The sequence below is a fragment of the Anopheles coustani genome, chromosome 3, assembly GCF_943734705.1.
Source record: "Anopheles coustani chromosome 3, idAnoCousDA_361_x.2, whole genome shotgun sequence".
In the NCBI taxonomy this organism is placed as follows: domain Eukaryota; kingdom Metazoa; phylum Arthropoda; class Insecta; order Diptera; family Culicidae; genus Anopheles; species Anopheles coustani.
In genome coordinates this window covers 72,199,975-72,272,063 of record NC_071288.1, presented here as the reverse complement: position 1 = coordinate 72,272,063, position 72,089 = coordinate 72,199,975, and the positions used below count along the sequence as shown (strand labels likewise).

Sequence of the window (72,089 nt, the reverse complement as noted above, 5' to 3'; positions counted from 1 at the left end):
TTCTGTTGAGTAATTAAAAATGATGAAGAAAAAAATGCAAAAATGATAAACTTCGAAGTTACTAAACGATATAAACCAAATCGTTAACAACCAGGCGTCTCCATTACGCATTCAAAATAAATAACAAACAGAAAATCAAGTATTAAAACCCCAATTCAGCATTTGTTTTCTTAAATTTTACTTCTGACTAACTTTAACACGTGTTACCATAAAGGCGGATGACAGTAACAATGCGCATCAACTCTTCACTCTGTCCTTTAGAAGGGCTAGTTTTTGTTTAGTTTTCGAAAACCGTTGAACTTCTAAATTTTATTACCAAATAATAACAGGAATGATTGTACTAAAAATATGTACTAAAACAGAGTAGCAGTCAACGTGTTAAAATATTAAAAACAACTTCACACAAATCATGAACCACCAGGCGCCTCCATCGCGATAATCAAATTAGCTTAAAATATTAATTTGATCCAGTCTGCTACCACCTATCTGTTAAACTGTGATTAAACGTAAATGAGTATACTTTTATCTTATCTCTTTGTTAGATATATTTAATATAAGAAATTGCAGAAGAAGACCTAGCTCTAGAACCAGATAAATGTTGAGTCTAATCTTGAGCCTTGCAACGCACTGTATAATTTGATTTAGCGAAAGCTTTTCCACTCGATATAGGAATGGTCCTCCAACTTCTGTTTGAAAACAGTGGATGCAACGATAAAGCTTTCCACCGGACTACCAAATGAAACTGGGTGTCTTGCTTCGGTGGGTTCCCACACGAGAAGATCTCAGGATCATTGTGCACATGCGGAAAATGAGAGATAGTTGTGGATTTTTTTCGTTGTTGTTGAGGGTGCTTTTGATGATGCTAGAAGTGCAGGCGAGTCGTTGCTCTCGACGTTCCCGGTGATGAGCAAAAGCTTACCGTACAGCGGAAAGTTCTACGGGTATTGTCTCTCGGAAAACGTGAAACTGCATTCGGCGGAGGATCCGCTCATTCGCACATGACAGCACGTTTCGCTCTGTTTACGCGCTCTTTCCGGTGCTCGCTGGTCTCTCGCTCGGACGCACTGTCCTGCCGGCGCACTCGTTCGCTCCACCGCTCCACGAAACCGAACGGAGGCCGAAGAAAACCGCTGCCCGCATTCGGTGTGACGGTGCGGGACAAAAAGAGAAGCTCCCCGAAACGACAACTCGCCTGAACACGGTAGACGATCATTCGCGTGGACACCGTGCCGAAACCGAAGCAGGAAAAACCGCTCCACTTTGCACCAGCTCCTAAGGGGGTAAGGAGGGGGTGAACTGCAGGCGGGGTACTCTTAGCACGAGTCAGACGCCTGTGCATGCTCGGTACGCATATGGTGGCGTTAGTCGACGGACGAATCGAAACCGTTGCGGATGGTCGTGTATTCCGTTGGTCGCAAGCGCGTTTCGTTGGCGTTCGAGAGAACGTGTGTGTCGGCTGGCCGTGTGTGGTACAGGGGTTGGGGAACCAGAAAGGGACCAGCTGAACCGGATTCGTATCCATCACTGGCCGGGCTCTGCTCGGGGTCAGGATGTGACCGGTACCCGATCGACGCTTGATGGCGTTCTATGCTTATCCGGTTGCATTTGGTTGAGAAAATTCGCGTCAGACTCACTTCAGCGGAAGTGTTTGCCTAATTGTGGGTACCATGTGGAAATGTGTATGTGTGTTATATCACGCGTGTGTGTGTGTGTATGTATTTTGAAGTGTGTGAAGTGTGCCACACGCATATGCGCGCTTCCATGGTTGTGATTTTGTAATAATTTTGGCATCAAACTGAAAAGAGATTGCGGTTTTATTTAAACAAACGAAAGTTGGCACATAAAAATAAAAATAAAACATCAGAATAATATACAAATTAAGGTGATTTTAGTGGTAAATGCATCCTCATATACATCTCACAATTAAAACGGTCTAACGTTGCTGTGTTCAATTTGAACGATTTCATACGTTGGCCTAAGCGTTTGAAACATACAAAAACCTCCAGTGAAAAAGGAATCTTTCCGAAGCAAAACGTTGGTTGGTCGAACAGTGAAGTGATACAAAACCTGCAAAGCATACACTTGGAGTTCGGGCATAACGGAACGGAATAATCGAATCAGCAGCTTCGTGCAGGATTAAATGTACTATGCAATTGACAGCTCAGAAGGTAAGCTTTCGCGTCCTTCTCGCAAACTGTGGGCCGATTCGGAACGGCTGAGCTTTTTTGTGCGGAAAGCAAAGAAGTGACGGAGCGCCCGAAGAAAAAGGATATCAGAAGAAAAAGGCTCTATCTCTTTCAGCTCTCTTTCTCCTTCTTTCTCTCTCCCTCTCTCTTTTTCTAACTCTTTCTCTCTTTGTTGTGCTCAGTCGATTTCCATTTTGGCTCTCAATATTTTATTGTGTCTCTTTATCACTCAATATTTCTCACTTTATGTTTCCCTCTTTCTCTTATCAGTTCTTTATCCTTTTTTATTAAAAATGAAATTTCCACCACTGAACTCTGTGGTTTATTTTTCCAATTTTTATTTGTATCATCTTATTCTGAAATGTCTTCCTCTCTTCATTTTCGCTTCTAAGTCTTGTTATAGTTTCACTATTCTTTGTGTTACCTTTTTCCGTTTGTTAACTGATATAACATTGATTGCAAAGCGACACAATTCAATGGAACTCTGATGACACTCACCAACACATGTAGGTGTTTATCAAAAACTTAAAAGGAGGCCAGTGATGCTCACGGTTGGTTAGAAATTTCCTTTTGACCCCATGCTACCCTTTTGAGTCTGAATTCATTCTTTGTTTTTCTTCCATCATTTTATTATTGTTTAATATTTTTTTTATTTTTCAAACAAGTTTTACATTTTTTTAATTTATTTGTTTCATTCAAATTCTAAATATGGCTTTCCTCTCAAATGATAAAATTGTTTTTGTTAATCGTATCGGATGAAATTTAAATGCAAGTTTAAATCGTTAGTATCTATCAACCGGATGCAACCATGATGCTCCCGCTGCGAGGTGCACGCTGGCACGCTAGTATTAGTAACGACACCAAACACTTCCTTCCGCCTCAGTTCGAAACGGTGGACAAACAGGCATCATAATGCCTCCACTCTGTCAATGTTGTTTTCCTGCTGCATCGCTTTAGCACCGGAGAGTATTTGTTTTGACGCATTGATAGGATTTCTCTCGACGTCCATCCCGCTTTCGCATCGCTGCGGTGTCAAGTGTCCTTTTTCCTTCTCGGTTTGTGTCGTCTCTTCCTTTCTCACTTTTCATGCACCGTTTGCGAAAACCGACTCATCGCCCCGTCGGACTGCATTTCGGATCCGGAAACCAATACAGGCACGCAGGTGCACGGCCGGCGCATCTCGGCACCGTCGGTTTCGGGTTCGGGTGCTGACTTCGGTGCACTCGGGTGCTTGCATTCCGAAGCCTTTGCCTGCATCAATATTTTTCCAGCAAAGTGTGAAAGCAACATCGACACTGGCACGGACCGGTTTCGGGGGGTTTGCTCTCCCTCCCCGCTTATCGCTTCCTTGCTCGCAAAACCGCACACCGGCGAGCGGCGAGTGGTGAGGAACAAAAACAGAACACCCACCGTTGCACCGAAGCATAAATGAGTTTTAATGCGATGTTACGAACAGGATTAAAGCGGGCATAAGGCTCGGGTTGGTGGAGTGTGCCGAAACGAGGTGCGCGTGCCGGGGGCCAATACGGCGCTGCGTTTGGTGGGAAAACACAGCAGGGAAAATATTTTTGCATGCAGTTTATCTTTAGGCAATAATTTCTCATTTATATCGGTGCATGATAATTGAGACGCAACGGGAACGCTAGGGAACGCATCGGGAAAGGCGGACGGAGGGACGCTCCAACTCCGGGTCGATTAAAGCTGGTAGGCTTCGGCAGTTTTGCGCAAAAGTGGGTGAAATTTATCGGCCCACCAGCAGGCACCATCGGGAGGTGCGGAGGGCCGAGATGCAATTTGCGGTAGAATAATAATTGGATTGAAAGGTTATCGGGGTCTGTCAGGCGCAGCAGCTACGGTCGGGTGGTTGTGCCGTTTGGAGATGACCTGACCTAGGACGCCCGCCGGCCCCAGCTATCGGAATCGCTTCAGACCAGCGTACTGGGGCTCATTTAAAGCTTGATTTTTCAGTCCCCGAGCACATTTCCTTGCCGATATGGGAGTGGAGAGGGAGAGAGAGAGCAGTATCAGCGATAAAATAATATTGCCAGAGTCAACAAATCCACCCTGGTGCTGCATTCACTACGGTCGGACGTCGACACGTTGGGGTGGGAAATTGGGGAGATTAGTCGAGTTACCGAGGAAGTGTTATATTTGTAAGTTAGTATGTTGGTTTTACGGTTCTGGTGCCAGTTCGGTCGGGGTGGTAGAATAGTTCTTAGATTACATGCGTCCACGTGAGAGTAGTGAAACCATGATTATATTTGTTCATTTTATTTAAAAGCTCCGATCGTTGAGCGTAGCTTTAACTTCATATGAATTTCATGATTATTTTAGCAAACAAAATGATACAGATGATGCAACGAATGTGGATTTTTGAATGATTTTAAGAAAAGACCTCATTTAAGTTCCAATTTTTAGCGCTTCTTTATGTATTTAATCTCTAATTTACTTGATTTGTATAAATGACAAAATCCCGAGGTCACTCTTTCAAATCAAAACTTTTAGCAACACAATAAAAAAAACCACCAGCAAAAGTTTGAAGAAAACAGAAAATTTAAACAAACAATTGAAAAAAACCTATATCATAAAATAACTTTTGCATTCTAACAAATTGTCAAATTTCAACGATTTTTCATGAAAAAATGTAAAACGCTAGCAACTTTATGTTGAAAGCATATTAAAGAGTAGTATTTCTTTTAAGTTTAGAGCAAGTTTGACATCTCTGTTCTTTCTGCCAAGACTTCCGGTGTATGTAGAAGTGTATTGTGTCCAGTGCCTTCCGGAATTAAGCAACTTTATCAGAAAACATAATAAAGAGTACGATTAAGTGGTTTGGATATACCTGGCCACAGTAAATCATTCCCGAATATTGTCGGAGGTGTTGAAAGGGTCAATTTTAATTGAAATACCTCACACTGCTTATCCTTCTTAAGTCTCTCAACTTCAAAAAATCATAAAAACATTTACAACACTTAAAAGTAGGATGAATTCCAATATTTTGAAGAACAAATGAAGTTTCTTTTGGTCATGAATGCCTCACAACAACTGAAAAATATCCTCTCATGACTGGTTTTGCCGGCTATTGCTAAAGTTTCGGCCAAGAACCGTAAGGCCGTTTTATAGGCCGTCGAAATATTTTTTTGAAGTATTTTAAAAATGGTACTTTACAATAAAATTTAATTCATTCATTAAGCTTGTTTAACTTTTTTCTTATCGCCTATAACAGTTTGTCTATTTTTCAAATGTAAATGTTAACCTGAACTTCTTTCGAAGCATTTCATCTTTCACTCAAGAAATTGTAAAATAAAGATCAACACTCTAATTACACATGTTTTCTCTTCCGTTCATTCCAGGTAAGGCTTCCTGCTCGGTAATCAACCCAACGGGACACCGAAAATGTTGACTTAAATTTCACTACCACGTCTGGTCCTTAAACGTCGCCGTAAGTTTGTCACTGTGAAAACAAAACCTTTCCTCGTTAGGAAAAATTTCCGCCTGAGACGACATGCCATGACCGATCTTCCATCCAACGATTTGCCAAATTCTGTCTGAGCCCCTTTTTCCCCCGCAGCAACGGAAACCGTACCAGTGTCGTGTGGGGTCAGTTTTGCAGACAATCGAACACACACACAAACAGACACCGGTCTTGCCGGTGCGTTGATACATTTCCTCTCGGTGTCTGTTTGTTTAGGTCTCGTGCTCCAAAGGGCGAGGTGAACTCTATTTGCTCCATCGGAAACGATGATGAGTATTTGCCTAACCGCTGTCGCAATGATTGCCCAAGAAGGTTAACGCAAGCAAACGCATGGTGGATGGTGAGAAAGGTTATGTTTAACGTACACTTTTGACACCTAATATCTCCTTCTGCTGAGGTACGTTAACGATTTGAAGTGCAGAAGCTGGAGAGACGGACGGTTGTTGTATCATCGTAAACCACACAGAAGACTTGCTCTGTTGATGCTTATATAAATTGCAAACTTTAAAGACTACGGAAAAGTAAAGTCCAACGGATTAGCGTTCCAAAAAAGGAATCCATTATGATTTGGCAGTGAAAGTGCGATGCATGTGCAATTCGCAGTTGCATTCGTGCCATTCAAAATAAAAACAGTATGCACCGAAGCAAACTAGGTCGTGGAAATGAATAAATTTCCTTCCTACCCCTACCACCCTTCCGCGTCGCGTTCTATCAAAACGTTTGCCGACGGTGCCTTTGTCCAGATGATTTTAATTTTTCTGATGGAACAACGCTCCGAAATAATGAGATGTAGGTTTTTGGGGAAAGCGTGCTACGGAGCGAGCGCGTTCGTGCTATGTATGTGTGAAAGAGAGAAAGAAAAGGTTGTACGAACGGATGGAAAACTCTATCGGAATCCTTTTTATCTACACTCCATTCATGCTGCGGTGCGCTATTTTCCGCGACGGGAACATATTTTCGCTGTCGGTGGGAATGAACTCGGTGCACCGGGCTGCGCCGGATTTTCCGCCCCGGGATGCACATGTGTGCATAAATGGTGCAGCCACTCCGGTGTCGAGTGTCGGGCCGTGACGAACGACGGCGAACGGCATGACAAACAATAAATAAATCCACTGCTTAAACCAGCTGTGAACCGATTCCGTACCGGAGGGATTCTTTTGCCTTTTTCTCTGAACTCTGCATTGCATCCTACGAAGCAGAAGGTTGGGGATGCACAGTGGGAGGTCATCTCATTGCTGGGAGATAATATTCTACCACAGTTTTTTCGTTTTATGTAGGAAAAGGACGATTTAGAGCTGCACAATGGAAATAGGCTAACGTTTTTGTAGGTCAGACGAGAAAGATTTTTCCAGTGGGGGATGTGACGCGAGAAAGATCTACTCCATCTAGGCATTAAACAATATCAACACAAAATTTCCTCACTTGTGCGTCAAAAACCACCCGCTCGAAATTCACTCAACGCTCCACGGTTGGTGGTGTACATAATTTTCGATGCATTCGAGTCAGCTGGATAGCACTCTGCTTTCCCACCCTTTTATCCCTTGGTGTCCCCTACGGGACCCACCCAGAAGAAAGCTGCGATCGGGTGCATTTCGTTAGCAAGTGAAATCATAAAGGATTTGGTTGTCAGAGCGTATGCCACGAGCTGTCCGAGACGAAGGGCAGTCCTCGATGTTCGTGAGCACCGGAAATGCATTCGCTGCCCCGTGATAAGCTGGGAAAATTCGACGGTCCAACAGTTGGCAGAGACGTTCAGCCAAGGCCGGGACGAGGTATTAAAATTGAAAATTCTCATCTCAAGCAATGAAAGCATCTCCTGATGAGAAAAGAAAGGCAAGCAAAAACACCAACGACGCTAGTCGGCAATTGAGAGTTGTTGTTTGATTTTATTTTGCACTCCTCGCTGCTGCACTTAAGAAGAACAAAGAGCTAGCGAAGTTTTGATCAACGGCAAATAATTTGATAAGAGTTGAGTTGGTTTCGTTTTTTCGGTGTTCAGTTTTTTGGAAGCATTTAGAGTCAATGCGTGAAAAGTAGGTCAGAAAAGATGAAAACAACCAATGCACTAGAGAATATATATTCGTGAATTGCACCTTCAGACTAATCCAAAATGGATTATGCAGCTATGAAAATTAATGGAAATGCCTAAAAATAATTTTAAAAAATTCAAACAAACTACTTCTGCTTTTTTCTTCTTGGCGTAACGACCTCTTGGTCATGCCTGCCCGTTAAGGGCTTACGAGACTTGTTTCCCTGTTGTACGTGGATAGTCACTCCTCTCGTACAGGGGAGGGTCCGGTCTCGATTGGGATACGAACCCACGCCGTCGAGGTGGTGAGCCCCGGCGCTCATGAGCCGATTTTCTAACCGGCGCTACCGCTCGGCTGTCGCGGACCCCCGACTTCTGCTTTATTAGTGTTGAAATAGCAGAACTGTGAAAACCAGATGTAGTTCTGAATTTTGTTATTACTACGAGATTTTAACTAATATTTTTAATATCTCTCTTCAGTTCTTCATCCTTGAAACGATTATTTTAATTTCGTTTCATTTGTTGGTTGATTCCAATGACTTGTTTTCCATTGCATAAAATCAGTAACATGTTAAAACAATTTGATCAAGTTTTTAACAAACAGATTGTCAGGTTTACAACGATTTAAAAAAATTCCTTTTAAGTCCGTATGCTTTTGTCGTTTGATTCCAACTTGTTTTTCATTATAAACTTGTTTTCATTTGACTTGTTTTCATTATAAAAATCAGTAACAATTTAATACAATTTGATCAATTGTTTTATGAACATTTTCTCAGTCCTACAGATTTTCTGATGCTGCACAATCTTATAGAACGAATTAATGTTTCCGTCTCTTTAGTCCTTCCGTTACGGTACAACGAAAATCCCTTTAAGTAATCCTTCCATGCGAAAATCCCCAAACACCTTTCACCTGCCCGAAAAGCTACCCGACGGTAAAGGTAAAGGACACCGGTTCCTTGCGCCTGAATAGCGATGGTTGACGAGCGATAATGGCTGTCATCATTATAATTCGCCAGTTGCTTGATAAATCAGCTCCGTCCGCAAAACGTCCGCATCTTGCGCCTGGCTTTGGGCAACCGGTCCCGTCGTGGTTGCCACCAATTGATGAGTCCGCGGACCCAAGCGTTGCCGTCCGGGCACGCTACCGGAAATCTTCTTCAATCGGTGCAAATTTGTGCGTGCACCAAGGTGAAACAATTTGCGGGTGATTTTCATTAGACGTGCCGCTTATCTACGAAATGGAATCTTTTGGACGCGCTTTGATGTTTTCTTTCTTTAGTTTCAGTTGAGTTTTGAGGAGTATTTCGTGAAGAAGGAGTGATAATGATCGTCTGACGAATTTTCTATGGGTTTTTTCAAATATTTTTCTCATGGAAGAATGTTACCAAAAATTACTTATTTTCTTCTAAATCTTTGTAAGAGAAAGTAATTTTGTTGATAACCACTGAAAACTGTAAGGTTGTCTTTTAAATCAACCTTCGTATCACTTGTTGTTTTAATCTTTGTTTAAAATTGGAAAAAAGAATACATCATACAACATTGAAAAGAAAAACTAAGCACTGAAAGTACTCTTACCCAGGTTGTTTAGTTTTCCTCGCACTGAAAAGCTTCCCCGAAGTGGATCCACCGGAACAAATGCCATTAAAATCTTCAAACGGCATCATTACAGTTTCTTATTAAGGTGCTCTTTCTCTGTACCTCCGCCCTTCCTTGTGTGCTTTTTCAAAACCCCCCTGTGAAAGCATTAAGAAAAGCACGTGTGCCACGTGAACTGTGCTTTAGAAAATTTGCTCTTCACATTGGGCGCACGGTATTTTCCATTTTCCGACGTGCCTTTTTTTTACTTCTTTTTCCTTTGCTCTCCCGCCACAGAGCTTCCAAAGGCCCGTGTGAAATGTGCACCGCAGTCTCGTTCGTGGAAAATCCCATAAAAATACTGCACATAATCACCGTTTCATTTTCCTTCCAACTCTCCACGTAACACACACACACACACACATGCACATATTGTGGCATGCATGCGGACGCACATTTATTCACAGTTGAAACCGACTCGCGTATGTGCGATAGGAGATAAAATTTATGCAAATGCTGTAAAACTCGTGGTGTCCGTGGGAAGGGAAAAAGGGAGCGTTTCTCGGGTTGGACCGACGCTGTTCTGGCGGATCGGCGTCCATTTGGACGATGGAAACCGGTGGTTCCGGTAACGGTGGAGCGCACTGGCATAATGAAGGTGTTCCCGAGCAGTGCAATTAAACGAGTGAAGCTTTCATTTCACCGGGTGAATATTTTCATTAAAACCTGAGTTAAAGTCTGATTGAGTGTAGGGTAAATAGAGTCTGCAGAGGAACCCATTTTAAATCAATTAATTTAAAACTAGTTTGAAATAATTACCTCATCGAAACATTTTATTTATTTCTTCCATATGATACTAGATTTATCTAAAGTGAGAATGTTTTTGTTTTTTTGAAAAATAAATGCCAAATTTTTACCTTAAATAACGACTTAGTTTTCGCAACTCTCAAAGGACCCAATAACCTCAACAATCGCTGTTAATTTGCTGTCGTTGCAAAACAATCTCCTGCGGGCCGCTTAAAAACGCTTCGCCAAGCATACCGCACCGTTTTGGAGCCGGCTGATTTTTGCCAAACGCGCTCTCTACTCTGACACCCTTAACCTCACCCATTCTCCAATTTTCCCGAGTGGATGCTACGAAGCTAATTTGTTCACATAACTCACGCCAATTATCGGTGGCACGGTGTGATTATTGTTATTATTTCCATTGCCTCAAGTGCCGTCAGATCCGCCCGAACAGATAGAGAGGTGGATGCCCGCTCCCTCCAAACAGCGTCGTCCCGTCCAGCGGTGTGCCCCCTGACATGAATAGCAATTACTTTTTATTACATCTGACACGAACGCTTTTGCTCCCTCCCCGCCCGTGGAATTATCCCAACCTTCCGGTGTTTTCCACTGCCCTTCTCCCCCCTCTTGTTCCACGATGGAGCTTCTTCGGGAGGTCAGAAAGTCCTGGCCGCTCGGTGTGCCTAATGGGAAACGGATTACAATTGCATCGGTACCAGTTCGTTTGTGCACGCGACGACGACGCAGCCTAGTTGAAGGGAAAGCAGCGTTAGGAGGTGGCGGAAGGCGGGCTTCACACGGGATTTTATTTCCTTAAACTCCACACCCAGCCCCGATTTACGCTCGAACCAGCTCCAGCTTCGTAAAGTGTTCGTATATTTCAGAAAACGAGACTCAACTTTGTCGGTTTTTCACACGAGCTGCAGCCGTCACCGTTTGATTTCTTGGCCTGCAATAAATAACGTAATAAAGTAATTAAGTCGTATCCCCCCAGTGAAGCTGGAACGACTTGCAGGGTCGTGTAAACAGGAGCTGAGTATCGAAGCAGTGTTTTAATGGAGAGCTTTATGATGTTTACCACGAAACTACTGAGTGTGTGAAAAATAACATAAATTCCTTTGAAATTTGCGTTTGTAGCCAAAATTTAAATATTTAAATTATTATTGGAAATTTGAATCAATAGCAGCATTACATCAACTTTATAGTACTTAACGTAAATACAGGATTTGCAACCTATGTTAAGGTATAACCCACCGATGAATGAAATAGCTCATCCATCAATTGTCTCTAGAGTCTAGACCATCTGGTATTAAAATAGCTCATCGAATTCGAAGTCTCTAACTCATTTGACTTTTTCTCCAGCCCATCTGACTTTGTCTCTAACCTATCTGATTTTGTCTCGTAGCCGCCTGGGTTTGTCTCCAGCCGAAACCCACAAATACTTTGTTTATTCCTTGGTTTTCGACTTGATAAAAAATTGATCCAATCAAAATTTACCACTTTTGAGGCAAAGTTGGCTGGCAACGCCTATAATACTACTTCTCATATGGGACGAAACCTTGATGGTTGATGTTTTTCATGAGCTTAAAGCTTTTGAACAGAATAATTTGAATTTGAATTTTACTAAAACCAGATTCTTGCAAATGTATGTAAGATCATCTAAGGACTTGGATGTTAAATGCAGAGCTATGGACCTCGGCCTCAGCTGCGTGGCTTAAAGGAGGTTATCAGTAGGTTCAACGGACATGTTAGGCAAAAATCATTATAAAATCCGCTGTTCTCTATACCCGGTGTTAATTTAATAATTAAAGATTTATGAATATGTTTGCACTCAAAATCTGTGAAAACAACCATTTGGAGATGAAGCCATGAAGCATATTTCAATCATTTAATCTCTAGATACTAGATCAATGCATGGTTTAATCTAGTTTAGCAGCTAAAGTCGAGTTTAAATTCTCAAAAAAGCTCATAATGAACCTGTACTAGTTCCACTTGAACTACCCACAGGGAATCTTAGTGAAAGCAAGACTTCTGCTGTGAAATTAAACAATGCCGGAATTCAAGCTGGACGCATTGAATCGACTTATAACGCCAGTCAAATATGCAGTTAAGTCAGAAAACCGACTGACCGGACACCGGAGAACAGTGCGACACAATCACTTCGCAGAAGGAACGCGATGGCACTCACGTGGCAGACAGAATTTAATATCTTTCACCCGCTCTGGAAGTTCTGTTGCTCAACAACGGCTGAAGTGATACCATTCCAACACGCCGCAACCCGCAGTAGCTCCCGGTGCGGAAGAACGAGTGCTTGAGGTGCAGATTAAGGACAAATTCCTACCGGTGTTCTTGGAAGTTCTTGGAATCTTCAATCCAATCGAACTCCCGATCGCCGGTGGTCATCGGTCGAAGGCCGGTATTGGAAGTATTTCCCCCGTTGCACAAACCGATTGTCCGTCGCAGCAGAATGTGTAGGCCCCAAGATGTGCAGCCGGGCGTGAACCGAAGGTGGCTGGTCCGGTTTGTTGGGAAAATAAATTTTTGATTGCATTCCCATGCCCGCTCGTCATCTGCAAGCCGGGCGTACTGGCACCGGCCCAGGGTCGAATCAGTGATGAATTGACAATTTACTAATTATCGATCTGACCGGGAGCTGCATGGCTACGGACCAACACTTGATGCTAGTGATCACGACTATACTGACGCTGTTGACCGTGATGATGATGATGATGATGATGATTATGATGAGTATGATGATGATGACGATGGCCATGCTGATGAGCAAACATTTGTCAACTGCCAGGGGGGGTGAAAGTACCCATCCCTTCCTATGTGCAGGTGCATACCAGGTGGTGTTCTTCTGTCAGTAGTGGTTTGTAGCGACTTTCATTGAGTTAGTTCTGCAGTTATGAAAGGAAACACGTGGTATTCGGTTGGATGGTTAGTGTAGATTCATTCAACGTACATGAAAATTGATTTGACGTACCAGGGAAGCAGATTGAGTTCCGTGTACGGTGGAATGAAAATGATGATTGATCGTTCTTGTACTTTGACGTCGGTTTACATCCCGGTCGTGAACCCTCCTCAGTAACCGATGGACAACGGTTTAATACTTATTTGTCTCACAAGTACTTTAGTTTTCTTCTTTTTTCTATCTTTTAAAAGAAAGAGAATCAACATGCCTGGATAATTCCTAGAATCATGTCTCCCTTTTCTTTGTTCGTGATAGAATTATGGTGAAGATAATAAAACGAACAGTTTGAATAATATTGAATATATATCGTCTAAGACTTAGACTCTAAGTTAAGCTTTTACGAACATCAATTATATATTTAACTTTTTTTATATGTATGGAGTATTATGTGTACTAAAAACTCAACCAATATTAAACCATCGATTCTGAAATCTTCCTCACATTTAGTTTAAGCACTGTAGATTTTATTGTAGATTTGTTTGATCTAATTTTTTATAGAATAATTTAAATTTAACAATTGAAACTCTGTTTAACTAACACAAACAAAACAAGTATGTACACATCTGTCAAGGTGTATCAACCAAAGTTATACAACAAGGTTTATATAACGCGGAAAAATCGATGAAAAATCAACCATGTTTAATGTGTCGTTATTTAACAGTGATTCAATTAAAACATAATTCTCATGTAAGGTTCTTTTCTCTACCCTTTCTTCATCGAGCATCGCTGGGGTGTCAAGCCAGTAAAAAAAAATAGATCAATAAACAAGGAAAAAGGAAAGCGTGTTACGATTTTGAATTTTTCAATCATGGTTGCTTTAAACGCATAAATTCTCTAGTATAAACTAGAGCACAGTTAAAATCAAAAATTGTGGAAGGAAGCAAAGGTTCACCTGGTATGTTCACATGATGGTAAAAGAGGATTTAATTTCGCCCTCCGATGAACAGCTCACCTCAATTGTTTTTCAACGACCCACGGAATCCTCTTCTAACACTCACCTACAGGCAAGCTTGATGTTGGCCGCTCGCCACGTCGTCACCACAAACGGAATGCAATTTAAGAATCGTGTCCGGCTCGGACTATTTTTTAATGTTCGCCGAACACTTGTTTTAATTATTCGTGGCAAGCCGCCGCTCGGTTCCACGGTTGGGTACATGTGAATATTGCTCGTTTTAAAGTGTTCCCGCATTTACCATGGAAAAGCTTCCCGGCTCAACCGCCGATACATGTCTGAGCTGAGCGATGCACTGTAGCACTATTGGTTTTTTTTACCCTCCCGTGTCAGTGCTTTCAGCGGATGAATGGTGTAGCCATAATATTTCCAAAACAAACATTCATAAAAGCTCTGTCCGTGCGCCGGACAGAAATAAAACTCATTCACACCCTGAAACATGCATCCCAACTACATCGAAGTTTTCCCATGCTCGCTCGTGCACGGTAGAAACCTATTCTAGGCCGGGGGGCCACTTTTAATCCTGTTTTGATTTGGATCACGGAGGACGTGTTGTGCACACGCGTTGTTATTGCAGGACTCTTTAGCTTTCCATTCTCGTCCTGTCAGCCATGTTTCGGTGTTGTTGATGTATTGTTTAAATTGATGGATTGTTTTGTTGTGTGCTATCGATTCATCGTCATCGTCATCGTCATCGTAATCACCGATCATTCCAACCGATATGTTTTCCCGCACGAGCTCTGGATGTGCTGAAACTTGAGTTCATATGATAGTTACTGGAATGTTGGTGTGATGTTTAGTTTCAACAATAGAGTGTCAGTTGATCAACATAATACAGATCACATAGTTGAAAAAATAGTTCGTGATTAAATTCTCATTGTGTACGTAATGAGTAGAGTTATTCTAATGAGTGTTTGAAACTGTTAACGAAGTCAGTTTTTATTACAAAATACAATGTTATTCAATCAAACCGATCCATCTGATTGATGATCCACTCGACATTGAAGCATTGTTCAATAAGATATATTTAAATAGATGTGTGTTACGTTTTAAACAAATAAGGACTAAAATCTCTCAAACTGATCGGAACTGAGCAAAATCATGCAGATTTTCCACCCCGTTAGTACCCCACTGCGTAAAGGTGTAACGGAAGTCGGCTCCTCCGTAACAATACCCCGTAAGGAGCACGATCGGGTAGCTAATCTACCGGAACATTAAAACCAAACGCCAGCTCCGACAAGAAAACGGGACTGACTTGCGGAGAGGAAAACAAAAAAACAAGCAAGCACTCTCTTACACAACTTAATCTATTGCTAGCGTTCCGGCAAAGCAAAGGAAGCCATCCGGTTTGGAGGTCGTCCGGAGTAGCCGGAGGATGTGCCAGATTTTCCACACTTCCCTAACACCGGACGTTACAGGCGCATCGGCGATGCATTTATTCATGGTGGTATGTTTTTCCTTGTGGCTCGGTGTTTTGCTGTGAGTTTGAATCTTCTTCGGCGAGACGCCGTCGGTGCCATTCTTTTGGGATCGTGTTTTTCCTCAGCATCCTGCCAGGAACTTGCACTTGCGTGTGTGTGTGTGTGTGTGTGTGTTTGTGTGGTGAGCTAGTGCGCATGATGGTCTGTTTGTTTCGATTGTATGACTCGCCAGTTTTGTACGATTGCACATTTTACCGATGGTGAGGACTCAAACGAGCTGTCCATTCTTGCTGCAATCAACGTTTGCGTCGGGAAAAGGCATGGAGGTGGCTCAGCATTATCTCGCCTCGGCTACATCCTTCCTTCCTCGCAGCGCAAATACATTTTCAAGCTGACCCATTTCTTTACAAGACCTCAAAAAATGAGAGCGAAAAAACAAAACTCGAAACAGCGACTCGAATGTTGAATAACGCAATCCTGCATCCAGTGGAAGCATTCGCACGCACACAAGATTAGAGATCCCCTGCACACACATATATACGTCCTGCGAGGCCGCAGGATAACCGACCGATTCGAGTAAACAAAACATCCGTCCTCCCGGGGGACGGGCGGGCTGGACGTCGTCCGTCGTCCGCTGGCTCGGAATGAATAATTCATTGTTTCTATCTTGATTGCTGATGCAACTGTCGTCGTCATCGTCGTCGTCGTCCTGCTCGGTGCACGTTCCAAGAAATCCGAATCGGAGAAAACGGGAAGTGCATGTGCATGCGATGCGACTCTTTCCTGCCCGGCATGATGTGTCTTGCCTTTCTGTGGGCGGTAGATAACGAGCTTCAAACGGTGACACACCGCAGGATGGGACACTTCATACGGCCGGTGGGGTAGGGACAGACAGGCAGACGATCCATTCTGGCCCCCTTTCGGCAACGGTGGTGCGATAAGAAACTTGCCTTCTTAAGTGTGCCTGCGTCGGCGTCTGGAATGGGGACCATTTTATTTGCTTTGATGTTGTCTCAATTGGATCCGATGCATTGCAGGAGGTTTTATAATTGTTGGTTTATTTTCCATCCTGGAATGCAGTCTGTCAATTGATATTTGTGAGGATGTTTGATGAATTGAAATACTTTTACCAGCTTTAATATTGTGAAAAATGTTGATGTGATGAACAGCTGTTAAATTAAAATTAATTATATACTTTGATTTATTATATTATGTTAATCTTATTATAATTGATATCAATCTGTTTTTATTTAACATATATAATCCTTATGATGTAAACAGCAATGTATTTTGTGACCACAAGGTTAAGAAAAAAATCCATTAGGAGTTATGCATGTCGTTCAGAATATTTCATCATCTCTTCCTTTTTATTTAATAGTTCGATCAAAGTAAATTTATTCTGGTCTAATCATGAAATATTAAATATCGTCACGAAACAGAATATTATCCACAATACTTTAACTTACATTTTACCCAAACGAAATATCAACGATGTTTGATGAATTGAAATATTTTTACCAGCTTTAATACTGTTCAATATTTTGAACAGCTGTAAAATTGAAAATTATTCAATCACTTGACTTATTAGAAAAAAAGAACCTTATTATAATGGACACTAATCAGGTCGTTCAGAATATTTCATCGTATTTTCTTTATCATTTATTAGTTTAATCAAAGTAATTTTTTTCTGATCAAATCATGATGTTTTAAATATCCTTACGATACAGAATATTATTCAAAATACTTTGAATTACATTTTTATCCAAAATGTATTACACTTTCTCTCTCTTTATAAAATCTCTCCTGAAAACGAATTCTTAATACCACGATTCCTACAAACGAAACCTTCAAGAAGTCGCCTGCTCGCTTGATCCCATCTGTCGCGGTTTAGGATGACATTCGGTGTAAATATTAAATGTACACATAATTTTACGGATGCAAAATAAATTTACGAGTTAATCAATATCGAATTTATTTACTGACTTCATCCCTTGCCTCGGGCGAGCGGGAGCGTTGGTAAAAACGCATCGCGGATGAATCGCCTGAAAAGCCGTTTTATGTCCCATGATATAAAGCCAAACGATGGCGGGTTGGTCGGTGTTTGTTTTTCTTTTTTGATTTAGGTTGTTTCATTTTTTTTTTTGGGTGACTAGCTAGTTTACGGGTGCCATGCGTTTTTTTTACTACCGCCCACGAAGACGCGCTTCTTGCGTTTACGCTCGCAAGTAAAACGATCCGTTGAACGTTCTGGTGTCTGGGCAAAAGTGGGAGCGTAAAATTTTGTTTATGTTCCATCCGGAAGCTGGTCGTGAAACCATTTCGCTGCAATTCGCCCTCCGATGTCCTCGGATGGCGTCAAGACGACACGCACTTACTGTGTGTCATCGTGTTGTAAGCTGAGGATTGTAAGGAGCGTGAAGGACACTCGTAGTATACACACAAACACACTTACGCCGAAGAATCCACTGGAGCTTGCGATGTGGACAGGCTGAAAGGATTTGCGGCAAGTAATATCACTAAAGCTGACAAACTGGGTACGCCACGTCAAACAATGGACACGTAGCTCTTTCGCTTATGGTGGAGAAAACTTTTGAGAACTGCAGTAAAATTAGTAGGCGACAATTTTAAGCACACAAGATAAAATTCCCTGGGTTCTATTCTATAAGTCGCAAACGAGTGGCGCTATATTCATCAAACTATTTACTATAAGACTCATTTCCCTTCTTATTCCATCCTAACAACGCCTCTTGACCAAGCGAAAAAGAAGTCAAATTGTGTTAGCCAAACATAAAAGGTAATTAAAATTTTTAATGAATTTCCCCCTTAAGAGGGGAAACTTTGTCCGATGCAAAGGCACCGTCTCCAGTAATGAAGGCCTTCCTAAGTCTCCGAAATTGGTCCAATCAGTATTGTTGTTTTTCTGCAACAAAAACCAAAAAAGATTGAAGTTCCTTTAGAGTCAGCAGTTGAACAAAATGTCTTCAAACCGAAAGACGACCGTGCCGTTGATGACGATGATGATGGCGATGATGTCAACGGTGAGAATTTGTCACCGGTGGCTCGTGCCAACCGTCCTTCCGGCCTTCAATGATGGCAATTTCATTCGACTTTTGAAGACGACCGCGCAAAAATCGATGGAAAAAAGCCGAAGAATCCTCGAGAAGTGTTTCGCCGCAGCGAAAAGGGACACGGTGGGATGAAAATCTCTGTAAATAACAATAACAAAACTTGAGCGGTGTCTTTAAGTAGTACTCTGGTTGCAGTGACCGACGGGAGGATCAAATTCCCACGGTGAAAGCGGCCGAAGTGGGTTCCCGGGCCAGCTCGGGTGTGGATTGAAAGTGCGCTACCGAGGGTGACTTTTCATCGACGTACATTTTCGCGCAAAATTCCGAAACCTGTTCGTCCTCTCAACGATCGGTGGGGAATGGTTTTTGTTGATATGTTAAATACGATGCCCCTCGAAGGGGATAGAGGCGAACAGCGGGCTCCCGTAAGGGGGAATGCAAAGGAAAATACTAGCAAGAAAAAAACCCGGATGGAAAACCTTTCCCCCCGGCAGTGAAATGGGATTAGAGATAAGGTTTAATTTTCGGTTGGATTTGTTGAAAATATGAATTTTCTTCGCGCGCCAAAGGTAGCTCGCTAAAAAGTGTTCACCGAACCGAAAGGAAAGTGCGCGTTTTTTGGGGTTGGGTAATGCTTGCCCTCGAGCAGCGCGGGACAGTAAACAACTGGACAAAATTTCATTCTCCGACAAACTGAAGAAGTTTTACACCGGGCCTCCCCGATGGTACTCCACGGAACCTCCCCCTCGGGTTCGAAGAGTCGAAAGTAGCGCAGTAAAAAGTAATTAAGCGGCAAAAATTGAATCAACAGACTTAGAGTGGGCTTTTGGGCTGATAGTGTATTGCTCTCCTTGGGTGTAGAGGGTGGGGAAGAGAAAAAAAGTACTCCAAAGCAATATAATACCCCAAAGCAACCAAATGGAATGAAATAAAAGAAGAAGTTAACTTGGTCGGAAAGTGCCGCTGATGAGTCCGACCCGAAGGAGTATGCAAATTGGTCGATAAAATGCGATTAAGAGCTGAGGCTGTTTGTGATTTCTTCTTTCATTTTCTATTCACTGAGGTCGTTTTGCTTTGCATGTTTCGAGGAGTAAGCATTAAATTAAAATAAAGCTCAACCTAGCTACTTTTTTTTTTATTTTCACTTGACCATTTCCCACACAAATTCATCAATGATGACTTACAGATACTCCTTATTATATGATTTGATTATTAAACTTATTTCTCAAACATACAATTAATATTTTATTTTCTATTCACTCATTTAAAGCAAAACTTTACGTATTGCTTTACATGTTTCAAGGAGTAAGCAATAAATTCAAATGAAGCTCAACCTTTTTTCTTTTTTCAAATGACTATTTCCTACACAAATTCTTCAATGAGACTTGCATTACACGAGTTGTTTATTTATTTTATGTCTTATACATATAAACAATATATTATTTTCTATTTACTCACGTCGTATTGCTTTACATGTTCCAAGAAGTAAACATTAAACTAAATAAAGCTCAACCTAGCTAATTTTTTTACTGTCTCTTGACCAAGTTTCACACAGTTTTATTTTTAATTTATTTCTTAAACATTTAAAAAACTATTTTATTTTCTATTTACTTAGTATTACTTAGTATTACTTAGTATTACTACTTGTAGTATTTACTATTTTGTTTTACTGTCACTTTTTCTCAAAAAAATTCTTCAATGATGGCTTATAGATTACCCCCTATTATATGAGTTGTCTATTTAATTTATATCACAAACATATAAATAAGACGATTCGTTTCGTTTTCGAAACATTCTTTTATTAAACAACTATCACTTGGGGGAAAATCATTTCATAAAACCGAGTCCGTAGAAAACCACAAATCAAGGTTGCTTGCACGAGAGGTCTTAAAGTTCCCTCGAATCGTTGTGAAAGCGACACAGGAAAACAACACCAGTTTTAAACGAAAACTCTCAATTGGGCAATAAATATAAAAGTTAATTGTAGTTTTATTTGGTTTCCCTCGCGCAATTTATGCTTAGTCTGCTTGCCGGGAATGCATCCTGTGCTCTGTGTGCCACAAAATGAAGCCCTCCCCCATTCGAAACGCATCGAAACGCGCTGATCCAACGGGTTTTCTTCTGAATCGACTTCATTTACAGGCCAAGGATGTTCCTTCTTCCTCTCTAGCGCGAGGCCCGGCGTGTTGCTGATGAGGTGAGAGCTTGCTAACGAAGCGAACTACTGAACGGAGGAGGTGTTTTTACGACAGCACTGGGAAGGAGTCAACCGGCCCGGGCCCGGCAGAGCAATCCGGGGCATTTTCCTTGCAATTTACAACCATACCGGAGCCAGGTCTTGTTGTGGCGTTGGATGAAGTTTGTCTGCCGGCAAGCTACGGGAAGACGCATTAGATAAGATGAGCTGCCGATGGGTTGAATTGAAACGGAGTTACGGAGAAACCCCTTGCCACCCGCTCCCGTCATGGCGGCTTCGGCGAGGTCGAAGCTGGCAAAACAGGATCGGCTCCGGTAGAAGGAGTTATGATTAAAAATACTTTATTATACGACTTCCTCTCCTGTGTGGCTGCTGTGAGGGTTGTTCGAGGGGAGGCTCTGTGCCGGGGAAAACAAGCAGGACGCCGCTAGCCGTGCAAGTTTTCCACAATTTGCCGAACAACTGGGTAACCTAAAAGTTAGGAACACAGCGAGAAGCATCTGATAGAACGGGGTATTGAGAAAAGTGCAAAGTGGAAAGGTGGAAAACGTTTCCAACACTTTTGCCAAACGCACGTCAGCGAAAAAGTTGTACGCTTGCTCAAGTTGCTGAAGGTTTTGAAGGGAAGCCAAACATTTTACGGGTCAATTCTTTCGTAAGATCCTTACCGCAAGGTTTCCATGGTGCTATTAGCGCCTTTAAGAGAATAATTGCTACATGATACTACGTGAGCTACCTTAAGGTAGACGTAGCTTTGCTACTAACAAATAGTAAACGTAAGTTTAAAAAAGAGTAAGTTTTAAATGCTTTAGTATTAGTCTGTTTCAAAAGCGTTATCAATATCATTCTAAAACAATTCAATAATTTTTTTGAATAAAATCATATGCACTAGTCATCTCAATTTTGTCCAGCTTTTATCGTAAGGCAGAAGACTATTCAGTCCTTTTTTTATCGCTGCCAACGCAAGGAAATCCTTCTATAAACCATGATGACATAATTAAAACCCTGCTAATCTTCTTATGACGCCTCAACCGCTCACCGGTGGTCAGTCTTCTGATTCTGCTCACGTTGGTTTTATCGCCCCGGAACCAGCACGTTCCGGTTGTGGTCTATCTGTAAGAAGTAAGGAAAAAAACAGTAATGTTCGGTTACAACGAGAAAATTTGCTCTTCTCTCAATGAAGAAAATCGCCGCCAGCGCTTTGGAAAGCTAATGATATTGCTCGATGCTGGAAAACACCGCAAATTGGAAGGACGAGATTGGGTTGAGAAAAAATTATCGAAGCTCAATGTGACACTAGCATTGAAAAATTTGACACGACACTTCGTTATTCGGAGAAGGGGTTCATAATAATTGATTGATGAAAGTGTAATGTTTTGACTAACCTATGATTCGTTTTTTTTAAAGTATCAAATACAGTTATCAACAAAAATCAAACTTATGATTTTAAGATTCGACTTGCGCTTGACTTTTTTCAAATTTCCAGTCTTAGCAGTTCCTGTCCATACTTGTTTGCCATTGTTAATAATGAACTTTAATTATTTTTAAATCATTACTCTGGTATTATCAAAGTATTGTATTTAAGAAGAGTTTTATTAGATAGTTTTATTTAGATAAAGTACACTCTCAATAACTGAAAAGGTCATGGTACCGTTTTACAAATGACTTCGTTTTATTTGCTCATTTATTATCTTATTCTTGATGTTTTAAAAGTATCTTTTTATTGCTCGAGTTACGACTAACATAGACTTCGCTGATCCAAAGTCCATTCCATCACCACTTCATATCTCCCAAGCTCCATTGCAGATGTGGAGATAAGATTTCCGTACAAGATACGCATGCTGCCTTCGTCGCGGAGAAAATACTGATACACGTGGTAAGCCAAGACGTATTACATCGCCAATGCCGGAGGCGCAGGCGAAGTCGGGCGATAGTGGCGAAGTTGTAACTGATGACGACAATGATATCACGAGCGGCTGCCGGATGATTAGTGTGACTTTTATTAGACAACCACGTGGTTCGGCAGCAGCGTTTAGGAAGGGAACTCTCTAGAAAATGATTCCTCTTTACCGCGTGGTAAAGTTTCACCAACGGCGGTTGTGAGTGTTTTTCGCAATACCATCGGCAGTGGCATTCCATGGTGAAATGCTCTGCTCGGGGGATATTACCACGAAATCCGTCTCATTACGACCATTCACGGAGCATCATGAAGATGTTGAAAAGAGAAAATTCCCGAGCAACTTACAAAAGTTACGCCATCAACCGGTGTTTCCCTCCGGAGCCGAATGGCGAAAGCTCTTCATTAACTTTGGTATATGATCTAATTAGTGTACATGCATATGTCACTTCGAAGAAACAACCGAACGGGGTATGTCCTGAAGCGATGGAAATAGCAAAACTTACCTAATGAGGGACATTCCTACTGGTTTCTGACATTTTGATGCATAGTTTGTGATATTCTTGAAAATCTTAAAGAGAATTTCGGTCCTTTATTTATATTATCTTCTTGGATCTTTCCGTCATATTTTTTCAGCTTTTTCAAACGCATTTGATAGTTCTTGACTTAAAAAGATTTGCGATATTTACTTGTTTCTTTTTAATTGCGATAGTTGTTTTACCTGTTTTCCTGGTGTCTCCGTGAATCTCTCATGATAAAACTATACCATTCAAGAAAAAAATTTCGCTACAAACAAACAATGGCTTCTACCTTTACTTAAAATACTGGTAGTGCGAATGGCATATCACAATAATTGTCTAAGGACTTGATCTGTCTTGATTGGAAATCAAGCGGACCCTCGTTTCCAATGATCTGGATAATTGCGCTACAAATGAGCAAACAAGTGACCATTATTGGGTCTTCGGGTCGTGTGTCCTTCACACTGAAATGGTGAAGATTTTATGGCACCCGACCAATCAACTTAGACCCGATTAAAGGCTACCCTTTCGAGAAACATCAAAAGTGCTGAAATTACATCTTCCATGCTGGTGCTGTGGACCTATTCACGCCGAAGTCCGACTACAGTGGTTAACAAAACGAATAAAACAGTGCAGCTGTGGTCTGACTCGATTGTTACCTACAGATTTAGCAGGAGAAAGGAGCGAGGAAATGGTGGTGGTACGTGTGACTGTTGGCAAATATTGACGACACGGATTAAATCTCGTACTTTGTGCGATAGTTAATTTGATTGATACCGCCAGCGTGGTCGCAGCGACAAGACACGAAACAAACGTGCAAGAAGATGATTGTAAGATGGTTAGTTAAACACCAGTACCCTCAGCCGAACTCACTCACCACGATACAATTTTCCCTAAGTTAAGATGTATAGTGTTCTGGCTACGCAAGACATTACAGTTGACATTAAAAGTGAGGCAAAGGGAAATCGGCAGGATCGCAGACTGGAAAGTTTTTAGCAATTTTCCTCATAGCTCTCGCATCCACTCCGTTTCGTGTCCCTTTCTCGCCTACCGGTCGCTTTAGCCAACTTCTTCATCTCTCCCTTACCGTGCCATAGGCTGACGGGTGTTTTGTCTCTCGCTTGCCGTCTTATCGGCCCTAGGACTAACGTTTTCATCTCGCCGAGTGGAACGAACATCAATCAGTAGAATAAATAATCTGAAAATTAAACAAAACTGATTGCGCTTCCCGCTGCGATACGCCGGCTTGGCGCTACGAAGGAACGCAGAAGCAAAACTAAGGGTTGGCAGATGAGGGCAATAGTGAAACTCTTGCGTAAAATTTCTCCGTCTGAGCTGGTAGTACGGGTGGAACGTGTTATACCTTCCCTCAGGTTTCCGTTTACCGGTTTCTTCCAGCAGCTTCTAGAGCTCCGGTTCTCCTGCTCAGCCCTAGAGTACTTTATGCGAGCATAAATATCGTGCACGAGAAAAATATGTTTCAACAACGTCTGACGTCGTCTCGTTCCGGCAGGTTCGAGGTTTGTGTCGAGCGTATTGATCCTTTGACTTGTAATTTCCTGCCACGTCACGAACAGCGCAGCTAGCTAAACGGTTTGTATTAGTATCGGGTAGGACATCGATAACGAATATTTGCAACACCACCTAGTTTAAAGTATTCAAACAAAATCCTTATTTGTACTACATAATTTATAAAAAGAGTCCAACTTTAAAGTTTTTAGTTTAACTATGTTTCTTTTTTATAAACCTTACAATAATTCAAGTGAGAGTTATATAGGCAATAATAAAGTTTTGTTGTGCGAAACACGGTTTGAGAAACAACAGCTTCCAACTACCTTCGAAACGAATCGAATAAAAATGTAAACAACTAGATTTCAACATCATCTTAAACAAATCAACTTTCTCATAAATCGCCACTGAATTTGGGAAAAAAATAATTGTCATGAGGTACCGAATTTAAAAAAAAAATTATGTTTATCTTGACTAATATAAGCTGAGAACAGAAAGGAACCTCTTTTGAAGCCACGTCGGAGTTTTTCGTCAAGTTATTCAATTTTCTCCGAAGTAATCATGGCGTCACTTTACCTAAACGTCCACCATTACGCACGTAGTCACATAGTGGGGCAAACCAACCAAGACGACTTAAATAGACAGAAAAAAATGAAGGACAGCAAGGACTTTCTCATTCCAGACCTTAGGCGAATTGGCGAATCGGTAGAAAATGAAGGAACCGAATATAAAAATAAAACTTCAAAGTGATGTTCTCGCACGGGGGAAAAACGAAAAAAAAAGACAACAAAAAACTCGCAACAGTTACGAAACAGCCCACACGGGAGATCATGTTGATATTGATAATCGAAGAAGGAATAAATTTAAATAAATATCGTTTGAAGTTGTTCCGATCGGTTGTTCCCATCTGTCGCTCCCGCGACATGCTAATGGGGTCGATTTTCCTGGCGAAGACCAGTGGAGGATGCTTGTTCGGAAAATCGGAGATTTCAGCCGGTCGGTGGAGACATCTTCAGCATGTCGCTTGACTGTCCAACCGACCTTTAATGGTGGTTTGTGACCAGGCTGTGTGCGCAATGCGAATAAGGTACATCGATGCCACATCTTTTTTGACGAGCACCATTTTCTTCAAGGAAAATTTATTCTTGTACTCCTCGGTATGTCGTTAGATAAAATTACGAAAAACAACACGACTCGTCAGTCTAAGGTCACGTTGCTCAGTCATACCATGAAACAACAGTTTGCAAGTAATGGTTCTTTTCCCCTTGCTTCGTAGGGAAATTAATGTTTGCTTTCCCCATCCCGCAGACTCCAACCCGGCTCACGACCAAAAACATGAGCCGTTCTCGGTACTGAGACTTGGTAAATATAATTACGCCATCGAAAAAACTTTTCCCAAGCGATACTCCCCCCCCCCCCCCCCCCCCCCCCCCTCAGCCAGCGATGGAGCGAGGGCATCGGAAAGCAATGATTATGTTTCAATAAGAAAATCAAACAACAGCCGAATCAACCCCAGAGGCAGATGCTTCTCGGGAAAGTGCAACTGTTTTCCGATCCGTGCTGATTTCGAGCACCGATCTCGGGCCTTAGGTGAATTGGTTTTTTTCTGTCTGGGCCCTTACTTACCCAGTCTTACCTTCGTTATCATCCGAAAGCCAGACGTACAGGAATTTTTCCGTGAAGGAAGGGACTTTCGCCGCTTGGGCTCATCTAGCGAAGCAGTTGCGAGAAATAGTTTGCTGGTTCATTACTAACCAGAAGGAAAAGTAAAATGAGACTAGAAAAGAAACAAGGGAAAACTCGTCTGAAACGACCGGAAGCCGAAGAAAGCCGTTCCACATCCCGTAGGGCATAACACAGATAGAGAGAAAGAGAAGTTAATACAAATTTATTGTTAGCAGAAAAGTTTTTTGATTAAAGGCATACACCGTGTGCCAGGGAGAATAAGGAGAGGATTTGTTGCGCAGATCCAAATATGTTTGTTGATGTTACCGTATTTAAGACATTCACAAAGAAATCTAGTCTTGTAAATAAATAAAATTGACGAAACAGAATGACGTGGTATGATCTCAATGACAGCCTCTTGATAAAATTTCACAATGATTGGCCAACTGAATCAAAAAGTATTTCATTGATTCGATTTCCAACCCCACAAAAATCCCGGAACGATCCAATCTTCACGCGGCTCGCAACAAACAGGAAGCGCCGTTGTAACGTAATTCATTCACATTCTCTGGATTGGCTCGGCCCAGCTCGCTGCAGGAAAAGCAAGGTGTCTATGATAATCTCTTTTCTTCTCCGTCCACCAGCGCCCTTCATTTACACACAAATGACTTTTGTTCTATTTGTACGGTTTGTCGCCTTCCGCCGCCTTCTGATGGTAATGATATTTTTTACCATTATATTTTCGAATTATTAAAGTTTCCTTCGGCGCTTGGAACTCGCTGCGCAACCGAGAAAGAACAAATCCCGATTGCTTACGCTTTTGGAGCTACCCTTATTTGTAAAGCAAACGATTTACTGAAATATACCGACACCGTTAAGAAGTACAATAGGTTTATCATTGGTCGCTGATGTGTAGTCCTTGGATCGAGAGTGCATGCGAGTGTTCTTTCAGCAGTCCACCCTGCTAGCATACTCGCATGTGCTTGAGGTCAGGTTGAACAGTAGACCTGAAGGGCAGGTGTACTTCCAGACCGTCAGGAACAGTCTGCAAAAGATGGTTGGATTGTAATTCTGCACAAGAGGTGAGCAGGATTTAAGCAAGCTGTGACTATTCTTACCCATTTGGAATGCATCTATAGTAGACGGCGCAGTCACTGGGATCTCGCACATATCCCTTTGATGGACAGTATTGAGGCATTGGAGGAGGTGTTGTTCCGGTCGGCTGTTTGGTGGTAGTGGTAGTAGGAGCCTTTGTTGTGGTGGTAGTAGTAGGAGCCCTTGTTGTAGTAGTAGTAGGAGCCCTTGTTGTGGTAGTGGTAGCCCTTGTTGTGGAAGTGGTAGTTCTACTCGTTGTTGTAGTTGTAGGTTTCGCAGTGGTTATACCCCCATTCTCAGTGGGCACTTTTCTGTTCAAGCCGGTGTTTATGCTCCTCAGCACCGGATAAGTTCCTTTGCCACATTCGTTCACTGCGTCGTCACCTTCCGCCTCGAACAGTGCGATACCTGCCAAGTTCCTCGAAATGGCGTACGAACCCTTCAGCTGCACGATCGGTAGATCGTCGTAGCTAACCCACCAGCGGCCTTTGTGTGCGTAGTACGCTTGCTGCGTCCGGTCCAGGATGGAGGTCCAACCTCCCTGTTCCATAGCAACGCACAGCTCCTGGTAGGACATAATACCTTCGGTAGTGGTGTACGGACCCGGTTCTCCCCTACCGGCAGCGCGCACTTCCACACCATTGTCTTTCTCGTCATGCAATTTAAACGTGACCGCGTTGCTCGATATTCCAAGCACTAGCTTTGAGCTCGGAGCACCCGCCTTTATCCAGCCGGACATGATGGCGTCCACGTTCAGCTGCGCCTCGTAGGTCGAACCCTCCCGGCCACTCACATTGATTGCCGCCTGATGGCCCGTTTTGCCGTCCCAGAAGGCGTGCAAATTGAACGCGGTTACGTGCAGATAGTCCACGAACCGGACCAGGTTCGGCACGTCGTAGCTGGACATGAAGAAGTCGTCCGTCGGAGCCACGGTCAGCGTTAGCAGCAGCCCATACATGCGCATGTTCGCCGACAGCTCCGCGATGAACGTGACAAAGTTCGAGCGATCTTCGGGAACGCCACCCTTCATCACCGGATAGTGCCAGTAGAAGTCGAGCCCATCAAACTGGTACTGCTGCGTGAGGAAGCTCACGATGGTTTTCACGGCCGCCTGGCGTAGGGCAGCCACACTGACGACGCGCGAGAACGTGGCCGAGCTGGTGGTCATTCCGCCCAGCCCGATCATGAACTTCACGTTCGGGTAGCGCAGGCGCATGGCCTGTAAGCGTTTGAAGGCACCATTGGTCTCATCGGTGTAGCTATCGAGCAGCTTCAGCGTGCCAGTGTTCGTTAGCGTGATCGAGTTGTAGATGACGTGCGTGCAGAGGTCCCCGTTGATGTCGTCCACCGTTCGCTTGCCGGCTCCCACGCGGTAGGCCGCATCGTTGTTGAAGAGGCAAAACACCTTATCTGGAATTGAATTGAATCAACCTATTTTATTTGCTCAACGGTAACTTTACTGATCACTGAAGACAGGTACCAAAATGATTCTCCGAAAGCACATCATGTTGTGGAAGGATGTATTTTTATTAAATAAAGGTTTTCGAGAGATAGCTTATAGGTAAGAACTACAATAAATTATTGTACACAATCCGTTCGATAACTGTAGTTACAGGTATTGCTCTTCGTGTCAAAGTAGAGACCCGTTGGGCATTTCAGCAGCCAGTTTGGCTGTACAGGGCTAAAAAACAAGAAGAGTAATACTTAGTATTGCTGTACAAACCAGGTGTGAAGGGTTCTACTTACAGTCCCGCGAGACACTGGTAGAACTGTCCGCAGTTAGTTGGATCCCTCAGATATCCTGAGGCAGGACAGACAAGCTTTTCATTCGGACTTTTCGTAGTTGTGGTCGTTGGTCGGGTTGTGGTAGTGGTCGTTGGTCGGGCGGTGGTAGTGGTCGTTGGTCGGGCGGTGGTAGTGGTCGTTGGACGGGTTGTGGTAGAGGTAGTCGTGGTTACCGCAGGACGTGGCGTTGTTGTGGTAACAGTAGGGACCGTGGTTCCAAACACCTCACTGAACACCGCCGAGGATATCGGAAACTGGCCTTCCCCGCAGATACCTTTCGCGTCATCCGACTCTATCGACCAGATCATTATTCCACCCAGGTTCATCCGCTTGGCGAACTGCACCTTCAGCGCGATCGAGTACGTGCTGTCGTACGAAATCCACTGATCGCCACGGAACGCATACGGTACCTGTTGTTCGTCGCTGAAATAGGAAGTGTAGCCACCGCCTCTCAGTTTCTCGCATATTTCCAGATACGACAGCGTACCGGGTTCCAGTGTATAGGGCCCTGCATCGCCTGGGCCAATGGTTCGTGCGCCGAGGCGCGTATCTTGTGTTGAAGCGAGCTTGAAAGTGTGTCCGAAAGCGGGAACACCCATGATGAGCTTCGATGGAGACAACCCTTCCTTGAGCCAGGCGCGCACGCACGCATCCTTGGAGATGAAGCCAGTATTAACATACTTCCAAACGTACCGGATCACCGGATTTCAGTTACTTACCACATTCAGCATGCTGGTAGTGTATCCAGTCTCCCAGGAATTGGGGTACAAGGGTGCATTGGCACCCGTTTGGGCGTCCCAGTAGGCGTGCAAATCGTACGTCATCAGGTTGACAAAGTCGACGTACTTATTGATCTCCGGTACGTTGTACGCCGATATGAGGTAGTCGGCAGTAGCAGCCGTACCGATGGACAGAATGAAACCCTCGCGGTCGAAGCGGGTACGCAGATCACGCAGCAGCTTGATGTAACCTTCACGGTCGTCAACAGCACCGCCGCGCAGCGTCGGGTACTCCCAGTCGATGTCGAAGCCATCGAAGCCGTACCGTCGCACAAACGTTACAACCGAGTCGACAAACACCGCCCGCAGCAGGTCCGAGTTGGCCATCGTGGAATAGGTGGCCGATCCCTCGTTCCAGCCGCCGATCGAGATCATTAGTTTGACCTTTGGGTTGCGCTGCTTGAGCTGCATGAACCGCGAGAACCCACCGAGGCTTATGTCGAGCCAATTGTCCAGGATCTTTACGTTGCCCTTCGTGTCGAGCCCGACAAACGTGTAGATGATGTGCGTGCAGAGGTTCGGGTTGATATCCTCCACCTCGAACTTGCCATTGCCAATGCGATAGGTTGCCCAGCTGCCAAAGTAACACACGACACGATCTACAGCGCGTGGGGAAGAGAGTAATACACCGTCAGTCAAACCATGAAGAAGTTGTTTTCAATGTTGCATAATAATCAAGCAAAAATCACTTCCCTCAAAATCACCATAGGAAAAGCAAAACATTGCAACAACAAAAGTACAGATCAAACGAGAACTGATTGGTAAAACTGAAAATAGTCTCTACGAATCGGTTACTTCACACTTTGGTCACGTGGCCACTTGCCTGAAGCACTTTTCTTGTTCCGACAGAAAGTTTGACAGATCGATTAGACCGCGAGGAGCTGGAATGTTCCAGACTGGTGCAGGCCATATCCGTACGTTTATAAGATCTTAATGGTGATTGAAAGCTTTTTAATTTCTTCTATATGTGCGTACCGGTGGCAGCGTTGATGCTCGCAATGCTGATCAGCAACAATCCGGCTACCACAGCAGCCTTCATGCTGAGGCCGGTCCTTACTAGGAAGGAAGTTACACGTTTATCGACGATTCTTTTTTACCGTTACACTAAAATCCACCTGGTCCACTTGCTTTTGCACACAATTTTCGGTTGTCTTGCAAATATTTTGACAGGAACGTTCACTTTCAGCATGGAACTGAACTGAACTGAGCCATCGAATCGTGGCGGTGAACTCGTTTTATACTGCCGAAGTGCAAGATCATGGCCGAAAGCAGTGCGGTACAGATAAAGTTTCGCTTTGAACCCGCCCAAGGATTGTGTTATCTTGAATGATCCGCAAACTACCGTATTGTCTTTCGTGTGAATAAAACTTTTTTTTTCCTACGAACCAGACCCAAATATTCTTTGCACGTTTATCTAGAGCAAACAATGTGGCCAGATAGTCTCGGAAATGTTTTCCAGGGCATGGGAGTGATAACAGGTTGTGATGAATTTTGGCAGCTGAAGCTAGAGCTTGTCACTAGCAGATTTCAAAACGTTTGAATGAACTCCCCCGGTGAGTGTTACCGAGAGGACCGGAAGCGTGAGACGATAAACAGTGTAATAAAAATAATAAGTAAAGCAGTGATTGTGATGGTTTATGAGGTTCAGTTTCATATCCATTTGACATTATGAAGGTTCTGCAAATAATGCAATGGTCTAGAAGCCTTCTCTCTTGTTTAAGCCATGTATTAGTTTCATTCATTCAAGTAGTTTTTCTAGCATAAAAAGCGCCAAAACTGTGCTAAAAATAATTCCTTATCATTCCCCGAATATAATTTTATTGCATTTTGACCACAGACCACATTTTTTGTTTACTTAACAAATAGTACTACACCCAGACAAAATTGAAGTTAAAATAACCCCATCTTAAAGCTGTAATAATGTTCGCCATGTTTACAAACCTTCCGCTAGCTTCGCGTTCAATGAGTAAAGTGTTTAGTGTCATCATCTTGGCTCCGCGGATACCTTTCTGTTTTTTTTTCACTTTCTATCATTTTGATGAGATGAATCATAATTTTTTTTCGGCTCATCTGATGCTCGCTAATTGGATCCCAAGAGGGGACCGTGCTGAAATCAATCACTTGTGGACACGTGCCCTGATTAAATCGAATCGCAACTGCTATTATAATCATTCATTCCTAGCTGACGCATAACGCTAAGGTCGGAACGACAGCAGAGAGAATGAGGCAGCATGCGCATGGGAACACGTGCCGGCGAGAAAGAGCGCGGAAATGTAGATCAGAAATGCAGATTTCGCAATTGCAGCAGCCCCTCTGCTGCTCTTCACTGCATTGTATCACTTTGCTCGCGATGTCCATAGGCAGAGAATGCAGATAAGACGTGCGCAACTTGCGCTTCACACTAATCGGTAAATCAGTACAAGACAACACTTGGATGATGGTTTGCAAGCACTGATTGATGCTGCCTTGATATACGAGTAGCGTAGCGTAAAGTTCAAATGCTTGCCGCTTGCGATTTGTCGATTTGGAAGTGTCGATCTACCTCAAAAATTTGTTTTTCTTAAACTCTTGAGGGATGTAGGCCTTCATAATAACTTTTTTGAATTCTTAAAATTGCGGGTGGAGTTTACCACACACGATGTATTCCAGTCACTTTGAAGCTAGATCAGGGCAGAAGTTGGTTGTGTAGTACATAAAAAACGAGAAACATAAAAACATGAATAGAATTGTCTAATTTCTGGCTGACGGTCGCAAGTCCGCCTGACAGGCCGACAAAACAGCCATCAGAATTCTTTACTGATATAGTTTTACGATAAAATTTAGTCCATCATTTCTTGCGTTTCTAATGAGTGAGATCGAGAGAGAATAATCCATTTTTTTTTAGTTTTCAGGTATTTTTGACCTATCAACCAAATGCATTCTTCATACTGTATATCTTTATTTCCCTCATATTGACTGGAGCAGCACTGTATACTCGCCACAGCTAGCCATCAGCAGATCGACACAACGACCGTGCTACTAACCAAGCAAAGATTTCCAAAATTTCGCAATTTATTATTATTTCAATTACTGATCCCCCAAAGAGACTCTATATGGGCTCGTGTAACGTGTTTTACCCAGTAGTTCATTAAATTTTGCCCAATTTGTATCCCAGTTCTACACTAGCTCCGATTATAATAACAAAGAAGGTATATTTAACCGAACGAATAATTTTATGGAAATAAGCTAAAATGATTTGTGTTCTAAAGGTAGTGATTAGTGGAAACAAATGACTATACATTGCATAACAAATGTACAAATAAGTCAACCTGAATATTATTTCTATACTAACGATTTATATCTTTTCATTTCAGGTAAGTCAGCTATCTGACGCTGGAATCAAACACCTTTACGAATAATACTCAATACTCGTGAGTACATAATAGTTGGGAGGGTGTTAATGTTCTTGAAATATGTATTTCAGACCTGACAATAATCAAGAGATTACGCAAAACAATAATTTGGATACCGACAACAATATTTTTCAATGAAAGCTTCCATGGTTTTGAATGCAGACTTAAAGGAAGCTCTATTGCTTTATATTTTATAACAGTTTGTTTCATTTTTTACCTCTTTAATAAAGTTGAGTAAAAAATAGAAACCATAAAAAAGGAAGCCACCGCAAGAATAACCACAATCGAAAACCCGTTATAAAGAAACAGACTCGGCCAGATAAGCAAGAATTCCAACCGACAAGTTGGGATCGTATGCAAATTCTTGTTCAAAACTTGTTAGACAGCACAGTCGTCATATTTTCCCGAAGTCATATTTCAAACTTTTCCTTCCTAGCTGACGCTCCGGTGAGGGTGTGGGGCACCGATCACACAGACACACACACGCCCATTGCCGTTAATGTACAGGATTTCCCGTTCCCGGCACTCGTTTGCTCCGTCTTCAATTTGCTCTGCGAAATTCCATCGCCTCACGACGCCATGCACGACGGGCGAGGATTTTTGGGTCGTGAGTGGTCCCCCGTGATACCGATGAAAACCCGGAAAGCTACGCATGGAATAAACAATGGGCGGAACAACTACACGGGGCCAGGTTTCGCATCAATTTGTCCTTTGTTGGTGAGAAAAAGTTGGTTCTACCGGCTTCCCTGGCGTCAGTTCCTTTCCACCGTTGGTACTAGTTGATCGAAAATACAATTTTCTAACCTCAGTTTTCTACACCGGAAGTTTCTTCGATGCGTTCTTCGCCCGGTTGCGGTCGTTACTCTCGCAGGTTTACTTTTGTTTCCTTCCGTCGCTTTTCTCGAGCGGCGTGAAACTCGGCGTCCTCCTCAGAAGAGGTTGAGATAGACAAGAATCTAGGGGCGCAGAACTAAGGGTGGTTTGGATCAAGGAGTAAGAGCTTGGCGTGCATGCCAACTCCATGGTGAGACCCAGAGGTAGAGCTGTTTAAGTTTTTCCTCCCGCGGTTTCCTACGAACAAATCCCAATCAGGCACTGGCTCATGGACAACTTGTTGGTTGTAACGAGTTTTGAAGTTTTGTCGCATAGTTTCATGCTTCCCAGTGGCGTCCCGTTATGTATATTTTTTCGTCCAGCGTACGTAAGTTTCTCCCTTCCTATACATATTTTCCAACTGTTTCTACATGCATATCGCATATCAGTCCTCGCCGTTGTTGTCATGGGTTATGGTGAGGTTCTTTTTAATATCTGTCTCTAGGTTTTGCCTGCAGTAGACACCAGCAAAGTGGCACAATAACATGCATATCTCTGCGCGATGGATTGCTATCGCATATGGTAAACCTTATCTGTTCGCAAACAACAACTAGCCATGCAACAATAAAATAATATTAACGGCACGAGTTGAGCTTGGCTCGGTAGCGTAAGATATGTGGAGATTTAACCGCTGACCCGTTTCCGTTTACAATTAATATGTTTGAAACATTGTACTTGCATTTTATTACATACCTTGTTTACGTCATATTAATTCTTCTTACATTTTTCGATATTTTTTCGATATTTTAATATTAATTTTCTTGCTGTCTTTATATAATTTAAACATTTTTTAATTTCTGAAGATTTTTTTCAATTTCTTATCCCTTTTTTTATAAGTTCGGTTGGAAACGTACGCAATAATACAAACTACGGTGAAGGTAAATGTGCCATGGCTGTCTATCAACTGATGGGAAAACATTTTTTCAGCTCCTCTAGTAGGAAATGGAATCTAATTGATCCGTGAAATTGGTACTCAGTCGTGTGTTGCTTGCTACGTGAGGTTCACTAGGCCTAGTAGAACAAGCAACCATGTTGGAGAATATGCCGGTATACGCTTTAAAGAAATAAGCTTAAAGATATGTATTGTTTAAACCAAAATGTCATGTTGAAAAAAAAAATTAGGTCATTGTAATATGAAATAAAATGGCAGTTCACTAACGACCGAAACGATTGACTCTCTTTCTTCATCTTTTCTGGCGTTAAGACTGTCTTTCGTCTCTCTTTCTTTTTGATTATGAAGAAGTAAATTATAGAATAACCTATAATCGTTTATTACTGACTCAATTTATTATTTCATTTGTCAAATTATGACAATTGTTTTCTTGTAATCGCAGCACATTTGTCCCATATATTTGCAAACTGTTTAAGTTACGACTTTTATATGATTGATTGTGACATTTTTTTGTTTAGTTTAATTCTTTTGTATGCTGCTAAAATTATCCTTCCAATTGAAACTGTTTGTGCTTAATTTTGATTGTTGTTTCGAAAAACCCAAAATATGCCTGAAACAGCCTCTTGTTTGTCGTCAGGGCGAATATCGTTTACTTGTGATGATGGATATTAACTGGACCGAAAAGTCATTTTTATTTTAATGAATTGCCCTCGCCAGGCACTCGCCCCGTTGCCACGCGCAGGAATGGTGCGAAGAGAATTAACTTTTCTCTGTTCTCGCCCTCTGCTGGCTAAGCGGAAAATCTTTACACCCCCTCAATGGGATCGCAGCTGGAAGATGGAAAACAGCAAATTTAATCGGAGATAGTCAAAAGGGAAAAAAAATCGGAATCTTACACTTTTTATTTTCCACCGCCCGGGGGATCCGGGAATAAACCCCAGAATCAGCGCACCACGACGGGCGCGGGACCATGTGAAGGGCGCGAATGCGAATGTAATCAATTTTAAATGTGAAATAAAATGATTCCATTTTCGTTCCGCCAAGACCAGAACACCGAACCTCGAGGGAAAACGACAGTTGGTCACGGGTGCCATTTCGTTCCGTGCCACCTCTCCCACCGTGCCGTCGTGTCCTTGTCCGTTCGACCGTGGGGACACACCAGAATTACCTTAATGCGGCTAATCTTCCGCACGCCAAGGCGCGCTCGAAGCTGTTTGCTCTTTAAGGGTGTGCGCCGCGGATTCGATCTTCTTTCGAGGGCGTTCTTTAAGGGCTCACGGAAGATGTCACTGGAGCATCCAGTCCCGAGATACGACGGACGCTGGATGATTAATGAGCTGAACGAGCAGTGCGAAGGTAAAAGTTACATTCGGTTGTGATTTTTGTCCTCTCCGTTGGGCAACGCTGATTCGGTGGAAATTTTCTTGCTGATCCCACGGGGGGTGGGAGAAGTGGGTCGGGCTGGGCGTCGCTTATGAACAGTAAGAAATTTATTTGGAAAAATAAATACCGGAATCAAACACATTGAATGATGGATGGCTAGGAAGTGGTTGGTGGAATATTTGGTGGAGGGTTTAATTGAATGGAAGCTTAATTAACATATCGTTAAAGGGTGTGCATGTGAACTGATAAGACACTGTTGTTCAAAAAGGAGAAAAGAAAAGCATATTTCTGTGACATACTTATTTTTAGTGTGCCAAATTTCCTGCTAGCGCAAATTTCCTGCTAGCTTAAACAACTGCTTTAGTGGGTTTGTTTATCATCTTTTGACGTTTTGGTTTTTCGACGCAGTACTCCATCATTCCATCGGGTCAATCAAAAATCGGGTTAGCATTCTTTCAATGCTTTTTCTTCTTTGAAACATCCAAAAGATAATTTGTAAATCTTGAAGAACTCAATAGAACTTTTTCACATTTCAACGATTTAAATAAACGTTGTTGTCCAAAGTTGTTCCCAATTTGAGAAATCTTATTTGGATTTAGTTTTGGATTATTAAAAAAGTATTGTTTTTAATCGTTGTTAAAATATTCCAAAATACATATGGGTACTGCACAAGATAACCAAGATTTAGAATTTTGACTTTATAAAGGGCCAAATTGTCCCAACTTTTCGATAAATGTTAACATTCTCATACAAAATCGGTTTAGTCATGTACCAAAATCTATTTTTATAACCATCTTTGATGGCGATGAAATTCAACATTTGTTAAAAACCTCACCATTTTACCGCATGCTGAAATTTCATCATGTTGAGCAGCGTGAACGAAACTTTGTTTTGCCCACTTGTATTTCTGAAGTGGTTGAAAATATGTTCATTTTACTGAAGCACCAGCTCGAGTGGGCTCAAGAAGGGCCTCGTTCCTTAACCACCACCGAGGGAGGTTAACAAAAAATATGAACGCTGATGACTAATTTTTGTCGTGTCGCCGAGCGCCGGTTCGGCTGCAACTTCTTCCGGAAGGCTCAATTCGATCCTTCCATCCGGTTTTTGGCACAGTCGGTCTTAAAGGAGAGGTGAGGGAGGGGTGGTCCTGTACGCCATCAGCCATCGAAACCCCGTCCGATCGCTGTTCCGCTCAATCTATCAATCATGCACGGTGCAAAGTGCCATCACTGCCCGCCCGTCGAACGAGATATTAGATTATGGGGTGTAGCGTTCTAGTGTGAGGACCTCTCTCCTTTTTTTCGTACGCCTTTGCCTCATGAACCAAAGGCAAATGGAGGCCCTTGGTGTCGGCGCACGGGCGATTTTCTTTTTCACTCCGACGTAAGCAAAACCGTCCAACGTGTGACCCTTTTTAGCCACCCGCGGGCCCGAACGTATGCCAATTTGTATCGAACAGGGTTTCGCACCGAATGTTTGGCACGTAGTTTGTGTCCGGGTTTCCTTTTTTTTCTCCCCCGTACCACCCGTACATGGTTGACGGCGGAATAGCCCCGTGTTCTGGTTATTTGCAAAATCACGTTCGCCGACCGTGAAAATTGAACCTGTCAGCCACTTCAGACGAGCTGGTTTAACAACCAATCGAACCGAAAAGAACCTCCGAAAATGGCGGGACATTTTAATGCACTCGGGCAGGCCGGGACGGGGGTTTTCCTACCACCATCCCGAACCGGAATGACAGAACGTACGTTTCAGTAGGGTAAATTGGTTTTTTGCACCAGCTACAGAATATTGATAATGAAACTAACTATCGCTTCGAATCAGTTGATTGAAATTTTCCTAAAATTCCCTACATTTTAAACCGGTTATCATTGTGATTGATTTAAGGTTCTGGTAGTTTATACTGAAAGGGGGACAAACTGATAAGTAGAAACACGTGCATGTAGAAAGCATTTATTAATGGAACAAATTATTTAACAATCCTGTTTGATGAAAACTTCTATCGTTCCTCTGCGACAGAACGAACTACATATTGTTGCAGTGGAGTTAATAAAAATTAAATGAATTGCGTCGTGGGAAATGAAATTGAAAAACGTATGAAGTTACAGGAAAATAAATAAAAAACGCAGTAAACGGTTCCAATAACAAAAACCAACCCAGATCGAGACAAACCGGTGGAGTTTATTGGCGTACTACCAAGCGAAAGTGAGCAAAAAGTAAACTTTTTCCGTAATTTGACGTTACTTGTCCGAAAAATGAGCTGCAACTGTGGCGCAATGGAGGAAGAAAATCTCCGGTTTGCCTCCGCCAACCCCGGCCGCCGCGGTGCGGGTTTCTTGTTTTTCCTCCCAGCCGAGGCGTGCATTGTCTCGCCGAACGCTGCGGCAAGCCATAAAAGTAATGTAAGAATGTTAGTTACATTTTATTGGATTGTGCTCTGCTTTCTTCTCCGAGCTGGACTCTATCATCTCTCTGTCAAGCTTCCGTTCTGCAGTACACGGTTGAATTTTATCGGTTCTGTTCGGTGGAGAAAAAAAATACACCCAAGAGCAGGTTTCGAAGCAGTTTTATTTCATCCTATTTTGTAGTTCGTTTACGGTCCTGGGTTGTTATATTTTTTTATTGATTTGCTAACTTTTCTTTGTGCTCGGCTCGGATGCTTTACGTTTTCATCTTGTTACTTGGCGACTGCAGTTTTTCACTCTCTAAAACTACCACTGCACCTTCCAAATAAGTTTACCCGGCCAGCTCGGAGGAAAGTATTTACGTCCACTGTCGCTCTTTTGTTGCTAACTGTTGGGAGCGGCTGAAAAATCCTATCAGAGGAAGAATTGATTTATTTCACAGATTGCTTCAGGCGGAAGTTACTTTGGCACCGAGTTGTCTGTTGGAACAAAAATGTGTGCAAACTCCAACAGACAGATAAGCAAAAAGTAAACCAGATTATTCGGTTGCGATATACAAACGTAAGGTATGTCGAGCGAAAGACAAATAAGAAGTATGCAACTTTATTTAGTTTTCGAACGAACATGATGCGAGATAGTTTTTCTAACGCGAGCTTGAGATAACTGTCACAATTGCATCGACTTAATTCCTTTTTTCTATCCAAAATTTACTTCAGTGAAAAACGTCGAAAGAAATCCAATGAATTTTCCAGACAATACAATCAAGGCATGAGTTATAACGTCGATATTTTAGATTGTGGAAAAAATACAAAAATGCTAGATCGAACACGTCACCAGATCATGCTGAGAAGATAATTGGTTTGATTTTTTGTAACGAAACATTGAGCAATTTTACTAGTACGAGAATAATTGAAAAACATGATATTATTTTAGTCATTCTGCAGTTCTATCATATGATGCACGAAGAAAAACTTAACCGAAGACAAGTTCTTCCGTTACTTGTTTTACATTATGTAACAGTTCTAATGTGTCGATAAAATACGGTTTAATTTTGAATCTTCCGATCTCAATATGCGTTTTTGAGTTTTGAATGTATGACTTTTCCAAAGAATAGTTTCAAACTGTGAAATTTTGTTGTAGAATTTCATTATAATTATTTTATTATGATATTCATTTTTGTGGATTTTGTAGAAAAATTTAATCCTGCATAAAAGAGGATAGTTTTTATCTTTGTTTAGAGTGCTTGAATTGATTCCATTTACTAAACAATTCATAGAGTAAAAAAAATGCGACGATAGTCCTAGTATACTTCTTCAAATCGAGCATTCCCAGTGGGAAAAAGGGTTCTCCAGAATAAAAGGATGAGAAAACTCGACCGACCGAATGCCGAATTCCCACCCCACGCTAAAGGTAGCGTATTATTTTTATTTATTCGTCTCATTTGTTTGCCAATCAACGCCTTCAATCTCCGGTGGCTTCGGGAAACGAGCGAATAAATATACATAAACTATCGACACCCGGGCAAACACGATCGAACCGACATTGGGCCAATTTTGTCCGATGGTGGGGAGAGGGTGGTCTCGGAGAGGGGTGACCATGCTGGGCCGTTGCCGTTCTACCCCAGTACCGGATCGGAACCGGTGCGAGCCGGGGGAAGTGTCAGAAAAAAACGCCGGATATTGACTCCCAACAGTAAGAGCCATGGGTTGAAGGAAAATATTCGCCCGAGCGACCGAACTGACATTGACAATCATTATTCAACGCTAATGGTGCCTGTCCTTGATCGCATTTATGAATTGGAAAGAAATGGGTTACGGGAAGGCAAGTGGCCTGCTTAGGTTTGGCCGCTCGATGAGGATAAACGGGCTGCTTGATGTGAAAGTGGGAGAATTAAATGAAATGGGCCAACCTTCACCGGAAGGTAAGAAAAACGACTGGAAAAATTCGTAAAAAGGAGTTCGAAGTGGGCGGAGTAAACCGGGGAACGAACATGGAACCACAACAAAGCGAGCCTGTGGGTTTTGGAAGGTAAACCATTAAAGGGTAAATTAACTTATTAAAATGATATGATTAAAATATGATGTGTTTGGCTTTGACGACCAGTTATTGTTTGATTGTGAAGGGGGAAAAATAATTTAAGTAGCAATTTAAAGCTATTAAGAATACATTGATGAGAAATTTAAAGAAATTGATTGCAATCTGCACAACGTTTAAAGTTTTTAATGCACAAAATAATCATAACAAGACCAAACTTCAATATTAATAGTTTTAGGGAGTTCTGATAATATGTTTCGAACAAATAACAGAACAGGGCTTCGTATATGCGAGACCTTTCCGTATCGTTTATCCTTCAAGAGTGTCTGAAACAAGAGTAAAGTAGATTCATAAATTTTTATTGATTTCTTCGGAAACCCGTCCGGCTTCGAGCGAAAGATGTTTTCCTTCCTTTCCCAGGCAGCAAAAAACAAGTGAAAACCCTGAGCCATTGTAGTGGAACGAATTCCTCAGTCCCCACCGCGCTCCCTCTAGACAAAGCCCAATCAAATGGTACCTTTTTTTTAAGAAATGGGCAATACGGCTGGGAGGAAAAGCGAGAGCGTGCTGGTCAGTCAGCCTTTTAATTCCATCCCAATAACCAGAACCCGAAGGGGGCTCGGGTACTTCGATCGGTCTTTGGCAGATTTTCCGGCTGACTTGGTCCGAAGGGATTTTTGTCGTTGGTGGAGCGAAAAACCCCGTTGCGAGAAAGTGAAAGAAAAGCTCACCCAGGTACGAGGCATTTATTTGTGTATCGAATTTATCGTCCGGATAACCGTCCGGAATCTTCCGGAAGATCGATTGGCTTGTCGGATTGAGCTCGTGGACGGGCAGGTTGTGGTAAATTTTCATCGGTCAGAGTTGGCGTGGAAAATTCGTAGCCACCTCGGCCGGATCCCTTTTATCGGACCGATTTGGCTCGTTCTGGTGCGACTCGGATCGAATCGAATCTGACCGGTGGTGCACCGATGGTGCTATAATATGTAAAATCTCCCTGAAAAGCTCACCTTTTTACCGTCCAATCATTGGCTCACGTCGGGGTGTATCGTAGTGGGGAAGACGAAATTGGATCTTGCCCTTTGCCTCCGACCGACACACACACAGTACATACAAGGACTCCTACGAACGGGCAGCAATTCGTTCGTGTGAGCCAAGGCTTCAGGATTTATTACATCTCGTTGCATCCCAACCGAGGAGGCTAAGGCCGGAAGTGGGTGGAAATCGTACGACTTTACTTCTCCACGCCCAAAACAAGCACCAGTTACGACTAGAATCGATTTCTGTGATTCTCCACAAAGCATGCGGCCAGCGAGGTTTTTACGCGAAAAGAAAGATCGGTGGTCAACAAGGAAACTAATATTTTCTTTTGTAGATGCTCTACCTTTTTCCTTCTATTTATTCGCTTTCCCTTCCTTTTCCCTTCCTTTCTCTCATGCGCTTCGTGAACGCCATTATCTTGAGCTCGCACAGTGTGTGTGTGTGTGTGTATAAGGTCTTCTAGGAAGGAAAATATCGCAGCACACAAAAGCAAACCGGGAAACCTACCCAATGTTGTAACGAAGCGAAATCAAACAGACCGCTCAAACCAGGTATAACGAGGGAAGCACAGAAATAAGCTCGCGTTCAGGAAAAAAAACCCCGTACGCCGCAAGATGTCAAGGGAAAGCGATCCTTTGCCCACAATGCTTGCTTACGTCACCAGCAACCGGAGGGGGAGAGAGGAAGTTCCACTGGACGGGGCGAAAAGTTAAACACGAGCGCTAAAGCTAGATTTATCAAACTCCACTAACAATATTATCCGCAAATATTGGTTCGCTTCTTGTTCGCCGCTTCTGTTTACGCTGGCCAGCAATCCGTCGGTCAGCATTTGGCCACGCAGGCGAATGTGCTGGCTATGTTTTACGGGACGTTTCTTTTCTGGGCTTTCGTTTTTTTTCTTCCTACTTATTTGGAGCTAGTGTAAGCGAGGAAAAAGCTTATTTTACACGGAAAACACCTACCGCTCGGAGGAACGTGTCCAGAAATGGATGTAATGGAAGCATTTGAACAAAATCAAAAAAAATTGGAGCAAACCAAGAAAGCATACAAGTCGTGGTTGTTATTTTTAAGGACGAGTGGCGAGCTGTCCTTGAGATGTCAAATGAGAGTAGACTTGAACAAATGTAAAATGGAAACAAACATCCACTATGTTTGATTTTCATGTTTTATGTCACAGTTACCTCCAAAATCGATAAAATATGTTCTTGAAATTCAATACAAGCAAAGTAAATTAGAATTGACACATTGTGTCTCGAATGTGGATATGAATCTTTGCTTCGATTTTAAAATTCATGAATCTTTCAATTTTAGTTTTATGAGTACCAAAGATGCCCGATTGTGTAAGGAACAGACTAGTGGAATCCTAAAAGTCGCTAAAGTGAGAAGGGTAGTGTAGGGGTTGAGCCGAGTAGATAGAAAAAAAAATTGAGTGAAATGAACGGGTGAATAGTGACAAAATTATTCGTGATCTAGCTGGCAATGAAAATTGGAAGAGCGATGGCCTACTGCTGAACCGAGGTGGATCTGCATTTTGAAAAAGGTGGAACAAAGTAGACATTGGAAAACGAAATGGATTGAAACATCAGTCTTGTGATTGAAGTTAACTTGAGCGGTTGGATAAAGAAAAGTGGCGAGGAAAATATAGTCGAATTTGGATTTCTAAAAATATATAGAGAAAATGTTTCGTGGAGATCACGACAGGTAGGTCCCTTGTTTTAGTTTTTAATCGCACACCCAAAACCCATAAAAGAGTCATGAAGAGTAAATAAGGACTCGTCAAAGATTAATAACTGTTTTGAGTTTCCAATCCTCAAAGATCTGAATAAATCTACGGTGAAAGATTTATCTACGGTCAATATTTTGTTATAAGTTAGTTGTTATGAATAGTTAGAAGTTAAGATAAGTTATGAATTAACCATTCGTTTTCTACTTATTTTGATTTGATGGATTATACTTATAACAATCATTTGGATTGAAATACTCCAACTAAAATGTAATAAATTATTGTAAGAGCATTATATTAATTCAACATGTCATTGAATTGTTTTTAAAGTTTCAGTTTTACTTTTCACTATTTTTACTTAGTCATTCATAAAGGCCATAGTCTTATTTGTTACGATTTTTTATCCAACAACGCAGGAAACTTTTACTTGTATACGATTTTCTTCCGTTCTATATTGTTCACGGGTAGTGGAACAATACTCACAGTGGTGGTAGATAATACTCACAAGTGTGGCTACACATTATTTGCTAACAGTACAATGTAAAGCAAAACTAACGCAACCCGAACAAGGTGACAAGGTAGAAATGAAGCACCTGCAACGGGTTTGACCCATTCTACAAACCCCGCCGGTACATGCTAACTAGATCGGCCTGTCATGAACTTCGACATCCGGTGTCATGGGACAGGAAAATCGGCGCAAATGTATCCTTCCATTCCGCAGCCCGCGGCCGGTGAAGTTACTCATCGAATCCGATTGGCAATTTACGGAACGCGCGTACGCGTTCAGTGTTCTTTTTTTGAATACCCTTGTTCCGGTGCTTTGTTGGGAGGCAATCGATGGAAGGGGTCTCTAAAGAGGGGTAGGGCATGTAAACGCTTATGAGGTGCGTTTTTCCTCGCGTCCGTGCTCTCTTTCTTTCCCTTTCTCGGTAAAGCAATTTAACGTCTTGACAGTTCAATTCCTTTGATACCTGGTTTGCCAACTTTGCCCTCCCATCGGATTTGAAATTTCCTTTCGCCGAAGGTGAAGCGCTCCGATCGACGTTGATTGCAAGGTTTGGTGGGGAGTTTGGGGAGTGAGTGGGAGAGACAAAACGCTCGGCGTTGGCGTAACTTTGCCCGGTTAAAGGACGTGGAAATGGTGGTACAGGAAGGAAGCACGCTGAAAGGAAAATTACACTCCGCAAAAACACCTTGTCAAGGTCTCTTGGCCTCTCTCTCTCTCTTTTGCTCTATCTCCTCATGGAAGGAAAGTCTTTCCCGTGATTTTCCTTCCCCCCACACACATTTTCCAACCCTCGCCCCGCCCAACAAACATCTCCCCAGGTTGTAGACGAGCTACGTATACAAAATGTGACATGTAAATGATTAATGATTTTATTTCGTGGAGCAAAATTATCTACTCACTCGCCCCTCACCCCATTCTTCCACGCTGTGACGGTGGCAGTTTCTTGGAAAATTGCCCTCCCAACCTGCTGGCGCTGCTGTTTCCCCCGTGCCCCCCCATTACTGCCAATCCTTTCAATGACGGATAACGAAGCACCGTTTATGCGCGAGGAGCACCGTTTTGCTACATAAACTCCATTTTCCGTCCGCGTTAACACATTCTTTCCCTCCAGCTGTCGTGGTTCGAGGTGGTGGTGGTAGGGATGGCTGTGTGTGCGTGTGACAGTTCGGAGCGATCCGGAGCGTTCACTTCCGGGACCATCCGGGCGCTCCGAAAGTGAAACTTACCGTCGCCTTTCAGCAGCACCGTCTTTCGATACTCGTTTCGGGCAAAGTTTGCCGATGAAGATACGATCAACAATCAGCGGTGGATAAGAGGCTGTACACTGTTGGCGCTGGCCGAAGGTGAGATGAAGACCCCTCGCTTGCGTGCTGGCCGTTTGATGATGATGCAGATAAAGACGTTCCGCGGGGTGGGTTTACCTTCTGGACGACAGCTGGCCGAGCTGGGTTGGCCTTTCTTTTTTGCCTTCGTTTGCAGATATTGCAGACCACCGCGCAGTAAATCACTCCCCGGGCGGGAGAATGATGGAATATATGTTCTGCGTGTGTGTAACGCTTGTAACACCAGGATAAGCGTAAATGTCCCGTCATTGAGATGGCGCTTGCAGGGATGGGGAGTTTCTTCCCCCCGGAATTGGTTTCACTTCCATCAAACGGTTCTCCCGCGTACGGTTTTGTCACATTCAAAAGCAAAAGCACCCCCAACCCGTCTAACACTAACGAGGGAAAATGGGGTTTTCGGGGACAGTTCTAAGCGCGTCGGTGGGAAGTGACAAGCTCCATCCGGATGATACTATCACACGCACACCCCGGAACGAAGAACACGGAACGATTGCAATGAAAGACCTCCCGCTGGCCTTGATGCTTGTAGTTGTTCCTAGAATCCCCGGCATCTTACAGACATCCAACGGCAGCCCAAAGAACCAGTCCGTGTCCTGCAGGAACCATCAGCTAGCGGCAATCGGTTCGCGGGAAATGTTAAACATATAAGTCTTCCGCCAGACCGCTTTTGCGGACCTGGAAGAAATCCTTCAAGTGTAGTCCCGGACTTCCGCTTGATTGACAGCCCAACAGCAGGAGTCGAGTTCGGTGGAAATTATCGAGGGAGGAGAAAGGTACCAGCTCGATTGGACCGTAGCTATCGCTCCGTTTCCGACTCTACCAACCACTTCAACTCCTCTTCCCACTAAACCTGCACGTACTTTGTTTGTCCGACGGGAGAGCCGTTATAAAATACAGTGATTTATGTTTACGACCCCTTAACGATTCGATCGGCACCGAGCGACGGACACCCCGCGATCCGCCATTGTGGTTAAATGGAACCATCATAATGCGCTCGGGTAATGATCCTAACGCTTACTAATCTAATTGAGTGCTCAACTGTATAGGATTGATTTTTTTACGGCCAACATCACATGTCTGGCGGTGTTCTCTTGTTCGCATCCGTTGAAGAATATTGTATTCCGTCCATTATCCTTGTTGGTTAGCAATGGATTATTCTCTTGCTTTTTGCTTCAAATTAATTCTCTTAAGAATGGTGATAAAATAATGTTAAATTTAAACTTTATCTGATGTAAACGTAACTTTATTCAATTTAAATGTTTTGTTCTATAGCTTAAAACCGTTGCATCAGGGATCCCCCAATAGCTAAAGTTTTAAAAACTAATTTATTTTGCTTGTTTAAAATGTGGTTTATAATTTTGAACAACATTGAATTTGAACAAATTGGAGATGTTCAGGTATCTCGTAAATGCGAAAGTAATTTCAAATATCTTTTTTCATAAGGAAAAGGATATGCAAGTGGAGGTACAGATTAAGTCGTCTACACCTCTACAGGAATAAAAACCATAATCAGTTTTAGAGCAAGATAGCCCAGATAAAACTTTCTTTTTGAAATAATTTTTGGGGGAAAAGTATGTTTTATTCATTGTTGTCAGTTTATTCTCAACGGGCACGGAAATTAAAAAAATACTCAAAGATAAACTGATCACAATCCTTCACTTTCCAAAACAATCCAAATCTGTTTGATGGGTCTACAAAATCATCACAAACCCGATCGAATATTTGAACCTCGCTGGTATGTCTCTTTACTTTTATTCATTTTACAACCATCGGTACCTTTGTGATGTACGTATGTGATGTATCCGGTGTAACACTGCATTTCTAAACCCTTCCATTCCCTGTAGGAAATTCCTCTCTGTGTTTGCAGGTGCGAAAACTATCGTAAAAATCACCTTTTACCTTCGTTGCCCCGAGCCATACACAGTTTACAGAACAACGTAGCATAAACCCTACTAACAGGCAGCGACCAATCGATGCGTTGTAATGCAAACCCTGCGGCAAACAAATAACAACTGTAACGTTTCTATCAGACATTTTCAAGCGACTAAGTTCCCGGGCGGTTTGATTGTTTCAACCAATCCCCTTTGTTTTTCTCGTGTTCGAGCGGATTTTTCACCCATCCCCTTTTTTCTCTGTTCTACTGCAGCTATGATTGCGAGAGTTTTAGTTTTGTGTAAAGTTAATTCGACTGTAAACTCACCTAGCTACGGAGCGTTTTCCCACCGACACTTTTATTGCATGTTAACTATTCGGATGAAAATGTTTCTCGTCGTTGACGGAAAATTTCAAATAAAAATCAAAACTATACCAGTTTTGAAAGCCATCAGTTTTACATTGATTTAAAAATAAAATTCCCATTTCTAGTAAACGCACATGAATCAATCCTTTCAATACCTTTCGATAATGATAAATTGAGGTTTTTGTCCTTAAGTGCATTGTTTTATTTATTAGAGAAATTATGCAGATTGCTCAGTTTAAACGTGATAAATTTCTTAAATATGTATTTCTCCACCTTTCGAGCCTTGTTAGTGTAAATACAATTTAAAATTTTATTTTTTATTCATTTCCTTTTTACATTGCTGGTCCTAGCATTGCTGAGGACTACCAGGCCAGATTGCCAACCCCTTACAAAACGAGTAGAAAAGTGCAATGATTACACTAATAAATCATGTTTTAGCTTCCAACGCTCCTGTAGCCAACGCGATCGTTATCGTTATGCGTTTTAACCATGCAACAAGGAACGAGTTGCGACCGGAGACCGAAGTAAATGCAACGTCTTTGGATGGCGCTGGTTTCAGTAGTATTGTAGTGGGCTAGAAGTTGACCTACCTCCCGGTAGGTATTTCTGAAAGCCCTGCTGGGAAGGATTGGCAATCAAATCGAATACATTTACATGAGTGTACTGTTATTGTTGCTTTCAGGAATTAGCACTTTTTGATATTTGACTTATGCAATTTAGGGGTTTGAGCATTGGAACGCCGATACATGTATTGAAATGATGGGTCATTATTGTCCACTCAAAAGTATCTGGACGATTCCAGTTTTATCGAAATTTTGTTCAGTGCTTCGACATGGGTTCAGGTTGATATTGACTGATTATTTTTAATCACTAAATGTAGCATTTTGGTTCTATCTACTAATTTAAAAGCCCTGAATTTGATTGAGCTATATTCAGAGGCGGATCTACCTATCAGCGGACTGAGCGGCCGCGTGGGCCCCAAGCTTAAGGGGGCCCCGTGGTGAAAACCCAAGATCGCAACAGTAACTACCGATTTTTCTTATTCTCACAGTGGTATACATACTTTGATCAAAGTTATTACAGATGTATTTTGGTATTGCTTAACCATTGTTAATTTTCACCTAAAACCTTGCCAGAATATGTTTTCATGAATCTTCTTTCTCATCTAATAATGTCCGTTTGACTTAAAATGCTCTCAATTTATGGTCCACCAGTTGTAAAAAATAAGTTCAATTTTGGCCAGATATAGAAACATTTAGAGCAATGGAAATGTATGGTGGGCCCCCGTTTATCCAAGCGCTTGGGGCCCCCGAACGGATTGATCCGCTTCTGGCTATATATCTAAGGAAAAGCAAATATGAGAAATTTACTGAATTATCATCTTGCAGTATACATTTTTTCAAATTATAAAAGTTCAAAAAATCAATTTTGAATATTTAATAAGACAATTTGTAGAACACCAAGAAATATGTTAGTAACCATCGAAGTTTAAAGTAAAAACATATGAATTTGAAATTGAAATTGAGCCATAAAATTGAGTTTTTGTTGTTTCTAATTGCATTAACTTGCAACCATCGATAGTCCAACCATCATCGGTATGGCCAAAGATCCATCTTTTGCAGTCACTTCTCGAAGGCTGACGAGCATCACAAGCGTGCACGGCTGCATCTGATTATGAGCTGTAAAATTATGTAAAAATATTTGCAAATTGGAACGTATTACTTTCCCCTCAACGGCTGATACTTTCAGAGAAAAAGAAAGCAAGGGAGCGGGACGTGCAAATGTAGCACGACCAGCCATAGTCGGGGAGCTGGAACCGACGGATCGATGCACGCGGTTTCATGGGAAAATTGAAAAACCGCTCGGTTTAAAGGCCACCATAAAACTCTCAGAAGCAAGCCAGAGGGAAACAAAGGATAAGTCTTGGTTAAGTGACAGCTTTGCCAAGGCCACCACCCGCTTGGCTATCGATTTCGAAGCGGGGACAGCTCTCAATAACTGCAGATGACAGGATGGAAAGTAATTTTATTGATCCGAGAAGAAAGCTCTCAGTGGCACCGGGATCTGTTTTAAATTCCTAAGATCTTGCTACCGGGAACTGTAACAAACGAACCCATCGTGATGACAATGATTTGTGACAGGATTCCCAATCGGACTTCTTGGTGATGTGGACAAATTTAATAACTATGCCAATTGAATGTGACTTGAATTCTTTGTTCCTTATCCAAAGTCCAACTGAGGCGGTAGCGATTGAGGCTGCTGTAGGTCAGTGGGTGCATTTTTGTTTGAGAAAACAGAAAGGAAAGTATTATTCCGACTTGGTGAATTTATTCAAATGATGTTTGAACCAGCACATTTACTTCGCAGCTTGCTGTTTTTTCTATGGTAATTTATCCCTCAGCCTCAAGCGAATAAATGACATATTAAAGATGCTATGTTATATGTTTACTCGTGCGCTTGTTACCATATCCTACAAATAGTTTTATTGCAGAAAGGTTCAGAAAGGTTTGGTGAAGCGATTTAAAAATTTATTAATTTTCTACCATTCCATTCCATTCTGAATTCTTTACGTTAAATGTCCTGTCAGCGTCATGTGTTGCATGTTTAATAGCACTCCTGTCCTATGCATGTGGTACGCAGAGTTTGATATTTCAATAAATACTCAAACGATACTCATTCATTCATTTCTGTCTTTTTTCCATAATCCGGAAATCAGCCATATGTACCAAGACCATGTAGAATTTCTCTGGAATGAAGGCGTAACTAAGAGTTAGCCCTGAACTGGGAATTCAAGAGCACGAGAAAAGGGATAAGAAAAAACAACATCAGACCTAAAACATGTGAAACTAATGTATAAGGAGTTCGAGACCTCTTCATATACTTTTTTTTACACTTTCTCTTTCTTTTAATGAAACCTTGTTGTTGTTAAAATAATGTGAGTAGATGAATAATTTCAAGTATAATCAAAGCAAATAGTGGAAAGTAAATAGAACGCATCAAGTGTTGACAAAGAATAAAATTAAAAAAAAAAGTTTCCATTGTTATGGAACAATAAAATCAATTATTTGAAGTTAAAACATTACTTCGAAGCATTTCATCTGATTTTTGAGAGATTTTCCACATAAAAAAATGTAAACACCATTTTAAAATAACTTTTAAAATATGGTAACCGAAATCTAACCTGGAATTTCGGACTCTTTTTCATGATCTAGTCCCTTTCAGGAAACATATGCCGACCTCTGACGTAAAACAAGTCCACCAGTAGCTAAATTTAGAGAAAGAACAAGGCGGAAAGCAAAAACAACGAGACAAATTGACGAAAAACTCCAGGAGGAGCAAACGAGAAAAAGAAGGAATGAATCATTTGCAACTATTTTTCATGAAATCAAAGCACACTCTCATCCATAGATGAAATAGAAAATTTCCTGTTACTTGGTTTATAAAAATTGATGTTGCATTCTGCTCGGAGTGGAACAAAATCTCAGTAGAAGCAGCAAAATAAATCTTCACTGTCATTACAATCCGCTTGATCTCTAGTCTGGGTCAGATTAAGAATTTTTTCTCCTCTCCTAGGAAATAATTCCTGAGCGTCGAAAAAGTAAAAGTAAAATAAATGGTTCGACAAGATCGCAAGTGACGAGAAATTCAAACATACACACCATCGGAAAATGTTACAAAAAGAGAAACAAATCAGATACATAAACGAGAAGGCAAAGCATTTACGAAAAAAAACCAGGAAAACCCATCACCCATGAGTCATGGCGGAATGCGGAGAAAATCTTCTTGAGTAGCGAAATATTTACATAGACGGGTCATTAATAACAACAACGTAGCGTTGGGGAATGGAAAAAAGTAAAGAAAAAATTCAGCAGCTTTGGTTTGGGGTTTTCCCTTTCTACGCCATGAGTTTCCTGCACCCCAGTACGGTCGATCGTAGCCAAGGACGAAGGACACGTTAAGCCTCGGACACATCGACACTTCATACGGAGTTTCCACTGAACGATTTTTTTTCGTACACTTTAATGTAATCGTTTCCAGCCAGCTGACGCCTTCTCCTTCTTTCCAAGCATTGCACCCATTCTCGCTCACTCTTTAACCCTCTTTTTGTTACTGCAAGCCGATTTTCCATCCATTGGAACGTGTAGAACGCAAGGCACTTTCCACACTCCCGGTCGGCGATGTGGAGGACATTTTTTATCCTGCCATCAGAATCACTTCACCGTACCTCGTCTTCTCGTTCTGTTCGAGTCTATCCACTTTTCCACCCGATTGCGGACCCGTGTGGAGATGGAAATTCCTCATGCCGCAGTCGTAGGCCAGTTAAGCGTCCGGCGAATCTATGGAGTGGCCGTGTCCATTAGAAACACGCCCGCCAGGCACCCGATAGGGATCCGCTCTGTGCGGGAAGGACCTTCTTAATGACCTCAAGTATTCGATGTCAGCCTTGATTTGTGTCGTTTCTACTCTACATGATTTTTTATGCCTTCCTTCCGGGCGCAAGGGGGTATGAATTTTTCACGGCATTTCTGGAAAATGTGTTTGAAGTTGGATACGTTTGTTTTTTTTATTCGCTTCAAGGGCAATCGTAGACGAGAGATGTTGTAAGTGTAGCTGTTAGACGGCGCTATCTTTAGTTCAGGAACCTACATTAACACCCGTGTTTCTTTGATTCGATCGCTATTTGATTGATAGTCCACTCGATTATTGATAGTTCAAGCTGATAAAATTTCACCTCCTACAGCAAACTCCCACATGTTGGGAAAATCATTCGTGTGGTTTCACCTCCGAACAGGACGTGCGAAAACGAAGGTAAAATTACCATCCGTGACAACCATGGGGCACTCCTGTGGATCCTGACCCATCGGGGGGCCATTTTGGTCATTATTTCTGAAGGATACCACTGGGTGAACACTCTCAGCGGGATTAAACGCCACCCGCGGGGGGAGGACAGTGAACACTCGGGCTCATTTTCGTCGAGTGTGAGCCCCCCTCCTGTGCAGCGAAAGAACACTGAATGGGTGCTCTCTTTTTTTTGTGCCGAATCTTTAATATCAAAGAGACAGTTGCGAGAAGGCATGCTTTGGACCACTTGATTGTAATTTATTTTCTCTTATGCCTTAAGTGCAGGAAGCAGATGGGAAATATTTTCATTCACTCTTTAACATGGACAAAAACGAGGTCTGCACTGAATTCTTTATGGACCAACGGAATACTTCTTTTGAGTATACTCAGAATACGCTAGAAATGGAAGCAAAGTTGTTTACTTTCACTTTTTATCATTCAATGTTTTCAACTATCCAGTAAACATCATTCAATGTTTGCTAAAAAATTAAAATTTGATACTTCATAACCAAGGTATATTTATCTATTTTATTTTTACTATAAGTTGTTTTGATGTTTTTAAAACTATGAAACCTGTTAAAATCTATTTCAATGTAAGAGACTGTCGTAATCTCCATCTCTTCTACCAAATTATTCTCAAATTTTTTGATAACAAACAAATAGGACTTGGTTCATTTCGGCTTTATATTCTACCTTTAATTTTTGTCATTCTACGAACCAGCTTAAAGACTATGAACATTGTGTTTCTTTTACCTGTCCACAACACACCGTGATGAGTTATGACCTCTGCCATGCTCGCTTGGTCACTCTAACCTTTGGCTAAGAAGAGTTTCAACAAAGCGAATTAATATTCATACTTTCCTCCCACTGACTGTCGACTAGAGTCAAAAGGACCTCCGGGACGACCATGGTTGGGTCAAGTGACCGTTTCATTCATTCCTGTGCTTTTACCCCCCCCCCCCCCCCCCCCACCCCTTCTCATCCCCTTTATTGGTTTAAGTCTTACATACAAAGAAGTAAAAAACCCCTAGTACCTTTCATGCAAATGTTACAAATTTAGCCAAATCACGCGAGATGATTGTTTTAATTCGCTCGGCAAATATAAGAACACACCAGAACACAGCGACTTGGTGGTGGTTCGCTTTGCTTCTGTGTAGGAATATTTTTTCCCCCAACGATCGGTAAACCACCACCCACGGGAGTTTTTCATGAATGCAATGAAAATCTAGCAAGCTCCACCGACTAGAAAAATGGAAAGAAAGCAAAACAAAATGTTGGAGCACTCGGCACCGGTTGCTTCACGTTGCTCCATTTAGTCCTTGGCTTTGTAGCGGTGCTTCCGTGCTGCTTCGCTTTCCATGAGGCACTGTTTACTTTTCGCTGATTTGAGCCCGCTCCAACCAAGGACCCCGCGAGAACCGGGTAGGTTGGGAGTTTTTCCTCCCCTGGGCTTTATTCCGTTTGGCCGCAATCACTGGTCGCAAGGTGGAAGTCAAAGGATTTGCAATTTGCGCTCTAACACGATTATTATTTTAACCCCAGCGATGGAAAAAAAATAGAAAACGTTAAATTGGCACCAAATCGACAACTGTTTGTTGATGAAATTGTTAATATTCTCGACAGCGTTTTGCAAGTAGGCGCTGAATTGAGTCATTTTGCGTTGGATTCGTGAGTTCGTGTTTTTCGGCTTGACGTACTTTTTCAACATTAGTGTTTTTGTCTTCAGACATAAGAAATATTACATTCTCCAGTTTATCAATAGATTTCTTTCAGCAAAATAAAGTTTTTACTGCAGTATACTATTCTTGCATACAAACAACAATCTTTAAAGATATGTCGATTCACACTATCTTCTCTTTCCATTTACACCTCATTTCTTTTCAATTTGATCCACCTTTGAAGATAACATATCCGGTTTGTTTGAACCTTTCACTGACATCAAACGGTGCCCCGTTCTATCTCCAGCATGACACAAGATAAATTCGTCTCACATCATTTTCGTCTATTCCAAACGCTGCCCAAACGCCCGTCGTGCCATTTATTTCGGAGAAAAGATTCGTCCGAGCTTGGCGAATGAACGGAAGTGTAGGGAGGAGAACGGAAAAAAAACTTACAATAAACCGGAAGAATCCCCCTTCGCGGTAGGTGGCATAATTTGTTCCCATTTGCAGCGAAACTTTTTCCCCGGACCGGCCGACGCCATGCTTCATGCTTGCGGAACTCAAAATAATGATGTCTTTAACCAAAAGAGACGTTCAATTTATTTCGTATCAATACGGTCTGGGAGGTAAGGAAGTATCGAGCCGAGAACGCAATCGGAAGGACCCATTTGGTACGAACCGGGACGGACGGGGACGGGTTCCATGCATGGTTCCGGATGTGGTTGCGCCACAGGAAAGAGCGAATCAGAACGGGTATAAAGGGGAAAAGAATAGAATAGAAATTGTAGCATGGTAGTATTTCGTGGAAGATCAATTGAGCAGAAGAAAATTTCTTCCAATTTTCTTCGTTATTGAACAATGCTGATTGTAGATTTGTTATTGGAGGGACTATATTTATCACATGGGGGAGCGTTTACTTTTGAAGAAAATGAATCTTTGTACAAGTTTTTCTAGTTTGAACCATTTTACTGCATATACTTCATCTCTGTGTTTGGCTCTTTCAAAATGCTTATAGTATTGTATGTTAAAAGCATGATAGATTTTGCCAAAACGTTTAGCCATCGTCGTCTCTTTGCATTCATTATTTTCCTTTTCTTGTGATTTTCAAGAAAAGTTTAACATTTACCCTTGATTGAATAACGATATATAAACCGTACGTATATGTTGGAAATATGTTTCTACTCTTCGTAAATGTTTATTTATTTTATCGCTTATTTTTATTCGGCTTAGTTTATCCATTTCTAACCTATATTTTAACTTTTTATGACTATTTAATCACAAAACCGTCAAGAATTAAACTTCAATTGAGATTGTTAAAAATATAGGATACCTTAACAAATCAGTCTAAGGTTGGGCAAGTTGGTGAAGGACAAAGGATGCGAGATTATTCTTTCTCCTTTTAATTAATATTAATGGAGGGTCCTTGTGAAATGGACGTTGAAAAAAAAACACACTGAGAGTCAACCCTTTGAAAAAGGACAAGAAAAAGAAACCCCCAGGAAACGTTAAATGGCAAACCAGGTATGCTTGGTCTGCCTCTTTTACATACCCCAGCATAATGCAGAAAGGTCTTTAAGGTTGTCTTCCATTATCTTTTCTAGCACCTTAAAAATGTTGCACTTGAGTGCGAGCACTTTGTTATTTGTTTCACCACCACATTTGTGTTTTTCGTTTTTTCTTAAAGCGACATTAGCGGAAGAAGAGTTCAAGCTTCGTCTTTTTGTCACGCTCCATGTCGTCATGGTCAGTTTTTTGCGTGCTTCCATCTTGCGTTCTCAAAGTGATTCCGGTGCTCCACGTACGGAACTTTCGCGCAAGCCGTTAGCTTTGTCTTAAAGCACTTTCACCTAATTCACTGCCTCGGTGCATCCGTGACTCTGAGCGGCACTGCTGACAGATGGCTGGTCGTTCGCTTCCTTCTTTGGTGTCAGCGCTGACGGGGACTTTCAAACCCTTCCGTTCGTGGTTAACCGGAAAATTTGAAACCGTCACTCAGCCAGCCGAGCACCAGTCGGAAAGCCGCATGCCGAAAGACGGAGTCTGTGCGGACGGCTCGAGTGCAGTACCAATCGGGTGCAATATGTGACAGGGACACGTCTCACCGCAACGTGTGAGCTGGAATTTCACTTGGAATGTCAGAGAAGGTGTTCATTATGCGATGGTTTTGGGGTGCCTATGTTGATTAATGGGCACACTTCGTCATTTTCACTTTTGTGATTTCTCATCCATTATGTTTTCGCCAGGCATGGATGGTGTTAAATGTTTTCCAGATAGTTTGACAGATCATAGTAGAGCTAAAGAATTCATTCATTTTTGATATTTTTGTGGTGAAATGATCAAAACAAACTAACAATATTTGCTGAAAAGATGAAAATAACAGGAAAAAGTGAAACAAAATGGAAGAATAAAACAAAACACAACAAATGTTTTAGAGCCGAGAAGGGGCCACCAAATCTGTCGCACATTAAAAGCATCTAACGACGAATGGCATTGGCTTCAACATTAAAACTCTAAGAAATGCTGGTCGTATAATCGATTATGATCGGTTAATGACCGCAAGCGGTTTCTCCGAGTATCGCATTAACTAAAACAAGAAAAAAAGAAGACGAAAAAAAAAGGTTGACTCAAACCACGTTCCGCCGGTTTGACGTAGGCGTTAATTCGATCATCATTCGCCTTTGGTCGTTAGTTTTAATGAGGGGTTTTTAGAGATGTTCTCTTCCAACCCCATTTCGTTCCATTTGCTCATTGGGTTTCCTTTTGTTTTCTTGTTTTTTTCCTATTTGCTGAAACCAGAAATGAACGGAGCGGCTGCATGTCGAGAGTGGGAGGGGGGGGGGGGGGGGGGGGGGGTTCGAAAATTGTCACTTTTAATTAAGATAAAATGAGGAATGATGAGAAATCGAAATCTTGCGATCGTGGTCTGCGTCTTTCGGGGTTTCTAGTGCAAGCCGGAAGATTAGAAGATTAGCTTTGGGGCGAGAGTTTCCACCGGCAGTGTCTCGATGGTGTGGGCGATTGGGAGCTAAACCAACGATTAACAAAAAATTTAACATCTCTTCAGCGATGTGAATCAGAATAAAGTTTGGAGCATGAAAACAGGTTGTGGATGGAAGTGATGAATAAGAGGAAAAGGATGGAAGGTTTATATGTTCAGATGCAGGTCTTTAGACGCCTACACTGCCTTATAGAATCGATTGTTTTTGATGGATATTGATGAACTCTTTCGATCGTGCATATTTACTGATGAACTTTTAATTGGCTTTATAGCAAACTTGTTCCAATTTGTTCGGTTTTGGTTTTGTTGCAACGCATGCTACTAAATTTTCTCTTTAAATGCTATGCTATAAATTTTCTCTTTAAATCATTCATTATCCAGCTATCCATTTTACAAAAAAACTCAATTCTTTTCTCCAAAACTTTTCTTGAACATTTCAACTTTCACAAACCAAAAATCTTTTGGCATTATTTGAGACGACCATAACGGCACGTTAGATGGTTCTTTCTGGCAAAAAGTGTTTGTGTGAAAGAAAAAAACATTTTCCTATTCAAATTGCAGCCATCCATTTTCATTAGCGTACCGACATTCATTCTAATAATTTCTGCTTCATTAATATCAATCCGTGATAGGGTGCGCGGATTCCATTCTATGGGCAGTTTTTAGAAGATAGTACTTTCTTTTCCGATCGATTTTCTTACTTTTTTAGAAAGTGTAGGCCAAAGACAAAGGACTGCAACAAAGAGTGCTATCAGCTTTGTACCCTTTCGTTGGCGTTTTTATTTTATCCAACTAGTTGGTTTAATGTTTTTCTTTTTAAAAAGTTATTTATTTCGTTATACCAAACGCCATAAAAATATTTTAAAGATCCTCAACTCGAAAAATTACCCAAAAAACGAATAAAACAAGAAATTCCGATGAGCCTATAATGCGTATCGGAAAAGTAAATCTTCCCCTCGGCGAGAGAATGACCATAACGAATCGAAATAATGCGTTTTTATTACCGACAATCGAGGTTCCTTCATCCTCGTCTCGGATGGGCAAAATTCGGATTCCAAAATCGCACTGGCAAGAGCACTCGGCTTAGCCTACGTTTTTTTATGAACTTCACGTAAAGCCTTTCCCTTCCGTTGGCGTAAACAGTTTGAACGGAGGAGGAACTATTGAAAGGTCGTCCGAAAAGGGGTCTGAACTTATTGGAAATGTCCGAAAATAATGTCCTCTCGATTACATCGCGTGCCCCATTTACGGGGCGGGACTTGACTTCACAAAGTGTGTGTCTAGTAATGGAAAAGTTATAAATATATATTTTTTCTCGTTTCCACCATCCTCTAACCTGATGACACACTTCCGTCTCGGAAAGGAGTTGTACTTTGCTGAGGGGATTTGTTTGTGTAAATAGTTTTTCCGGCTCACCCAACGAAGACCGTCCGGTGCCGTTTTCACATCGAAACGCATGAATTGTAATAATTTTAATGTTTATCTCCACTCTGGTTCCATTTTTGTGCCCCGACCGTGAGCCGTTCGAGGATGTATATTCTGTTAGGCAGTGTAATGGGGACGACAAAGAGATAAACACATGACCAGCTAAGAAGAAAACGAAGGCAAACCCTTCTTGGCATCTAACGGTCCCGAGTGGAGATCGTTGCGTTCTGCTTCGGGAGCACGTGTGGCGGTTAAAAAGGCCTCGATTAGGGTGGCCCTTTTGGTTGCGGCATCCTGAGCATTCTGGGGTCATTTGGAGCGAACCAGTCGTTCCGGTTGATATGAACATGTGTTTCGTTTTTGTATCGATATGCCTTCCGGTCGCCAAATTCCCTCGGGAGATTTTCCTCGGACCAACTAGAACATTTTCTTCTCTTCGCAGCTCTCAGAACCCCCTTGCTGGAAGTTATAAAAACGAGTGATTTTCGCGATGAAATATTGTATTTACTTTGCGTAGATAAAGCAGTTTATCCTCCCCTTTTTTTACTTCCGACAGGAAGCTAAGGGCGAGCGATACGTATCTACCCTGGAGCTAAATGTTATTCAATCTGCATCGTGAATCGTGATAAACTTTTGAATGAATGTAGTATAAATAGAAAATTTCTTATTCCGAGCAGGTCCACTCTGTGTTCTATGGCACGTTTCTTTGGAAAATAAATTCTTGTAAGAGAAGAAAATCTCTAATACTGTAAGGAGAAAAATAATTCGATTAGTCAGAAAAGTGACCATTTACTTCTCTGTTCAAGCCGGTTTGTGGAAGGGTTTTACTCGATATCAAGGAACGTCATTAAAGTTGATTTGTAATAAGAAAAGAGCACAAACTTTGATTAGTCAATCTCAATGACGTCTCATCCAATGAAATTGCAAAAGAAACGACGAACGAATCCGTGTTTGTTCATTGTCCTTGCCTCTAATGATTCAGCACACCTGCGACAGCTGGAGTACGCCGGAATTGTGGAAGTAAATCATCCACTCGCCAGCGAAAGGCGACAACTTACCGAAAGGGGTCACTCCTAGCAGCTCGTTGGTTCGACCATTTTTCCTCCGAGATGATGCCACGATGATGGGCCAACCAACACCGACAGCGCCCTTAAGCTCATCAGTAGGGACAGCCATATCTTGTCGTGCCGAAAATAACTCAAGTCCAGCCGGCCGGCTCCGATCCTCGAGATTAAGTCTCCCAGGATGTGTCAGGCCGAGCGTGATGAACTGTCCCCCGGTCTGTGCGACTGTCCAAGTCGTGCTAAATTGAATACAAAACGGGGATGTTGTCCCGTTTTCGGGGGTAAATGATGTACAGCGCACAGCAAAAGCAGCAATCTTAACCCATCTGTTATCCACTCCGCAGAACGCTTATCCTTTCGCTTTGGGAACCTCGCAAAGGAGTGTCACGAAGCAGGAAAACCGTTCAACGTCGGCAACATGAATCCTTGGTGTTTCTTTCCTCCGCAGCGCACGAAAGAAAGGCTCCACTCTTTCTCGCTTTGTTCTCACCGCGCTAGACAAGTGGCACCGAGAATGGCCGGCAGCAGAAATGCACCGAAGCAATATCTTTAGTTTTTTTTTGTTTCGAGGAGATATCTTAATTTTGTTTGTCCTGTGCCTTTCTGTTGTGCGATCGTGCTGGCTACCAAGTTGTCGTTGCTCGCGCAATTTATCCCTCAACATGCATCTTGAAATTTGGTGAAGAACAAGAGAACAGGAAAAAAAGCATACATCCTTGTGATGCTCACTCGTTGAAAGACGGAAGGACAAATAAATAGAGTCCCACGGGCGTCCAGCAGTAGAACGGAAAGCACTTCAAGCCTTTATTGGTGTTAGACTTGCGTTGAAATTGAATCAAGTTTCGTGCGCGCTCGGACGTTTTTCAGATCCGGGTGGTTTGCTTTCTGTTACGTGCTTTGTTCCTCTGATTTTTTGGAGATCGCTGTTATTGTAGACTAGATGCTAGACTTGACGATGCTCGGTTAAGAAGGGGTGAAGAAAAGAGTTATGGTGTTTTATTTCTTTACTAAAGAGTTATGTTTTAACGCTAATTTAAAAGTTATGCTTTGACTTTTTTCGTCAAAATATCATTTGAAACTCTTCCAAGAAGCACCGGATGAAATCCAGTGCTGGACGTAATCTGTTATCGATAAGTTGTTAAGGAAGGTCTAATTTAATGATTACAATTATGGCATATTTAAAATGATTGATGTTCATGCTGTACGAGTATAAACCCTACTCTACAAATAACCTTTGATGAAGTAATTTGACATATGCCGCTGTCATTGGATTACAGAAATGATAAGTGATACATGGATTGCTGGTTATATTTATGAGAACCACGCATAAGTCTAAATTAGGTTCAATATTAATGAAAACCCTGAAATTGTTAATATCTTGTTAGGTAAAAATTACAGAACGTTTATTGTAGAAATTCCTTAGTAAGTGCAAAAAAATAAAGATTTCAAAGAAGACAAAAATAAAATTAAAGATTTTGTTGCACAAACCAAAGAATTTCTACAATCATTTTTTTTAATGAGCATTTTAATTATATGTTGATTTTTGTCAACAAGTGTAGAGATTGTAATTTATTATTTCGTTTGTGTCACAAAAACTGAGTTTCAAATGTAAAATTAAGATGATTTTATTAAAGAAACGTGGAACAAACGAATCTTCAATAATATCTGCAGTCCTTAAAACTTAAAGGGTGGAAAGTTTCAAAATCTCCGGTTTGATATTGACCGAGTTGTTATTGCCAATAAAACTCCATACAAAAACAAAAACTAACATAGTCCATAGATCTTATAACAATTTTTTTTTTTAATTCTACTTAATGGTAGATATTTTCAATAAGTGATTTTTTGGAGTGGAAACATACATTAATTTAAAAAGTTATTCATGTTCTTTTAAATTTATTACATTTATATTCATACGTAAATGTAAAAACTCTTCAGAATATTGAGTTCAGCTAACTATTTTTAGAATTTCTAAGTAAGTTTGGATGCTTTTTCTCAAGTATGGGTAGAAAATCTACATTTATTGTATTTATCATTCCGACAACTAATAATTTTAATGTCCACAAATAACGTGTTGTTGTGAATATGTAAGACGAAAATTAAATATTTCGAAGTTGCATATAATTAGCTTAGAGCGCTACTCATCAATTTGGGGAATGTTTTAAGCCATGAACGGCGCAATCATTAGCAAATTGTCAATAAACCTTACATCAAACGCTTGCCAAGCAGGAAAACTATCGGCACTATTCGCTATCGGCTTAAGTGGGATCAATTCTTCCCGAAAACAACGGCCCATTGCGACCCGGTTTCCCATTCGGTGGAAAAACGATACAGAACGCAGCACTGCACCAGCGCCAAAGAGTGCAACAACAATCGATTGTGGCATCAAACGTAGGAGAGCACTGGGACTGGGCCAGAGCTTATTTGTGCCATCCATTTGCCGCTGACGGATTCGTTTCCGAAAAGAGCAGTAGCGGAATGTACTGGAAACAACAGAAAAAAGGACACCCTCCGACCCCACTTTACCGCAGGCCCTTGATGAAAGTTCCGAGAACCGAAAGTGTATCATAAATTTTCAATGTGGGAAACGGAAAATATGTGCCATACGAAACCGGGCGTACCAACACATGCACAGTTACATAAATACACAAACAATGCCTCCGTCAACGGGTTTTCGGCGTACCATCCTGGTGGCGAATTTTCCGAGCTCCATAGGCTGTGGTGTGGTTTTGTTTTTGTATTTTTTTTGAAAGGGACATGCTGGGGTTTTCTCTGGACGGCTGTCATTTCCATCATCTCGCTCAGTCTCGCTGAGGCACACGAAAATGGGTTTGCTGCGGACAGGGCGAGGACGAATGGACGGGTGTTTTTCATCAACTCAGCTCGTCGTACGGAAAATGCATAAATGCACTCTCTGTTGCTTCTTTTTTGGCAGTCCTCGTGGTCGGTGCCATCGTTCTTCGTCACATTCTTTTCTCTGTTCGATTTTGTTCCAGACCCACGTGGGTCATTCTCATCGGTTTGGGAGCCATTTCCCCCCCCCCCCCTCCCCTTCCGCACCACATAGAACCTCGTGTGGTTCAGGGTTTGTGGGGAAACACCAGACGTCGGCAAAACTGTTTTCGCACTCTTCCGGATCTCGTCCCGGTATCTATCATTATTTTATTTCAAGTTCCGCTTCACCCCGGCATAAAACAGCTTGATCGTGTTTCCGAAAATTGGTACCCACTCTGGCGCTTAATAATTGAAACACGATACACTGCGCTCGGAATCGTCAGCATCGCATTCGTTTGACCGTTCTCGATTTGTATCACCACTTTCCCGACCGTTCACAGATCGAGGCTTTGGGTTGAATTCGTGCCACATTTTGCCCTAGTAGGGCATTGTGGAGTATTATTTTTCACGAAGGAAATTAAAAATATAGAGACAAACCCGACGAGCGGGAAACTTACCCGGAAAAGCTTCCACTGGTAGTGCGGTTTTTCACATCTGTTACGCCTGTCTATAGTACGTGGGTTGTGCCACGAAGAAATCGTGGTTTGTGAAACTTTCCGAATTGAATATTTCACGCTCATATGACTGAGGGCAAGGCAGCCACAATTTTCCCAACATACCAGAACAGGGGGACGAGGGTGTTCGTGTGGCTTTTTGTGATTCCGCTAGCGGAAGTGCTTGAAAAATGGTGGCAAAAACAATAAACCACAAACCACCACCTTCAGCTCGAAAGTCTCTTCGTCCGGAAATGTCTCGTGAAAGCGAAGCCAACACCAAGGAATCTTTAAGCCTTTGAAGGTAGTACATTATTAAAGTATCGTCTTCGTTGAAAGTTTCCTCGTGCCCGTGGATCGTCGATCTGTGATAGTTTGACGAATTTCTTTCGTGTGCTTGGAAACCGAACGCTGCTTTTGGGGTCTACCATGGGTAATATATTATGCTGTGGTTTTCCCAAGGCTTGGAACTTCCATAGCTTCCACACAAGAACCTCAATATACCGATTCTCTGACAGATTGCATCTGAAGGGAGGGATAACAGTAAAAGATTTTGTTTAATCGTATTTAAATCAGTTGATGAAGATTTGCAAAGAATAAGTATATATAAAACAAAATTAATTTTTGTGATATCATAAAAGAAGATACTTTTTAAAATGGCTTTACTAACGTTTCTCTTCCTACGTTTCTTTTCAGGTAAGCAACTTCAAGCGTTTCTCTCGTAGGAAAGGTAACGACATGGCGCTTCCGTAGAAAAGGATGTCACAACACCATTTAATACTATTTGTCAGCTATTTAATTAACGGTGTTCAGTGGTATGTCCAAGTATTTTATTTAATTAATTTTGGCAGTTGCTACTTTCAGTTCAGCTTCGGCTGCCATTGTTCCAGACTGAAATCACATTTAATATCAAATTAGTGCTTCCTCTTGGGTGCTCTTCAAACTCTTCATATCTTACCTCAGCTGCATTCCTCCGCTATTTCACATTCACTTAACCTCACATTCGATTGGTGCAACGCAGTTCACTGGAGGATTCGTCGAAAGAAAAAGGAACACAACTTCAAACTATTTCGAAACGACTATCTGCCGAAAGTACATTCTCGTATGTTTGAAATTGTTGCTGTATTTTGCTTTGAGAGCAACGAACGAGAGATCCTGACGACAGCTTATTATTAATTGAGTTTGAAACCGATAATACTCGGTGCGGTAAACTTCTCTCCGAAGAAGAAAAGCCTTTATCAGAACTATCAAAGTGAACTGTAGCACTTCTTGAAACGTGGCATTGATAAGAAATAAGCAATATTAGACATTTTAACTGCTTTCTTATTTTTCGTTGAATCCGCGAATTGACGAATGATTCTAACAAATGGAATTGAACTGAATGAGTATTTAAATATGTTTTAAAAAACAAAGCTGGACTATCGTTATGTTGTACCAATACCAACTTATTTGTTATCTAAAATTTTAGGTATTTGGTCAGAGATAAAATTATGACGGACTGGGTTGATTAGCAATTTCATAATAATAAAACAGTGCTACCGTAGTGTGTAAAAATTCTGAAAGGAAAGTAACAACTGGAAAGCTTCTCAGGAATATACTGGAATTTGAACACTTCTAAAGATAGTGCTTGTTCCTTCCAACATGAAACATTTTTCTGCAAAGATGCTAGCTGTCACTGTGGGAAGCTGAAGACGAATTCTATTCGTTATTTTTGTCAAACTGAAAGGTAACTGATATGAATAGTAAAAGCTTTTACTTTGCCATCCATCCAACAGCTATTTTGGATTTTAGCTGAATTTTTCTTCCCTTCCCGTGGCTCGGTCCAAATTCGTGGCCGTCTTCCGCTTGTGTGCATTTACTCGTCAAGTCGGCGGATCAGGTGTCCCGGGACACCGTGCACTTTCGACCGAGCTCGCAGCAAACATGGCAATGCATTGCCACACCGGGACAGGTTCAGGTAGCCAAGTGGGAAAACTTTTCGCGAGTCCTTAAGGAAGATCTTTCCGGCAAACATCTGGCTCGTTGCAGTGAGTCGTGCATGTAACGCGCATCCGTCCTCGCTCGCAGACGTGTGCACCGGGGAAACTGTGAAAATTGTATTTCGGTGGTAACTCCTGGCAGAGTTTTGAATGTTTAATACTTGAATAAGTAGCTCAAACAGCTGCATCGCGTCTTATCATGTGTTTTTTTTCTTCCAATTTTTTTTTGCTGGATGTAGGATGCTTTTTAACAAACGGTCGTAAGGAAGCATCTTCAAATTTTTCTACATTGGCATATATTTCATTCTTTTTTCGACATCCATCCACACGGCCACTAGTTGTTCGCTCTATCATGCGACAAGTGAATCGCATTCCGTCCTTCAGCGAGACAAGTTCCTCCGAAGATGCTCAACGTGAAGGATTTTTGCTGATTTTGACAATCGACATGCTAACGAATGGCGAAGATGTTGCGAAGTGACAGAAAAAGCAAAGAAACACGAATCTGCCATACGCAGACCAGATGTTTTGACAAAAGGGAAAAGTGTTTATGTTACTTTTCTTTTCTCCAAAGTAACTACTGCACTCTTGTGTGATGCAAACATGTCTGCCAATAATGGTGCACAGTTTGTTGGTATTTACGGTGGTTTTTGCAAAAAATAGAAGTCATGTTATTTGGCAAAGTGTATGCACTGAGATCCTATTTATAAGTAATTTGAATTTAGTCTTTTTAACCAATCGTTTAGAAAATCGAGTTGAAGTTGAGTTGTTATAAAGTGGTTGTTATCAATTAAATTAAAAGTGGATGTTAAAATCGAATCGAAGAAGTGGATGTCATTTTAAAAGCATTTATTAAAGTGAAATCTCAAATCGTCTATCGTAGACCTAATATTAGCTTAAAAGTGTTTAAGGATTAAGGAAAACCTTCTGCATTCACCATCGCAAGTTCAAATAAGTTCAGTGTCAAACCGACGTCAGCTGCAGCAACCACGAACATTGTGGGCGTTAGTTTTGGGCGGGTTTTAGTGTATTTCGATGAGAGTTCTATTGAAACCGTCCAAAACTGAGGCCAACACTGAGGTTCGAATGCATCACCCGAAGCGGCAGAAAAGGGGCAGGAAATGGTGTCGAACGTAATTGGTAACCACTCGCCGGCGTCATTCGCATCACCAAACGGACCGTGGACATATGTTCCGAAAACATCATTAGCACTCATCTTCTTTATATTGTTTGTTAGCGAAAGGTAGAACGGTGGCGCAAGGAAAGGTCCGTCCCGTGCACATTCATTACAATCGTGTTACGAGCAACGAATTTTCCGGCTTTTCTTCAAATATCCTTCGCTCGTTTAATTTACATCTTGTTAATGCCCTGTGCCACATGGGCAGGCATCTTCCGTCTTTAATCTCATTCTATAGTCAGCAGAGAGAGGTAGGGCATGATGTGTAATCAAAAGTTGATTAAACCGTTGCTCGCCCGAACTCCCGAAGGGGTGAAGGTGTTCTCCCAGGTACCTGTGCAGTCGTAAAGTGTAATTTCATGTCGAATCCCGTGTGTTCATCCCCAAACAATGGTAAAGTTGAGTGAACAATTGCATCCGAATTGCGATCACTGCGTGTCGCAAGAAGGAATCGTTTCGTCGTGACAACATCTTCGTAATTTGCTTGGAGGGTACTAAAACACACTCTTCCCTGCGGTAGAGACAAACGTTACTTTACACTTTTTTAAAATGGAAGATACTTCCAGTCTCCAATGCATTGTTTACCATGTCAGCAGCATACAATGTCGTTAACTTCTCTGATTCACGCTGGTTTACAGCTTTCGTTTAATTAAGGAGAGAAAATTGTTACCTCTAGCAGTCGCAAGTATCATTTTATTGTTATTTATGGTTGTCCCTTAAAAAGAAGGAAATTACTTATTTCACAAATCAGTTCCTCATGTCTTGTTGCGAAAAATACAAATCATTGTCTTGCAACGTGACATCGTGCGAGGAGAAGGCTCAACTGTCTGTAGCAAGGGATATTCATCGCACGAATGTTTATTTACTTTTTAATTACTCCTGAGAAAAGGGATAGATATTCGCATTTGTTCTGATCGTGTGGAACGTTGCCATTTGCTAAAACCTGGGGTCCTCGAGAGGATTTTTTAACGTTTCTTGCGAGGAGGAAGCGTGGTAAACCAAGCACTGGAAGATGCCGGAGCAAAACGACGCTCAAAGTGTCACAAAGTGTCGTCTCCGTGTCTGCTCGACACTCGGAATGAGGTACCAATTGTTGGATTTAATTATTTTATAATTGCTCCGAGAGCGAGAGGACGCCCGGCACCGGGCTCGCAATCGTTCCGATGTTGACATATTGCCAACTACGCAGCCGAGCGTTGCGGAATGGGAAGAACTCAACATTCCGGTTTTATTGTGCTGTTTGTGGCATGCTAATGGATCTTTAATTGTTTTATGGGCAAGTTACTGTCAGCAATTGTGGAAATTTGAGAAAAGTTACCCAAAGTAAAAGACTCAAAAGTTTGGATAAAGTAAAATCGCTAGTCCCAGTGAAAATAAGTTTTTGTATGTTACGTTTTTTGGTTTGTTACGTTTGGTTCCAATGTTTGGTTTTATGTTGTAAGATGTGATAAAATCATTAGGATTTTTGATTTGAATATCATGTAAGATTTATGTTTAAGGTTTGTGAAAGAATTGGATGTTAATTTAGACTCTTTGAGGATCACAATTAAGGCAACACATAACATGTTTCTTCACCAAAACAAATTGAATAAATTGTGTTTTTGTATGAAATATGGTTTTGTTGACATCCTTAACAAATTAAATAGAACCTACATAGAACTGTTCACAATACTTTCAGTTCCTACAGACTGATTGGTGCCCATATAAATTATGGGCAGCTTTTTAAAGCCATTTGGAAGCATTCCAAACATGGTGTCAGATACTTCACACTTTCAGCTTTGCTACCTCGGCCACCGTTGTATCGATTCATTCCGTAATTGATGCATTTTCGCACTTCAGCTTAGCCCGGATCGGTATGATTGACAGCGTGCAATCACGAACGAATGCATCTTTCATTGCACTAATGCATCTCTGGTTGAGCCAACAGCGAGTGAAAGCTCTGAAATGAAACACTGTCTACGGGGAAAATGAATATGAAGTGAAGAAAAAGGACTGAAATGTATTGTGCAAATTGTTGCACTCGAGCTGAGCATTGCCAAGATAGGAGAGAATTTTATCTGATGAAGTTGAACGAACTGCAAAACAGAATTTAAATGTTGTGTTCAAGAACCAGTTCATACTTTCATAATTCTTAGCATGTCACAGAAACTTATCAATGTCCCCAGAAGCGACAGGATTAAATCAATCTCTATCTTCTTCAAATATCTCCAGTTGTGAAACAAATCTCATAATCATAAATTGTACCTAAAGTTATCGACTTTCTTCCTTGGCATCGTCTCACCTACAGTCATCTTCTATTATTACTCAACAAATTCGTCGATAAATCTTTACTAACTCCTTCCACAGTCATCATCACCGGCGGTTATCATTCACGTTACGGTCGACACCAAATCACAGAGGGAACGAGAAACTCCCGTCTCTTCTTATCATTTGGTCGGAAAATGGAGTTTTAACTTCTAGGTGCTTACCTTGTGAAAATCGTATAAATCTTTCCCCAGCCTTATCTGACAGGCTTTGCAATGGCAAAACTATCTTTACTAGTCTGCGCAATGAAGAGGATCTCAATTCAACCGGGAACCTTCGGGTTCGGAAAGGTTGAATGGAGGAAATAGTTGAGACTCTATCATGTCTGTCACATGCTTTCCTACGATCTGCGCTTGCCAGTATTTTGAGCATGAAAATTGTAGATGAAAAGATATAAGAAAAATGGTATAAAATGTAGAGGCGCATTATATCTAAAAATTATGTTCCTATTCAGTTCAGAACTAAGATGGATAAAAAATATTTTTGTTATAATATATGCGTTCATAAAAAAAATACATGTTAAATTTATATGTTTTTTATCATAAATGAAGAAATAATACCTGATACATTAAAATAACCTCCTTCATTCGCTACTCCTTCCCTGTTCTAACGCAGCGTGAAGTGTGTCTAATTCAAATTTTCACCCTTTTTAACTTTTCCATTGGCTGCTCGAAAAGCTTCGTGCAAAAAAAGGAAACATGCTGAGCGGTGAAAAAAGAATGCAGATATATTTTACTTGACGTTTTTATGAAAATAATCGAAATTTATTAGATCATTATGAATTCATGATTATAATGCAATGATTTATTGCCTTCCGCTGAATGCTTTCCAGTGCTTTTCTCTGCCTTTTTAGAATAGAAAAGTACTGAATGGGCAAAAAAGGTTCACTGGGTGTTTTTTGAGCTGGGGTGGGGTTTTGAAGGAAGAATATCTGATCCTTTTTCTTTTTTCTAACACACACACACACCCATAGGTTGAAGGGAAAACGATTTGGTTGGGGAGCAGGATGTCCTTGCACATGTAAAACTCTCCAAAAACTCTTCCCTAAAACCGCGCACATTGATATCCGTTCAATCTATTTTCCCAAAACTTTACACAACGAGTTGAAACCTCAATTTTCTCCTCACTCGCTTGTTCTGCTCAGGGCTCATGGCTGGCTGAAACGAGGGGACCACGGAAAGACGGTTGTGGAAACGGAAGAGATTCGAAGGGAAGGTGTCTTCTATCCACCTAGCTTCAAGCAACCGCATGCAGGCCAGAATGGGAATCAACATTCCACTTCCGAAGCAAATCGATCGTGCCGAGGAAGCAGGGTCCGTAGGAAACTTTCCACTTAACAGCTCGGCCCCATGCTCCGCCAGCCGGAAAATGGAAACTTTCCTCGACTGTATGCACGGCCAGCTAAGGCTAACTCGTGATGCTTGATTTGCGGGATTTGTGCCAACGAATGTTTAAGAGCGATAAGCGGAGAAGGGTTTTCCTGGTGCAGATATTTTTTTCCCTGTTTTCTTTCTTCCTCTGGTAAGATTCTTAGAACAAATTTTGTCGGGAACTTTTTAATTGCTTCCATCGATAGACGCTAGGGTGGGTTCGAAAACTTTTTCCACGTGCTTCGACTCCGAACGGGTGCTTATTAGGAGCAAGTGGTGGTGGGATAGATATTTGGTGGCAAACAATTTCCAATAAAATTAGCCGAAGATGCATTCATTAAATTATCTTCCGTTCGCCGCAGGAAGCCGAAGTATCCAATCCATGAGTGCAGTGCGCTTGCGAACATTTTCCTGACATTAAACAGATATTAATTGCTTCGAAAAGTTTCATTAAGAGAGGTAAATTTAAAGGTAACATCTTGTTGACACATCTAACCAACTCAAATTGTGTGATTCTTTACAACCCTCTTTAAATATGTGATCCTCACACAAATATCCACCTGCCTTTTTTGAGTTTGATATAAATCATGTTTGAACAATTTCTATGAATTTAGTAATTAATGCAATTTCGATTGATTGTCAAATTTTCGGAAATAACATTTCTATGCAAAAATACCGCAAACATTTAGCTTTGTTGGATTATCGAGAAAATTCAATTGTTTCAATTCAATTGTGAGTGAAACTGATTTTTTTTATATGGCACGACATCCCAAACTGAAATATAAGTAGAATAAAATAAAGGAAATCTCTTATTAAAAGTTTTTCCAGGCATTTTTAAAAAAAACTATGTTCGATTCCATGCAACAAATCCATGTGATAATTAATATTGAACCCTGCATTACGCGAAAAGTTATCAATGATCTATTTAAAAAATCATCACTACAATGTTTTTTCTCAACATCAGAAATTATTTTTTAACAAATTTTCAAAATTTCGTCTATGCGTTCAAAAACATTCCCCAAATTAAAGCACTCATTATTCATGACATAAAACAATTCATCTAGGATAACGCTCGTACGAAAACGAGCTCTAGAAGCAACGCAAATACCATAACAAAATGGGTACAAAAGTGATGGAAGAACCATTTTCCAGCATGCTTGAAGACAGCCAAAGTGCATCGGATGGAAAACCCGATCCGAAAGATGCGAGCTTTCACTATCTTTTGCGATGGTAATTTCGCATCCATCTCCCTTCCGACCAACGTCCCCAGCAGCCTGCAGTCGATCCCCGTTCACACCTACCGAGTTGTAAAATTGTAGTTTGAACTCTCCTCATCTCCTCCAGTCAACTTTCCTGCCGCATTCTGTCCCTACCAAATGCTTGCGGTAAAACTATGGGTTCCTGAGACGGTAGCGTACTACAAACGAATTTATGTACGAGTCTCGGTTTGCGAGGGGGAAAATGAAAAACTTTTACGGTGAGGGAAACTTTTACTAACCAGAAAATTAAACTATTTTGTTGTTTTGCATTTTTATTCCATCGCTTTCGATCGGAAAGACCACGGGTTGGGTTTGGGTATTTACATTTTTTACTTGTTTTGCGTGTTCACTTATCCCATCCCGAGCTCTACGGGATGAAAAACATGATGGAGAACTAGACAGAATTATCTCATCAAGTTTTACAAAACTGCTCAAAACGGGGCGGAACCTTTACATTCGGTTGGGTTAGCATAGGATATGCATTTGTTTATAGATTTTTCATTGAATGATCAATATCCATCTTTGATGCTTTAAAGATTTCATCTGTTTTCACTTTCGATTTGTTGCGTTAAGTTTAATCATGAATTTAGTGACTGCAAATATTTCTATAATGTTTCTAAAGGCACTTTGACGCGTTTCAAACTTTTAAATGCTTCTTCAGCGAGTTTCCGAATGTGTCAATAGTAAACATCTACGTTGGCAGACTTTAAATCCTCCTACGAGGACGACCAGCATCGACAGCATACCTATTTAAATATCAACACCGAGAAGTACGAAGCACTCA

General features: G+C 41.6%; 1 protein-coding gene across 1 annotated transcript; it reads right to left on the bottom strand.

Moving 5' to 3' along the window:
- Positions 1-27,200: 27,200 nt before the first annotated feature.
- Positions 27,201-30,950, bottom strand: LOC131266322 (probable chitinase 10). The gene is made up of 6 exons (XM_058268792.1): positions 30,887-30,950; positions 29,852-30,510; positions 29,094-29,785; positions 28,961-29,028; positions 27,371-28,757; positions 27,201-27,297 (listed from the first exon to the last, which is right to left on the bottom strand). The coding sequence occupies exons 1-6, from the start codon at positions 30,948-30,950 to the stop codon at positions 27,201-27,203; spliced, it is 2,967 nt and encodes a 988-aa protein (XP_058124775.1).
- Between the last annotated feature and the right edge of the window lie 41,139 nt (positions 30,951-72,089).

Bases quoted from the DNA above. Each gene is read 5' to 3' on its own strand.
- LOC131266322 (XM_058268792.1), bottom strand. From the start codon at position 30,950: ATGAAGGCTGCTGTGGTAGCCGGATTGTTGCTGATCAGCATTGCGAGC. The intron at 29,786-29,851 runs GTAAGTAACTGA...TTCATCTCCAAG, and splicing joins CTACCAGCATGCTGAATGTG to GATGCGTGCGTGCGCGCCTG. The intron at 28,758-28,960 runs GTAACTACAGTT...ATTCAATTCCAG, and splicing joins TGACACGAAGAGCAATACCT to ATAAGGTGTTTTGCCTCTTC.